This window comes from Eptesicus fuscus, chromosome 9 (assembly GCF_027574615.1).
Source record: "Eptesicus fuscus isolate TK198812 chromosome 9, DD_ASM_mEF_20220401, whole genome shotgun sequence".
Taxonomy (NCBI): domain Eukaryota; kingdom Metazoa; phylum Chordata; class Mammalia; order Chiroptera; family Vespertilionidae; genus Eptesicus; species Eptesicus fuscus.
In genome coordinates, this window is record NC_072481.1 from 16514790 (window position 1) to 16586029 (window position 71240).

The 71240-nt window shown below is 51.1% G+C and overlaps 1 protein-coding gene across 1 annotated transcript; it reads right to left on the reverse strand.

The window, feature by feature from the left end:
• Window positions 1–9416: 9416 nt before the first annotated feature.
• SLC9A1 (solute carrier family 9 member A1) lies at window positions 9417–60211 on the reverse strand. The gene is made up of 12 exons (XM_008148023.3): window positions 59027–60211; window positions 21945–22405; window positions 18565–18815; window positions 17581–17798; window positions 16568–16770; window positions 14996–15085; window positions 14523–14593; window positions 14230–14403; window positions 13833–13947; window positions 13610–13711; window positions 11750–11822; window positions 9417–11170 (listed from the first exon to the last, which is right to left on the reverse strand). The coding sequence occupies exons 1-12, from the start codon at window positions 59376–59378 to the stop codon at window positions 10839–10841; spliced, it is 2442 nt and encodes an 813-aa protein (XP_008146245.1). The 5' UTR covers window positions 59379–60211; the 3' UTR covers window positions 9417–10838.
• Between the last annotated feature and the right edge of the window lie 11029 nt (window positions 60212–71240).

The following is a 71240-nucleotide window of genomic DNA, read 5'->3' on the forward strand; positions in this document are numbered from 1 at the left end:
GAGGAACTAGATTCTGCCAACAACTATGTGAACTTGGATGTAGATCGTTCCCTATCTCAGCCTTCAGATGAGATTCTAGCCCTGGCCAACAACTGCAGCCTTGTGAGAGGTCTTGAATCAGAGCACCCAGTTAAGACGCACCCAGACCCTTAACTCACAGAAATCATCCTATATAGTAAAAGCATAATATGCAAATTGACTGAATGGCAGAACGACTGTTCAGTGGGGAGTGGGGCCGGAGAGCAGGTGGCACCAGGCCAGCCAAGGTGCATGCCAGTGGGCAGAGGGAGGGGATGGTGATTGGGGGGGGGGGGGCAGTGGCAACGAGCTGCGGCAGATGGGTGATCAGGGGGTGGGGTCAGCTGCTCGCTGGGTGGGCACCATCTCCTGATTGGCCCGCCTGTTTGCCTCCTGCAGAGGGAGGCAGCCGTCAGACATCCCCTGAGGGCTCCCGCACTGTAAGAGAGTACAGGCCAGGCTGAGGGAGCCTCCCACCCCGAGTGCACAAATTTTTGTGCACCAGGCCTCTAGTGAGGTAATAAATGTGTTTTTCTAAATTGCTGAAATTGTGGTAATCTGTTACATAGCAATAGATTACTAGTTATAGAACTATTCAGATATCTCATTTCTCTTTGATTTGATTCAGTTTTGGAAAGTAATAGTTTTCTAGAAATTTACCCATTTTGCCTACATTTTCAAGTATATCAGCAGAAAGTTGTTCATAATATCTTGTTTCTGTTTAAAGACTTGATTGTAAAATATAACTCACACACAGAAAGTTGCATTAAATACATATGCACAGTATAATGTATAATTATAAAACACACATCTGTGTAATCACTGCCCAAATCAAGAAATAGACTATTGCCAACACCACAGGAATCCTGTGTTCCCCTTCTCAATCACACCCCCTCCTTTCTTCTTAAGGGTAATCATTCTTGTATTTATGGAAATCTCTGCCTTGTGTTACAGTTTTACAGTTCTTTATAGTTTATCCATCCTTATACAATATAGTTTAGAGTTTTCTGGTTTTGAATTTTATATAAATGATATGATTCCCTATGTACCTTTTATGTTTTGCTTCTTTTGCTTAGCACTGGATTTATAACATTAATCCATGTCATTTGTTTATTTTCATTGCTGTTTAATATTCCATGGTATGATATAACAACATTTATATATCTACTTTACTGTTGATAGGCATTTTGATTGTTTCCAGTTTGATCTACATAAATAATTCTCCTCTGAACACTTTTTAAAAATGTTTTTATTGATGAGAGAGAGAGAGAGGAGATCATTGTGAGAGAGAGACATCAATCAGTTGCCTCCCGCACGAACCCTGACCGGGGGCCAAATCTGCAACCTAAGAATGTGCCCTGAGTGGGAATCAAACCCCAACCTTTTGGTGTACAGGACAATGCTCCAACCAAGCCCCCCAGCCAGGCCTCCTTTGTTGTTGTTTTTTTTTTAAAAAATATATATATTTTCATTGATTTCAGAGAGGAAGATAGAAGGAGAGAGATAGAAACATCAATGATGAGATAAAATCAATGATTGGCTGCCTCCTGCACACCCACCACTGGGTTTTGAGCCTACAAATGGGCATGTGCCCTGACCAGGAATCGAACTGTGACCTCCTGGTTCATAGGTCGATATTCAACCACTGAGCCACGCCGGTCAGGCCTCCTTTGAACACTTCTGTACATGTCTCCTGGTGCACAGTGCATGTACTTTTTGGGGCATTTTTCCAGCATAGTATTGTTGGAGCTCAGGGTATAAGTATTTATACTACTTTACTGGAAAATGCCCAACTTGCCCCCAAAGTAGTTGGGCTAATCACCAGCAGGTATGAGAGTTCCCATTGCTTCACACTCTGTCACTACTGGTCTGTGAGACTTTTGAATTTTGCCCACCTGGTGTGTGTATAGTAGTATTTCAGTATAGTTTTTGCACTTTCCTGATTATTTCTGGAGTTAAGCACTCAGAGGGTGTTGGGGTTTCAAAATTCTACCCAAACGTCCCCACCCCATGTTTGGGGTCCCATTCCCTCTTGACCAGTGCCCTTCCAAATGGTGGGGCTGCTCATCTCATTGGCTCTGCAACCCTGGGATCCTGACAGTCAGGGCCCAGGCTTGGTCCTTTGCCATATATGTGCCCTGTAGCTACTAGAGAGCAAAGGTCCCTTCAGAACTACCCTAGAGGCTTTCTGAAGTTCTCTTCTTGCATTGAGTCCCAAGTTCAAGGCTTCCAATCTGTTCTAAGCCCACGTGGATCCAGTGGGACCACAGACCCATCCCGTGTCTGTAAATTAACTGGCAGAATCTCCCTGCTGATTTCCTGACTCATGCAATGAGAGCTCTTAGGGGTGGCAGGGCCGAATGGAAGTCCCTGAACTACAATCTCACCACCATCAAAATAGCAAACCAAAGGCAATTCCACATCCCTAAAGAAATTTCAGAAATTAGTGCCACCATCAAAGATCTGAAATATGTACATGTGGTCATTCCTACCAAGACTCAGTTTAACTCACCTACTTGGCTGGTGCAAAAACCAGGTGGGCCTTGGAGAATGACCATAGATTACTGTGAACTTAGGTGGGATGTCAATTGCAGCTGTGATCCTAGACATGACATTTTTACTGGAACACATCAACACAACTTTGGGCCTGGTGTACATCTTTGATCCCAAATGCTTTCTTTTCCATTCCACTAAGTAAAGATAATCAGAAATAGTTTGCCTTTGTGTATCTGGGACAGCAGTACATCTTCACTCTACGACCTCAGGGCTTTGTCTCTTGATTTCTGTCATATTGCAGTCCAAAGGGACATAGGCACCTTGCTATAGTTCACAACATTATGCTGGTCCATTATATTGATGACTTATGGTAATTGGGCCCACTGATCAGGAAATTGCAAACACTTTAGATTCTTAGTAGAACATATGTGTGCCAAGGGAAGGGTAATAAATCTCACAAAAGTTGAGAAGCATGTCATGTCAATAAACTTTTTGGAATATTCAGTGATCTGGGGCACATTGGAAAATCTCCTCTAAAGTGAAAGGCAATTGTTAAAACTTTATTGCCCACTACGAAGAAAGAAGCAGAATGTTGAATGGGACTCTGGATTTTTGAGGCAACATATAACATACTAGAGGCCCGGTGCATGAAATTCCTGCACTGGGGGGCGGTCCCTCAGCCCTGCCTGCACCCTCTTGCAGTCTGGGATCCCTCACTCCTTACCACCTGCCTGCTTGCTGCATTTGCCCCCTGGTGGGGAGGCACCTCGGGAAGGCTCCAGGGTGTGTCCAGCCTGTCTCTATCGGCCAGATCCCAGCAGCAAGCTAACCTACTGGTCAGAGCATCTGCCCCCTGGTGGTCAGTGCACATCACAGCGACTGGTTGGCCAGTTGACTGTCTGCCCCCTGGTGGTCTGTGCACATCATAGCAAGCAGTTGCACTTAGATTGATTGGATGGCTGACTGGACACTTAGCATATTAGGCTTTTATTATATAGGATTTGTCAGTGCTGTTCTACCCATTTACTGGGAAACCCATAGGACTGCAAGTTTTGAGTGAGGCTGCAGCAACATAAGACTCTGCAGCGGGTCCAGACTGCAGAGCAAGCTGCCCTGTCACATGAGCTTTATGATTTGCAAGTGACTATGGCAGAAAAAGATGCTGTATGGACAAGTTCCAGTAGGAGTGTCTCAGTAGAGTTACAGACCTTGGGATCTGGGATTAATTCATGCCCGCTCTGCCAGTAACCAGTCTGCACTTAAAAACAGCTCCTGGCTCACAAATGGACACGTAGAGACTGAGTACCTCACTGTGGGACAACAAGTGACCCATAGCAAGAGCTGGATATTATCTGATCCATCTGATCATGCCATTGGACATGCACGGTAGCATTCTGTTCTTTTTATTTTTATTTTTGGTAGCATTCTGTTCTTAAAGAGTGCATACGAGATCAGGTCTGAGCAAGTCCAGAAGGTACAAGGAAAGTGCATGAGCAGGTGGATCAAATCCTTACTGTAACTACACTTATGGCTTCACTGCTTCTCCCTAAACCCATATTTGGGCAAGTTGCTATGATGACCAGTTCACATGGAGGAAAAAGGACAGACATGATTTCTAAGCGAGTCTGTATGTTAGCACCTCCCACAAATGGACAACTCCTGCCTTAAAGCCACAGTCAGGCTCTCTCTAAAAGACAAGGATAAAGGGGTATCTTCTAGTTATATCTATTGTCCATTTTGCATGAAAGAAAAGATGACCTAACTTACAGATCGACTTTGAGCAGTGGCTGGCAAGTTGGCTGGCTGGTCAGAGACTTGAAAACACCAAGATTGCCCCGCCAACGTGGCTCATGGTTGGGTGTCCACGCATGCACCGGGAGATTCCCCGTTAGATTCCCTAGATTCCCGGTCAGGGCACGTGCCTGGGTTTCGGGCTTGTTCCCCAGCAGGGGGTATGCAGGAGGCAGCCAATTGATGTTGATGTTTCTCTCTCTTCCTCTCCCTTCCTCTCTCTCTAAAATCAATAAAAACATGTTTATAAATGAAATACCAAGGTTGATGATGAGGAGGTCTAAGGGAAAGATATGGATGGACTGCTAGAAAGGGGCACAAGTGGCAAAACTCTTTTTCACCCACACAAATGCCCTGAGGGGTCATTTTGAAGGAGGCTCTCAATAATCAGGTGGACAAATGTAGTCGTCAACTTCTTTCACCGGGTACCCTGGTTCTTGCTCAATGGGCCCCCCTACAAAGCAACCATGCTGGCAGGGATAGGGGCTATTTATAGTGAGGTAGGCAGAATAATGACCCCTAAAGATGTCCACGTTGTTATCTTTGGGACCTGTAAATGCGATCTATTTTAATGGCACAGGGTGAATTAAGGTAGCAGATAGAATTAAGGTTCTAATCAGCTGACCTTAAATTATCTGGGTGCGCCTGATGTAATCACCAGGGTCTTTAGATGTGGAAGTCAGAGGCAGAGCCAGTGTCAGAGTGGCGTATGTGATGTGAGAAAGACTTGACTGGCTATGACTGGTTTTGAAGATGGAAGGAGGGCAAAAGCCAAGGAATACAGGCAGCCTCTAGAATCTGGAAAAGGCAAAGAAAACAGATTCTTCTCTAGAGACTCCAGAAAAGAACACAGCCTGGCCAACACCTTCCTTTTAGCCCTGTGAGATGCAGTGCAGGCTTCTGATTTCCAGAACTGTGAGATAGATGTGTGTTGGTTTAAGCCACTATGTTTGTGGTGATTTATTACAGTAGCCGTAGAAAACTGATATACAAGGGCTCAACACACTTCCCTTACCAAATCTGATCTGGCATCTGGAACTGCTGAGTGCCCAAGCTGCTGGCAGCAAAGACCAAGGTGTTTTCAATATGGTACCACTCCCTGGGACAACGGTTCTCAACGGGACCACGAACCCCTGTGGGGTCCCCAGGATTCTTTCATGGGCTTTGTGAGGCCAAATCTACTTTCATACTAACACCAAGACATTCTTTGTCATTTTCACTGTCATTCTTTCAAGTGGACAGTGGAATTTTCCAGAGGCTACACGCGATGTGTCCAACAGACTGAATGCCAAAGCAGATTTCAGAATTTAGCTGTCTTCTAGTAAGCCAGATTCTAGAGAGATTTGCACAAATGTCACATAATGCCACTCTTCTCACAATTTTTGTTTTGAAGAAGTTGTTTTTTACTTAAAAGGTTATATTTATATTAACCTGAAATGGGTTTATTAGTTTTAAATAAATTAATATTTTAAAGCTTTAATTTCTTTTTTAAAATTGAATTTATTGGAGCAACAGTGGTTAATAAAATTATATAGGTTTCAGGTGTACAATTCTATAATACATCATCTGTACATTGTATTGTGTTCTCCGCCCATAGTCAAGTTACTATTACAGCTTTAACCTCTAATCCAGTAAAATACATATAACCCACATAGGAAACCCTTTGTAATTTTTAAGAGTGTAAAGGACTCCTGAGGCCAAAAATTTGAGAGCCACTGCTCTAGCATGACCTGCTAGCTACCTATGGGCAGGCTGACCTCAGTGCCCCCTTGTTTCATAAAAGGAATGGTTTTTATTACCTCATGGTAACAAATGTGTATTCCAGATATGGACTTCCTTCCTGCAATGCTTCTGCACCACCACTTCTGGACTTTCCAGAATACCTGATTCATCACGATGCTACCCGCACACGCCTATCTTCATTATAGGGTGAAGGGCATATGGTCTCCCCCTGGAACACACTGGACTTACCATGTGGCCTGTCACTCAGAGCTGTTGACTGGACAGTCAGTGCCAGCTGGAGACACCACCTGCAAGGCTAGGTTATTGACGGCCAGGATGCAGTTCATGCTTTAAATCTGGGGTGGGGAACCTTTCTTCTGCCGAGGGCCCTGTGGATATTTATAACATCATTCGAAGGCCATACAAAACGATGAACTTAAAAATCAGCCTGCTATATTTGGTCAAACATTTAATTAACTCACCCTTAATGCCTTGGTAGGGCCAGACCAAATGATTTCATGGGCCGGACATTCCCACCCCTGCTTTAAATCAGTGGCTAATATATGGCTTCACCTCTCTCACATCCAGAACACAGAGAGGCCCAGGGATGGGAGTGGCTCTTCTCACTATTTTTTCCAAGTAACCTACTGGAGAAATTTTTACTTTCCATCCCCTCAACTTTGTGTTCAGTGGGTCTGGAGTCCTTGGTGCCCAAAGGAGGAATGCTTACTTCCCCCGGAGAACACAGACATGGTTTCTTAAACTGGAAGGTCTTCCCACTGGTCTTTTGTTGTTATTGTTGTTAATCCTCACCAAAGGATATTTTTTCCATTGATTTTTAGAGAGAGTGGAAGGGAAGGAGGGAGGTAGAGGAGAAAGAGAAACATTGATGTAAGAGACACATCAATTGGTTGCCTGCCTCCTACACACACCCTGACCGGGGTAGGGGATCGAACCCACAAACCAAGTATATGTCTTTGACCAAGAATTAAACCTGCGACTCTGGTGCTGACGCTCTAACCACTGAGAAACACTGGCCAGGGCTCCACTGGTCATTTTGAGCTTGTGTGTGTTACTGAACCAAAAGGCAGAGAGGGGTATCAACTGTACCAGAAAGGCTGGCTAATCTGGATGACCAGAAGGAAAATGGAGGGTGGGCAGGAAGGCTATGTCTGCATCCAGGATTTCCTGGGTGCCTCTCAGATCTTCCAGTACAACTATGACAGTTATCAGGAAGCTTCGCAACCTGACAAACCTAAGATCAATAAGAGCCTGAACTGCCTAGGACAGTGGTCGGCAAACCGCGGCTTGTGAGCCACATGCAGCTTGCGAGCCGCCGTTTGCTGCTCTGTTGACTAATGAGTTTGCCGACCACTGGCCTAGGAATAAAGGTTTAGGACACCCCACCAGGTAAAGAACCCAGTAAGTTAAAGTCCTGTCCACTGGTAAGAGGAACATGGAAGGGGTGGAAGGACGATGTATGATTGCTCACTTAGCCTGTGACCAGATACAGCAGGGGGCGCTGTAGCAGGTTTTTGTTATTTCCTCCTGTCTTACTGAAAGAGCCTTAGTGATGACTGAAGTCTTAAATTTGGCTCAAGGTGAGAATGACTGAAGGATAAGGATATGGTCAACGTGACAAACAGGTCCTGTTGGAAATAAACTTTTTCCCTTCCATTTAAAAAAACTGAGGTGAAACTCATCCTATAAAAGTTAATATGCAAATCGACCGAACATCAATGCAGGAGCTGCCCCCTGGTGGTCAGTGCGTTCCCATAGGGGGAGCACCGCTCAGCCAGAAGCTGGGCTCATGGCTCATGGCTGGCGAGCGCAGTGGCAGTGGCGGCAGCGCTAAGGATGTCCGACTGATGGCTTAGGCCTGCTGCCCGCCTAAGCCATCAGTCGGACATCCCCCGAGGGCTCCCAGACTGTGAGAGGGCGCAGGCAGGGCTGAGAGACCCCCCCGCCCCGCCAGTGCATGAATCTCGTGCACCAGGCCTCTAGTATAACATAAAGAGAACCATTTTAAAGTGAACAACCAGTGGCATTTAGTACCTTCACAAAGTTGTGCAAGCATCACCACAATCGATTTCCAAAACGTTTTCATCACCCCAAATTGAAATTCTGTAGCCATAGGGACGTGAGCTTTGCATCTAATGGACAAGAGTGGATGGTGGGGGACACAAGAAATCACTCTGCTCGGATACCCTGCTCCCCTCTATGCCCACTCTTCTCTTGCTCCATTTACTGGAAGGCTGACCCGTGTGGATTGAACTCAGTGAAACCACTCAGAGGCCTTTCATTCTGGCTTCCAGCTGGAAGCACCAGCAGAATTCAAGTCAGAATACTTGTCTGGTGGGCCCCTGCCTGGCAGGGGCTGCGTTCTGCTCCCCAGGGCTGCGGCTCCAGCAGGGCAACCCCCTCCTTGGTCACAGCTCTCTCCTTTACCCTTCAGGCATAGAGGTGGTACTGGCTTCCTGCAGGGTGAGCTCCCTGGGTCCCTCCCTGGTGGGTCCCCTGCCCACATCCCTGTAAAGGATCCCTTAGTTGAAGGCTCTTCAGTATCCTTTGAGCATACCATCCGTTTCTTGATGGGACACCAACTAATACAGAAATGGCATGGTCCCTCCCTACAGTCCTTGGCACTGAATACTTCAGATTTCGTGGGTCAAATCAGCTCTGTACCGAGATCCCGGGCTGGGCAGAGATGCTTCCTGGACAGCCCAGGTTCCAAGGAGCCAAGGCCCCACTGCCCTCTGGTGGTCAGAACTTCAGCGGAACTCCGCGCACTCTGGGCACCTGCTCTGTGCTGAGCCTGTCACACACCGGAGCACATTTCATTCAGGGGCTATTGTCCCCCCTTACAGGCGAGAACCTTTTCATGGCCCTTAGTATAAACCAAAACCCTAACCGTGGACGGCAGGGCCCTTCTTTGCCTCCCCTCCTTCACCCTGACCCAGCCACACTGGTCTTTTTGTTAGATCCTAGGGTGCTCCCTGTGCATCTCCCAGTTAGAATACTTGGGAACTCTCTAAAACAGTCGTCACCTGGTTAACCTCAGCTCATTCTTAGGATCTCACTTAGGAAAGGCCTCCTCACCACCCGCCTTTCGTTCACAAACACGTTGGGTTTTCCCTGGTTTATGTGAATGTTTGATGAATCTGCTCTTCCCCAGGCTGAAGGCACGGGGTGGGTGGGGAGGGGGAGGGGGCGTAAGCGTGCTGCTCTGCTCACGGCTGTGTCCCTGATGCCGGCTCGCAGTAACAACCGCAGCAGCAGCTGACGGGGACTAAGTGTTTCTCTGTGCCAGCCACTGAGCTAAGCCTTTCAGGTCCCCAGGCCCCAATGCCCCAAAGTCCCTTGTTCCCAGGAAACAGCCCTCGACTCTATTAAAAACTCATATGGATTTATTAGAATATGAAAAAAATTTGGTTTCTTCTGTACAGGCGGCAGAGCAGCAGCAGCTGTGGTGGCTTTGAACATGGTTGTCACATCACCCTTGCATGGTGACTCCTGCCCAAAACAGCACTTGCATGGAGGGGGACAGATGAGCACCCGCTGCCCAGTCCACTGGGAAGAGGGACTCTGACTATTGCACGATCCTGGGGGAGGGCCCCGGGGAGGACAGACACCACTCCCCCGGGCCTGGCCATGGTAGCAGTGGGGATGGGACTGTGTGCCTGTGAGCAAAGGCCCCGGGAGCCTAGGACTCTGCCCACCCACCAGCCCCGGCCGGGTGGGCAATGCTCAGGGGAGGTCTGCTCCCCGAGGACTGGGCTCCACAGCCAGCTGGGTGCGGGGACCTAAGAGGGAGGGGTTCCTGGGGCCGATGGGAGGGATGAGAGAAAGAACAGGCCAGCAGGACTGAGGGCAGGCCCAAGAGCAAAGGACCAGACGGCCCAGCATCTGTGAATGGGAGAGGACCATGATTGGATTTGGGGGTTCACTTCTGAAATCAGGGTCTTGGGGCCACAGTTACCAGTCCAGGAGGCAGAGGACCGACTTGGGGAGTGTTGGGCAGACAGGCCCAAATGAGGGGGATTCTCTGGAGGAGGGCCATGGTTTCGTTCAGCCAGGGGCTTTGAAAATGTTTTAAAAACAGGAATGGCCTCTGTGCAAACAGATCCTACATGGAAGTGGGACGAACAAAATAGATAAAAGGCAGCACTGTCTGGAGCCCCTGAAGGCCTCTCTCCTGACACCAGCCGCCGGGGGGCTCACTGGTCCCTGCTGGAGCAATTGGGAAAGCTGAGTTACTCACGGTCCAAAGCGCCCCAACTCCACACAGAGAAGCTCAGAGGTGCAGCTCTGAGAAAGGGCGTGTCAGGGTCGCTGGCCAGGATGACAAAGCTGGCAGGAGGGTGGGTCAGATATCTGCTCCCCCGCATCTTTCCTCCGTTAATGAAGGGCCTGGCCTAGGCCAAGAGAGGCCTGGGCTCCTTCCCTTCCCAGGTGGGACCCAGGCTGAGCCAGAGGCTCTTTGGTTAGAAAGTAAGACTGGTTTGCATGAGGAGGGCGATGGAGGAGAGGGGGCACCGAGGTCTGGGAAACGCGGAGGCCCTCCTCTGGGGATGGGAGCGAGCCAGACAGGAAGGGGCAGGGTCTGCCTCACAGCCCAGCAGTGCTGCCGAGTGGATGGGGAAGGCAGTTCTGGTGGTGGTCGCGGGGGAGCTTCCCAAGGAGGCAGGGGAAGCCGTGCTGGGCCCAGCTGCCATGCAGGTCAGGAAGGAGGGGAGGCCCCCAGCTCCCAGCAGCCCCTGCTCTGGTGGGAGAGTCTTTGGTGGGACAGGCATGGCCCACTGGCCCCAGCGCTACTGCCCCTTGGGGATGAAAGGCTCTCCCTCCCCAGGCTCAGGGTTGGGGCCTGGGTCGCTGAGGCAGCGCTGTATCCTCTGGGAGCCGGGGCTGTCACTGGGCCCGGAGGTGAAGACATCGTCAGTGCCGGGGGAAGAGGGCTCCTTGGTCCGTATCACGATGCCCCCGTCATCATCCTCCTCATCGGCCACCCTGGGGTTCCGGTTCAGCCCGAGGACCTTGTCCTTCAGCTCCTCATTCACCAGGTCCACAGACTCGGGCGACTGCGGGGAGGCGGGGTCGATGGTGATGACTGGCAAGTCGGCCTTCGGCTCATAGGCCAGCGGGTCTGGGGACCAAGAACAAGGCACGGTTGGCTTCTGCCCCTGAGCCCTGAGCCCTGAGCAGCATGCGCCCCACCTCCGCCCGTGCGAGCCGCTCCCACAGAGCCCCTGCGAATGCAGCAATCCTGGTGTCAGAATTACTCCTCGTGGGCCTTTATGAACCCTCATCAGATAGTCTATCATCCCGTCTGGGACCTCAAAGGTAGGACTGTGTTCCTCCCCTCACACCCGGGGCTCCCATGTGTGTTCCCGTCAGACCAAGAATTAGGGCTCCTTTCCGAGTCACTGACACCCCAGGGACCCAGGCCTGAGAGAAGGTCCGCCCTCGTGGAGATCCCGATGGTGCAGACCCCTCCAGCCCCGCTGCCCGGCACCCAGCTCCCTGCACAGCCTTCACCGTCAGCCCACCTGGAGCACCTGTCCCCGGGGAGGGCAGCAAGGCCACCCCCCACTCCACCGGATGTAGGAGGAGCTCAAGACTTGGGAGGTCAGTGGAGGAGAAGCCTGTCCTCCCCGTTGGCTCTGTGAGGCCCTGAGCGCCCAGCCGCAAGGCCCCTCACCAGGCACCCTGGGCCCGGCCTTACCTGAGCCGATGCGGGCCCGAGACATGGTGGGAGAGTCCAGTTTGTGGGCCGGCACTGTCAGGTAGTTGTTGATCTGACAGGAAGAGCAGACAGGTGTGAGCTCAGGCAACCCCGCTGATGGCACCGGAGGCTGCTGGCCACGGGCGTGCGTGGGCACCGCTCCCTCCTGGCAATTCCTCATTGGGCTGTGCCATGCTGGCACTTCAGGGGTTCCTGAGGGCTTGGCCAGGCTCCCCTCAAGCTATGCAATCTCCTGGGTGGCCCTGCACCTCCTGCGCCGCCCTGCCTTTCCCGTGGTGACACTTTCCCAGTCTAGCTGCAGCCACACCTACCCACGAGGTACAGATCCATAACGTCAACTCAGGAGTGGACGCCCGGGTCCTGGGTGGCCCCCAGGCATCTCAATGCAACATGTTGGAAACGAACTGTTTCTTACCTCCCCGCATAACCCTGATCCTTTCTTGGCTTCCCCTGTCACAGCCACCACTCCCACCTACCCCAGTCAGAAGGCTAGACATGACCCCTGACTCCTCTTCCCCTTCCTTCAGCCCACCTCAAACTGATGACCAAGTCTTACTAGTTCCCCCTCCTAAATGCCCCTTGAGCCCGGCTGGTGTTGCTCAGTGGTTGAGCCTTGACCTATGAACCAAGAGATCCCTGGTTTGATTCCCAGTTAGGGCACATGCCTGGGCTGCAACTCGATCCCCAGTAGGGGATGTGCAGGAGGCAGCCAATGGATGTTTCTCTCTCATTGATGTTTCTGTCCCTCTTCCCCTAGCCCTTCCTCTCTCTCTAAAAGTCAATAAAAACATATTAAAAAAATAAATAAATGTCTCTTGAATCTACCCACTCCTTTCCATCTCCCCCTGCCACCACCCTAATCTGGGCTGCCTCCACCCCTCCCCATGTCACTCCCTTACATAGAACCCTTCATGGCTCTCCATGCTTGTAGAATAAAGCCCCAACCTTACTCCATTATCAATCTTCCCTGAAAGCTGAACCCTCTGTTTCCTTTTTAAAATATTATTATTTTTAATTTTTTACATTTTTATTAATTTCAGAGAGGAAGGGAGGGGAGAGCTAGAAACATCAATGATGAGAGAAGATCATTGATTGGCTGCCTCCTGCACACCCCTTACTAGGGATCGAGCCTGTAACCTGGGCATGTGCCCCTGAGTGGAATCGAACCTGGGACCCTTCAGTCCACAGACCAACACTCTATCCACTGAGCCAAACCAGCTAGGGCTGAACGCTCTGTTTCTAGAATGGGCCACAATCTGTGATTGGGAACCTATGCACATGTTCTTCCTTCTGCCTGGACCTTCCTTTGCCCACACTCCCCCATCATGGCTCTGATTCCTAAACTTACCCCACGCCCTCCCTGTGCAAGGTGCTCAGAGCCCCTCCCACTTCCTGTCCTACACGGGCCTCTGCATGAGTAGTTCCGTAAGGGAGGGACTGGGCTGACTCACTTGGATTCACAGAGGCTTAGCACTTAAAGACCACTCAACAAATGTTTCCTGAATGAATGAATGAGTGAATGAATGAGGTGTGCCTTGCTTTGTGATTTTGGGCACCTGCCTTTCCCCTGGGCCTTAGTTTTCTCACAAGAAAAAGAGGAGTCAAAGCACAGATGCCTGAGGATATGTGAGGGGCCTGGACTCCTCACTGCTCCTAGCGGGGAGGAAGCCTTTCTGGAACCTGCCCTGGGCTCAGCTTTCAGCTTCTGAAACAGGTGGAGAAGGCAAAGAAACAACACCCCCAGATCAGAGTGCTCTATCTGCACAAGGGCTCGGTGGCGGGGCGCAGGAAGAGGAAGAGCCCAGAGAAAGGAAGGGGCCACCCCAGTCCCGGAAGCACCTTCTGTTCCAATTGCCGGGCCTTCTGTCTCCGGAACAGCATCTGGTTCCAGGCCTCCTCGTAGGGGTCTGCCACCAGGGTGTGTCTGTTGTAAGACCGCAGCTGCGGAAGGAACAGCTGTCAGGCAGGGCAGGCCCCGGACATGTGTGGGGCAGGGCTGGACCCGCCAGGGGGCAGAGGGGCTCCTGTCCTGGAGGGGGGTGGGCGGGGAGCAGCCCCTCACCCGCTGCCTGGTCTTTTGCAAGTTGTTCCTCAGGATTTTGCGAATCTCCTCTTCCTTGTCCTTGGAGAGTGCTGGCAGGATGCGCTCAGCAGGCAGGTTCTTGGGGTGGATGTTCCTGGGACAACACGACACAGGTTAGGTCCCCAAGAAAATTCCTGTGACCCTGGAGCCTTCTGGGCTGGGCCAGAAGGAAGTCACTCAGGGGAAGGCCTGGGTGGGGTGGGGGTCGGGGGCCAGAGCCTCAGGTCCTCAGTGTGGCCCTGCAGCTCTCACCAGCCCTGATAGGATGACAGAGGGGCCTTGCTCACCGCCCCCAGCCCCAGCGTGGCCTGTTCCAGGTTGGTGTTGAGGGGTTAGTGTGGGTGCAGAACCTGCCAGGCTGGCCATGAGCACTCACTGCATGGAGACGGTGGAGACAGCAGAGGGGATCTTGCCCATGCCACCACTTTCCACCAGCTCGATCGCCTGCTTCATCTCCATCTTGTGGTAGAAAGCGATGAGCTGGGGCTCCTTGGAGCGCTCGCCGGCTATCAGGCACTTCTTCACATACTTCTTGTTAAACCGGTTGAGCCTGGTGGGAGAAGGGAAAAGGTGGATGGAGCCAGCTCCTCGGGGTGGGGTGACACCCAGGCCCTGGGAGACCCTTACCTGCCCCTCCCCACCCACGTACCCACCAGGCCTGCCACCTACTTGTCCTTCCAGTGGTGGTGGCCGTAGTGGCCACAGATGTCCTCGATGCCTGTCAGAAGGTGGTCCAGGAACTGAAACGGGCCCAGGGCCAGGTCAAGCCTCACTACTGGGCTCTTTCCCTACCAAGACTTCTGAAGAGGCCCCCCCACCTTCAAAACTAGTGCTTCTCTGTGCAGATCAGCCCTGTAGTTCCAGCAGCAGCCAGGAGGTGGTGCCCATACCACACTCATCCTGAGCCCCATGGCACCTCAAACCCTCTGCCGCTGAGGCATGGCTGAACTCCCTTCTCTGAACCCACCTGTGCCTGATGCTCCCTCCTCAGGCTCCCAGCTGCTCCTACTACACCTCCCTTTGACCTGTGACCTCAGGAGGCTTAAGGACCACCTGGTCCTGGGATAAGGGCCAAGGCATGGACTCAGGGACTAGCTACTCCCCAAACTTTCTCCTGCAACCGAGGGCCCAGCGTCCAGTACCTGCGTGTGGATCTCCTCGTTGATGGAGCGCTTCGTCTCTTGCTTTTTCTTCACAGCCAAGAGGTCTACCAGGGGCCGAATGGTCATACCCTAGGGGGCAGGTGGGTGTCAGGCCTCCAGTTCTCCTATCCTGACAGGGAGGCCATGCAGCCTCCCATCTCCCCGGGGTCCTCTGAGGCTGGGATGCCCTCTGCTCCAAAGCCCCAATATCCCAACCTCCATGTGAGCATTTCTATAAAGGCAGGTCCCCAAGGCCTGCTCTTCCTGAAGACAGTCAGAGGTCTGAGAGCCCACCCAGCCACATCCAGGCCCGGCCAGGGGTCAAGGGCCTGGGTTTAAGTGTGGGCCCCACCACAGTGTGTTCTGCAACCCCAAGGAAGGTTAATGGGGAGAACGACCTGGGCTCTGCGCCCCTGGCAGGACTGTGGCCAAGGGGCACCGAGTAACGGCGGCAGCAGCTAATTGAACTGCACACTGCCACGGGCCAGAGCCAGTAGAGTTTTACTAGTGTCGGCTCCTTAACACCTACAGCACCAGAAGAGGGAGGTTCTTCCACTGTCCCCATTTTACAGATGAGGAAACTGAAGTCCAGGGGTTCAGTAACTTCCTAAGGTCTCACAGAAGTAGTAGAGCTGGATTCAAACCACCTCAATGCTGCCTTCATTGAAAGTGGGCTTGAAAAGCCATTAGCATATACAACTGCAAAGGCAAGGTGATAAAGTATTTTTGAATGTAAGCAGGGCAAGAGGACAAAAGAGGCAGCCCCATCTCCTCTTCAAGGACAGGAAATAAGTGCCGCCCCAAGGTTTCCTCTACATTTTCTTCTCCTGGGCAGGATCATGCTTGCCAGGATTAGTGTCCAGGAAAGACGGAGGGGATGGCAGGGACACGGAGGCCCAGTGTTTTCTCACTTGCCCAAGGTCACAGGTCAGGTAAAGTGGATTCACACAATCCCAGGCTGGGCGTGCTTGGGGACTAGAAGCAGGGTCGGGGAGGGCTCTCAGCTAAGCCTGGGTCATTCAAATGACAGAAACCACTGCCCAGCAAGCGGGAAGGATTCTTCAGGATCATCTAGTCCAGTCCCCTCACTTCAAAGATGGGGACTGAGAGCCAGAAATGGGAGGGTCTTTCCCAGGGTCATGGAGACAGCAGAGCTTGGGCTGACTCCAGACTTCCTGCTGCCTGGCTCAGCAACCTTTCCAATTCCCTGTGTTCCCATTTTACAGATGCAGAAACTGAGGCCCTAGATATGAAGTCACGTTCCTAAAGCCCTATAATGAGCATCCTGGGCCTGTTAACTGTACCTACTTCTCTCCCACTGGGTTCCTAAGTTAGGCAGCATTCTCACTCCTTTATATTCCGATTGGTCACTTCACAATGACTCATCACAATTCCCCCTTAACAACTGAGGAAACTGAAGCCCAGAAAGGAGGAGTGGCTCGCCCAAGGTTGTGAAGCAAGGTATTGGTGGAGCTGGGACTAGAACCCGTGGCCCCCTCTTGGGTCACGTGCTTCCTCTTCCCACTGGCAGAGTCGGGTGCCCGGGCAGGGCTGCTCCACCCAGTCCAGCACCTGCACAAAGACGGTGAAGAAGATGACGGTGATGATGGCAGTGAGGAACAGGTCGCACATGGGGAAGTGCTTCTTGTCCAGGAGGTAGCCCAGGGAGAAGGCGATGGCCCCTCGCAGGCCCCCGTAGGCGATGATGAACTGGTCCTTGGGCGTCAGCTTCACGATGCGGAACTTGTTGATGAACCAGGTCAGGCCCAGCACACCTGCCGGGGCGGAGGAAGAAGAGGGGTCAGGCTGTCTCCAGCCGCTCCTGGCTTCCTCTATCTGGAGGAAGCCTCCACTGGTAAGCGCCCCCCTCCCCTCCCCCCCAGTTCACTCATTTCCTAGGTCCCTCAGCCCAGGGTGCTCCGACTCTCTCAAACCAAGAGCTGGGTGGATTCTTAAGGGGCCCCTAACCTGGATGTACTGTAGAGACATCAAAGAGGCCTCCAGCGGCCAAAGGTGGGGAGGAGGATGGGGAAGAGATGAAACAGGGTGACAGCTATTGAATAAATATGACGGGCATATGGGGTCTACTTTTGTCTGGGTTGAGATTTCCCATAATAAAAACTATACAATGCAGAGGTCTGGGTCCAACCTCAGCCCTCAGCATCTGTGGAGGACGAAGCACCCGATTAAGGGGTTTTAAAACAGTACACAGTCAGGCTCAGGCCCACAGGCCGAATCTCGGAGAGGAGTCAGTGAGATCCAGGGTGAGGAAGCAGCGGTCACCGAGGGAGGTGTGTCTGGAGAGTGCAAGCACCCGAGGTCCCATGTGCAGCCCCAGTGGCAGCGCAGGTTTGGAGGAGCTGCACGCAGCTTTGCAAGCGCTACAGTCATCTGCCTTAGGTCCTTCCTCAGATCCAACAGGCCCAGAACCGCAGGGTCCCGGAGGCCCCTCCACTCCAACACACCCTGACTGTCTCCCAGAGATCAGACTTGTTCCCTAAGGGCTCAGCACAGCCTGCAGCGCACACACACACACACACCTTCTCCCCCTCCGCCCCCCTCCCCCGGCTCCGGCGGGACCTCACCCAGCACTCGGGCGATGAGGCAGAAGAGCAGGGTGCTGATGACAAAGGTCCAGTTCCAGTGGTGGGAGCCGGCCACGGTGGAGACGCCGAGGAAGATGAAGATGAGGGTCTCGCTGACACTGCTCCACATCTTCAGGAAATACTTGATGGTTGTGTGGGACTTGTGGGAGATGTTGGCCTCCACGTAGGGGCGCATCACCACTCCCGAGGCAATGAGTCTGGGTGGGGAAGAGCAGGGTTCAGGGTTCGGCGCCGAGCTGCACCCTCCCAGAGCCCCTCCGCTGCCGGAGGCTGACAGCGGCCTGTTTGCTGAGCCCCTCTTATGGGCTTTCCACACCTGCTCTCAGTCCTCAGCCCCGCATATTCTTGTGCTCTGTCAGATGAGGGGAACTGAGTCGCCTGCCCACTGTCACACTGCGGGCGAGTGACAGAGCTAAGACACAAACTAAGGTCTGACCAACTCCAAAGGCTGTGCCTTGTCCCCGATGCCGCGTTGCCTCTCTGCTTGCCTAACAGGAATCCATCACACCTGGCCGTGGCCTAGGGTTTATTCCCTCACGTGGGCTCCACTGGCCCAGCTTCCTCCCTCTCACCCGAATCCCGCCAGCCAGCTCCGCCTCTGCACTTCCGAAGCCCTCCCACTGGGAACACCTCTGCATCTCCCTCTCTGACGTCAAGACCCAGCTGAGGCCTCAGGACCTCCAGGACTCCTCCCTTCAACGGAAGCCTTGAGCCTCCTCACTGGGGCTGCTGACGGGAACAGCTACAGCCAAGGGCTTCCTAGGAGACAAATGAGGGCAAGCAGCAGCAAGGCTGGACTTCCCAGAACTTTAACGTCAGTGCTTCCGGGGGTGGTCCCAGGGCCTGGAGCCTGGAGCTCGTCTCCTCCCTGGAGTTGGAGGCTGAGCCCTGGGGAGCCCCCCGTGACCCTACAAGCCCAGGGAATCCAAGTGGGTGGCCTCCCCGGGCCACGCCCAGACTCACGCCATGATGCCTGACAGGTGGAAGAGCTCAGCGGACAGGTAGGCCATGTAGCTGTAGAGGAAGACGAAGAGCGGCTCGATGACACGAATGTGGGCAGTGAATCGGGAGGTGAAGGCCGCGATGACCCCGTAGACCACGCCCACGAAGACCCCGCCCAGGGACACCACGAAGAAGCTCAGGAAGCCGAGGACGATGTCCACGATGCCCACGCGGTCATAGTTGGCAAACTCCTCAAAGAGGTGATACAGGACCTGCAGAAGGTAAGCAGGCTGGTGGGCAGGGGGGCGGGGTCCTGCCCCAAGGCTCCCTGGGGTCAGACCAGTGTGATCCCCTCCCCTCCAATGACCATGGCCACAGGAAGAGGCCACATGGTAACAGAGAAGCCCTAGTGCCAAGCAGGTGCTCTGAGGGCCTTGCTTGGGCCCTGCGGTGCCCAGCTGGTTATGAGCACGGGCCCTGAAGCCCACCTGCTGGGCTGGACTCTGGCTCTGCTGCTCCCCAGAGTCGTCACAAGGCAGATTATTCAGCCTCCCTGTGCTAGTTTTCCTCTCCACAAAGTGGGGGTAATAGGACCAACCTCCCAGGGCTGATGTGAGGATGAAACTAGTTAATAAAGCAGAATGCCCAGATCCGCGCCCATGACAGTGTTAACTGCGCCTGGCACTGCTCTGTGGGCCTCCCTCACTGTGTGATTTGGGCAGATCGTGACCCTCCTTCAGCATAAAGCAGGGACGGTTCAGACAATGAACTACAACAGGACTTCTTAACCTCTGACACTTTCTGAAAATACATGTGACCCTGCTTGGAGTCTCTGCCAGGGGGTGGGGGGTGGGGCGGACAGAAATCGCTACTCAACAAGCTCCCAGGTGGTTGTGATGAACAGCCAAGTTCAGATGATATGAATGAGAGGTTCTCTAAGCCTTAGAGTCTAAGGCAACCCACCTCCTGGACTAGGAAATAAACAGTCATTGTAACACTTTCATCAGATGTCTAAGTGGCACTTCAGACACGGTAGAGCCCTTTGACGATGGTTACCCTGCTTGACGCACAACAGCCCGAGGAGGTAGGTGGGCCACGGGTGGCTGCCCCCTCGCTAACGGAGGCTCAGAGCGGCGAGAGCGCCCCGAGCCTGGGGGCCGCAGAACTGGGCCCAGAACTTGTTCCCTAGCAGGTTCATCTTTGAGGTTCTGCCCTCTCTCAGGTGCTGGCTCCCTGACCTTTTCCTAGACAGGTGTCAGGAGACTAGCTGGGAAGTTTCCAGACAAGGGGGCTGCTGAGCATCACTGAGAGGGGACCCTCCAAAGCTCCTAGTACCTGGGCAGCCCCTGGAGGCAGGGAGGGGGTGGGGACTTGCTCTGAGACCGAGCAGCTCAGAGACAGCCTTCAGGTTTCTGTCTGGGAATGGAGGCACTCACATCACACCCAGAGCTCCAGAGAGGGCCCGAGCTGGGAGTCAGGGCAGGTCAGCAGCAGACGGCAGGTGCGTTCTCAGCCCGGGGCTACCTGAACTCACTCCCAGCCTGGAGATATCATGGGTCCTCAGGGTATACTGCCTGGGCCAATGGGGTGGGTAGAGAGGACAAGGCCCGCCTTTCCGGCCTGGTATTGCTGTCACTGGGACTAGGGAGGCGGTGTAGCATAGTGGTAAGCATCTGGGCTCTGGACTCATAGACTGTGTAGATTTGAACCTCGGCCACAACAGTTATCAGAGAATGTGACCTTGGATGAGTTAGGTAACCTCTCAGTGCCTGAGTTTCCTCACTAAAAAAATGGGCAGAGCCCGGCCGGCGTGGCTCAGTGATTGAGCATTGACCTATGAACTAGGAGGTGAAGGTTCAATTCCCAGTCAGGGCACATGCCGGGTTGCAAGCTCGATCCCGTGTGGGGCACGCAGGAGGCAGCCTATCAATGATTCTCTCTCATCGCTGATGTTACTATCTCTCTCTCCCTCTCCCTTCCTCTCTGGAAAAATAAAAAAATATGTATATATATATATTTTAATGGGCGTAACAACAGCACCCACCTCATGTTTCTGTGCAGATTAGATGAGGCAATGCATATTCAGACAGGGAGTGCTCAATGAACACCAGCAGTTACTACCACCACTGCCACTGCTGTGGTGAGGTGTGGCATGGGCCTAAGGTGGCCAGACTGTGTCTACCTGACACAACCACGCCCCACTGCTCCCTGGTAGTGACAATCCAACACCCAGATCCAATGGGAGGACTTCACCTTTGGCACCCAGTGGTTTCAGACATTCGTGAGCGTGACTCCTGTCAAAACCCTGCAACCCATTACAGATGGAGAAACAGGCTCGTGTGGCGACTCCGGGCGAGAGGGGGCGCTAAAAGAGGCCAGGACCACGGCCTGCCTGCTCAAGCCAGGCTGCTGCTCTGCCACCTCACGAGGAGCCGAGGAGGGGGCGGGGGAAGGAGAGGAAGCCAAGGCTGTCAGCAGCCGACCACCACTGTCTGCCTCCTCTTTGAGGTGCAGCTTCCTGAGGGGCTGGAGGTGGAGAAGAGGGGGTGCATGTGCAAGCATGCAGGGGTGCACACGTGCCCCTGTGTTTTCCTGTGTGTGCAGCTACTGAGGGGCCCCTCTGGGAGGAGGGATGTTTTCACAACACAATGTGAGTTGCACATACACATATCTGTTTCCTGAGGAAACCGGCTGGGAGGAAGGTACGTGCAAGCATCTAGAGCTGCTGCTTGCAGACCCTGCGCTGGGGCTGTCCGTTCTCACTAGACCCTGGGAGGGAAGCACTAACTCCTCTGCCACATTGTGATGCCCAGAGGTATAGCCACTTGCTTCACGTCACACAGTGAGCAAGCGGCCAACCCATTTTACTTAATCACTTTTGGGGGTTCTGGGAGCAAGGTCCCTTTCCTCCAGTGCTGCCCCAGAACTCTGCACATATGAACCTCTTAACTTAAGGCATAACCGACATGAAAGCTGAAACACCCCTCCCAACCGGTCCATACAGGTTAAACTGAGCCAGGAAGAGGATAAGCAATTCAATCAAGATCATATCACAATCCAAGTCAGGGATGGAGCCTACGACCTGGTAAGGCCAAGAGCTCAGGCCCGGGGTCAGACAGACTTGACTTCTACCTTGGTTCTCTCACATTCTAGCAAGTTACTGAACTTCTTTGGGCCTAATCCTCCCCCATAAAGTGAGAATATTAAGCACCTCCCAAGGGTGCCATGAGGATTAAGTAAAATCACCCATGTCTCATGCTCAGCATGATGCCTGGCCCGCAGTAAGCAGGACTGGGCATCTGCTGTCTTATTACGACTATTAGCAGGCGGATGCGGGTCACCCTGGACTTGGATTGGGGTCTGTGCCCTGTGTGTACATGGGTGTGTTCCCAACCCCTCACCACAGTGACGGCGTCATTGAGCAGGGACTCCCCAAAGACGAGGATGTGTAGCAGCTCGTTGATGTGAATCTCCTCAAAGACAGCCAGCACGGCCACGGGGTCCACGGCCGAGATGATGCTGCCGAAGAGCAGGTTCTCCAGGAGGCCGATGTTGTTGATCTGCTCGCCACCCACCCGGCACACGGCATACATGAGGCCGCCCAGGAAGAAGGCGTTCCACAGCGTGCCCACCACGGCGAAGATCAGGATGGTGCCCAGGTTCTCCGTGAACTGCCGCAGCGGCAGGAAGTAGCCTGCGTCCAGGATGATGGGTGGCAGCAGGAAGAGGAAGAAGATGTCCGACTGTAGGATGGGGGGGGTCTCACCCACACCCTTGATCAGGCCCCCTACCAGCAGCCCCACCACGATCAGCAGGCAGCTCTCCGGGACGATGTTCGAGATAGTGGGAATCACATGGAAACCTGAGGAGGGCGAGAGAACGGGAGGCTGTGGCTTGTGGGGAGCCGGAACAGAAGGCTGGGACAGGGCTGGGGAGGAGAAAGGAAGCTGGCCAGAGGGGTACTGGCTTGATCTCAGGGGCCATTCTGTTAACGCTCTAATCTCAACTTCCTCGCTGTAAAATGGGGGGGATAATAACACAGGGTTCACAGGGTTGCTGTATAAGCTAAGTGACAATGTTTTTAAAGTGCTTTTTTCAAAGGATATTCAGATGCTATCTCTGTCACTGTCATAAAATACAGAAAGCAGTGGCTCTGTATGCCTCCAGAAGGCAGAAATTATATATCCATCCCTGAGGCTCCAAGTACAAAGGCATTACCTAGGCCTGAACCCAAGCCATCCATCATCCAGGCACAAGTTCAGGGAGGCAGGCTCAAGACCAGGCATAACAACCTAACAATTCTGTCTGAGGGAAGATAGTGAGTTCCCCATCATGAAGGCTTTAAGCAGAAGGCAGGCCACAGGCTGGTGGAGAAGTGACACAGGAGATAGATGGAAGCACAGAAGAACCAAAGCGTATCAGCGCAGGATGGAGCTTGAGGATCATGCCCTGCAGAATGCATGCAGCGACCTTCAATCCCGGACGTGCATGCTTTCCTGCCAAGCCCAGACAGCTGCGTAAGAAGCCAAGCGCAATCAATCAGTTTTGCATGTGAGACAAAACCTACTTGCCACCCTGTTTCTAGCCCAACCCGCCTCCTTTAAAGAGGGGAAACCGAGGCTCAAAAAGGGGAAAGGGCTTGCCCAAGGTCACAACAGCAAATGAGTAGCAGAACCAGGACAAACTCCAGGGACAGACTCCCCAGCTCCCATCAAACCCTGCAGTTCTGTAAGTCAACCCGTCCAATTTCCTCTCCCTATCAAGGCCTGAACATGCCCCTCAGCCCAAGACGCACCAGCCATCCCCCCAGCCAGGTCCTGGTCAGCCAGCAGCAGCGGGCCACTCTGCAGGGGTCCACCCGGGCCTCTACACCCAGAGCTGGGAGGTAGCAAGCGCCCCCTTCTGAGACAGCTTCTCTCAATGCCAGCTTTGGGAGGTGGGAGAGGGCCTGGGCATCTCGCTGCATGTTGGGTACCATAACCCCAGGGTCAGTTTGGTTAAGAAGGTTTGGCACTTTGCTCAAGGTAAAAGGTCTTGCTTTCCTCCCTGTAAGCTCTGAGCAGGCAGATTCCATATCTATTTATACTTATATTAGGGGCCCGGTGCATGATTGAATCATGCATGTGTAGGGTCCCCTACACGCTTTCGCTTTTGATCACAGGGGCTGGGTGCCTGAGTGGACAGGCACCCAGCTCCCCCGCTTTTGATGGTCCGCAGTGGGACGTGAGCTCCCTGGCCCAGAGGCCCCTCTGTGCCGCAGCACAGCCATGGCACAGACGCTGAGCTTGAGCCACCGCTGGCAACACGAGCTCAGCGTCCCGCCGGCCCAATCGGCCCCTCCGGCTCCCCCGAGTCCCACCCCCCCCCCCCCGTGCCTCCTGGCCAATTGCGGGCATAGCGAAGGTACGGTCAATTTGCATATTTGTCTATTATTAGGTAGGTTAGAGGTCCAGTGCACAAAATTCATGCACTTGGGGCGGGGGTGGGGTGGGGGGAGAGTCCCTCAGCCTGGCCTGCACCCTCTTGCAGTCTGGGAGACCTCAGGGGCTGTCTGACTGCTGGCTTAGGCCCACTCCGCGCAGGGAGCAGGCCTACGCTGGCAGACAGACATCCTTAGCGCTGCTGCAGAGGTGGGAGAGGCTCCCGCCACCACCACTGCGCTCGCTAGCCATGAGTCTGGCTTCTGGCTGAGCAGGGGGAGCACACTGACCACCAGGGGTAAGCTCCTGTGTTGAGCGTCTGCCCCTGGTGGTCAGTGAGCATCATAGCAACTGGTGGTTCTGCAGTTTGGTAGATTTGCATATTAGCCTTTTATTACATAGGATTCCCAGGGCCGGGGACACAGTAGATGCTCAACAAGTATCTACTGATTTGAAAATGCACAAGGCTGGGCCATTACTCATGTGATTCCCAATAGCCTACCTGACCAGATCTCTGCTCTCATTACCCCTGTGGTCCTTGGGAAGGAGGAGAAACATCCCTTCCATGTCCAAAGCCCCTCCTACTCTCAGGTACTGATCTGGGTAGTGTCAGAATAGCTACAGGTCAAGACTCACACTCAAAATACTATCTAGGCCCAGAACCTTGTCACAGTGTGAAGTGCCCAGGAAACATTCAAACATGTTGAGGGGGGAAAAGAAACATTTCCATGCTAGGCCAGGAGAGGACCCCAAAGCCATCATGTCCTGACTTCAAAACAGACCTGACCAAAAGTCACCTCTTTTGCTAAAATGTCCCCCAGTCTTTGCAGTGTCCACCAGTAAACCCTCAGTGGTCAGCTGGTTGGTATTGGGAAGGGTGAGGTCATACTGACTCCAAGTCTCTGCTATACAGCACTGCCTCCATCATTTGGTCTTGCTCATGTCCCATGCTCCCTACTATAAATTATTACGTTTCAGCCTTGCCAAATTCTTTGTAATTCCCCCAAATAAGCCATGCCCTCTTTTTCCTGCAGATCTTCACGCAGTCCAGCTTGTCTCTTCAGAACACTGTTCCTGTACCTCTACCCCCACAATGTGTGGCTGACACTATAAGCTTCTGCCTGCCTCCTCCAGGAAGCATTCCCTGACCACCCCGTCTGTCCTTCTCTGATGTCTCTCATCATCTTCAACCCACAGCTGTCACTCAGCTTCCTCTCTCTCCCTAGCACCCAGCAAGGAAAGATAACCCATGCAAAAGTGGTGGAAACAGGACAATGGCACCACTCCCAGAGCAGACAGGATGGCATGGAGGTTTAGGGGAGCTGAGCTCCTCCTGCAGGCAGGAGCCAGGAAGCAGCTTCTCAAGGCCAGGAGTCCAGCTCTAGCTCTAGTCAGCGACCCTGTCAGCACCCGACCCCCACCTGCCCTAGAGCTGAGCGCCAATGGCTGCCTTAGGAGAAGCAGACTTTAAGGAGACAGCACAGGGCAGGTGGCTGGTAGCTTCCACTTCTACCTCGCAGGTCAGATCTTTTAAATGCCCACAAAACTTCCCTGGCCCTAAGAAGTGCCAGACAGTGCACTGGAGACCCAGAGAGGGGCCACAGGCCCTGGGGAGGGGCGGGGGGGAGGCACGTGAAACAAGCCAAGAGCAGTAACATGACGGATGTTCCTTACTCCTAAAGGGGCACCACAAGCCAGGCTCTGTGCTGGGGGCCTGGCACCCAGCATCGCTTTCATCCTCACAACAGCCCTGTGGGAGAGGCATTGTCCCTATTTTGCAGAAGAGAAAGCTGGGGCTCAGCAAGAGTCAGTGGCTTCCCCAGGGTCTAAGGGAAGAGTTCTACTCTAGCTTCAAGCATCTCTAACTTGTAGCAGAGAGAGCTAATTGATCCTTTACTCAAGTGCGTGTGTGCTCTCTGAGCGAGGCCGGAGCTGTGCACTGGGGACACCAAGGGGGCGCAGGGTGAACCTTTGTGAGGGGCTCGTGGGGATCACCATGCTTTTCTCAACCTCAGGACCTTTGCGCCACCAGGTCTCCACCACAGGTGAAGAGACAGAGGCATTCCTATGAGAGAAAACCTGGAGCTCAGGAGGCAGGACAGGCCCGGGCCACCAGGCCTGGGTCCCAGGCCTCCTGACTGGACACAGTGCACTCCCTTCCAAATAAGGCAGCTCCCAGAGCTCCTGGGGCTGGAGCCAGGTGCTTCCCCAGGTCTTCCGGTGTTGGCCCTGCCCCTTAGGAGGCCCTGCCCCTCAGGAGGAACTCTGGGACCTGACAGGCAAGGGAAGGGGAGGGCCAAACCCAGGCTGAGGCGGAAGGTCTGGGATCCATGCGTGGCTCCTTGCCCACGGGAAAGCAGCATCCAGGGGCAAGGCGGAGGATTCTGTCACTAGGTACCTAGCTCAGGTTTGACGGGTCCTCTCTCCAGGCCCTGACTCCACCAGCTGTCCCTATCCTGCAGGCCGGAAGTGTCTCCTCACAGTGCAGGAAACTGACACCAGGTGAGGGAGCACACGCTTGTGGCAGTGGTGATGTCACCAGCATGGAATCAGAGGTGGGGCAGTGTCAGAATCAGATCTGAGCTGTGAGAGCTGGAACAGGCTGTGGAAAACACGCAAATCCTCTACTACGTGGGTAGGGAAACCGAGACTCAAAAGGTGTTAATGGTCATGTGAACGATTGCACCACGCGAGGCCATGAGGCTCCAAGTCCAGTGACCTCTCGGACCACATGGCTTTCTGCAGGGGTGTCCGCTGCTGCCAGAGCAAGGACCCGAGGCGCAGAATTCAGCATTTCCGAGCCACAGGCAAACCCGCTGACACAGTTCGGCACTGGTCTCCTCTTAGGTGAAGAGACTGGGGGGGGGGGGGGGGGGGAGAGGGGGAAGAGGTGTTTCTTATTCTGTCCGGTACAGGTGACACTGGGCAACTGGGGATACTGAGGGAACACACACACTCTCGCTCTTACACACACATTCACCCATAGCTTTCTCTCTTACCACACACATACTCTCACACAGTCTCACCATGTCTTTTCCACACACCCACTCACTCTGACACACTCCTACAGGCACATGTACTCACCCCCTTGCTCTCTCTTATACACATACTCTCCCTCTATTACACATACAGTCTCACAATCTCTCATATTCACCCACACTCACTCTCTTACATACGCACGCACACACACTGAACAGACACTTGGCCAAACCTCCCTCCGCAGCTTCTCTGCTCTTCACCCTGAGAACGTTTTGTTTACTTCTCCCCGGACTGTCCCCCTCTGCTGAGGCTGGTGCAGAAGCAGGCAGGCAAGGCAGCTCCGTGTCACCTGTGGCTGCCAGGGTGACCAGACACCCCTGGTCCCCCTTCCTGTATCTCTCCCCTGGCCTGGGCAGTCAGCGGGGGAGTGCTGGGAAGAGGGGCCTCCTTGGCCCACCAGTGCTGGGTCACCAGGGACTGAGGGGCACATAGGGGCTCTGCCGCCCTAGTTCCAGGCCTGACGACTCTGGGGCTGCAACTCGGCCAGGTCCCAAAGGATTTCTAGTTGCACAACAATTCCAGTTCTTTAACTCCCTCTTCAACTGCCCCAGCAACCAGTCTCAACTACAGTAATGAAAGGTAATACCTCCCAGAGAAAGCCTGGCACTCTACAGTTCGCAGCAGTGAGCTCTGACGTTCTTTAACTCATTTGCATCTCACCACAGCTCTGGGAGGTCACAATCACCACCGCCCCCCTTTTATTTTTTTAGATTTTAAAAATTGATTTGCTGCCTCCTTCTCGCCCCCTACCGGAGATCGAGCCCACAACGTGGGCATGTGCTCAGACCAGGAATCCAATTAGGCAAATCATTACACCACGGACGGGCCTCAGTTTCTTCGTGTACAGGCAAGTGAGAATCAAAGGACTGGGCACAGAGCGCCCTGCACACTGTGAAGTGGCAGACAAACTTCAGAGATGACTGATAAAGGAGAGGTTCGAGAGAAAAACCACACGGGCTGCAGGTAGGCCAGCAGCCAGAGAGAGAGCAATCAGCACAGTGAGGCAGCGACTGGCAGGGCCCTCTGAGGCCAGCAGGAGGGGCTGCTCCGGAGCAGTACACCGTGGTCAGGACTCGAGGTCAGGAAGCTGGTCGAGCTCAGGATTAACCCTTGGCACTCAACCTCCCATCCACATTCAGGCCTGTACTCCAGAAGTCTCCAAACCCCATCTGTGCGCACACAGAGGGAAACGCTTCTTCACTTTGAACTTCTACCCATTTTTCTTTTCCTTTTTTCTTCCCTACCCATTTAAAAAATATATATGTATTTTTATTGCTTTCAGAGAGGAAGGGAGAGGGAGAAAGAGCTAGAAACATCAATGACGAGAGAGAATCACTGATCAGCTGCCTCCTGCACGCCCCCTACTGAGGACTGAGCCCACAACCCAGACATGTGCCTTTGACCGGAATCGAACCTGGGACCCTTCAGTCCGCAGGCCGACTTTCTATCCACTGAGCCAAAGCGGCCAGGGCTCCTACCCATTTTTTCAAAACTCAGTGCAGGTGTCACCTCCTCTGGGCAGCCTCCCCGAACCCCCTAGGATGAGTCAGGTGCTCCTCCTAGACCAGGAGCCAGGAGCTCCGTAGCTGGCGCTCTATTCGGCTTGGCATCCCAGCACCTGGCCCCGGGCCCACAGTGGTGATATCACGCTCAGGAAAAGCAGGTTAAAGGAATAATGGAAGCTTCCTAAAGGACGTGGGATTGAAACTGGGTCTCTAGGGGAGGAGAACGGTGGAGGAAGAGAGTGGACAAATGAAAAGAAAAGAAATTTCAAAGCCTTCCAAGGGCCCCGAAGCCTCCAGCCAGCCTGGAAGTGAGACTACAGTGAGGGAGACGCTGGCACACAGCTGGAGCAGGCCAGCCATGCAAGGATCTGAGTTAAGGGACCTGACCTGATGCTGCAGGCCTCAGAGGGTCCCGACCTTCAGGCCTGACCCCGAATGCCCCGCCCCTGACCTAGTCTTGAGCCAGGTTCTACTCCTGCCTTTAAGGCCCACCAGCCTTCCCCCCCTCCCCCTGTATCAAATACCCATTACAGTGGTCCCTACCCCACCTGACCCACCTCAACCCACCTGAGCAGCACCTCTTGGCATCCACCCTGTCCTCTGTCCTCCTCCCCAATCACCTAAGCTCTCCATAAACATTTGTTGAATGAATTTCACTCCAGAGGATTCTCCCCACCCCCACAGGAAAGGCAACTGGATTGAGAGTCCCCGTGCAGGGAGGTGGAGAATGACTCACACAGGAGAGGGGGCCGGGGCCAGGGCCAGGGACTCAGCCTATCCGTAAACAGTCCCTATGTGTTGACAAGATACAGAGCCCAGCAGGCAACAACAGGTCTGGCTAGGGAGAGGTATCCAGGCAGCCAGCAGGAGTTGCCGCTAAGAGGGGTGGGGCAGGACCTCAGGCTCCAACGACTCTTCTGTCTCGTTTTGGGTCCCTGGCAGTTGCCGGAGGGATACACATCGGTTGCTTTTGGTTTTTTCAAAATGGAAATAGACTGCTTTGGTGGTTTTATTTTCTATTTTTATTTATGGATTTAAAAACATTTTATTAGAAGGGAGAGAAGGAAAGAAACATCAATTTGTTGTTCCACTTATTTATGCATTTATTGTTTGAGTCTCATATGTGCCCTGACCAGGGATCAAACCTGCAACCTTGGTGTATGGGAACGACACTCTAACCAACTGAGCTACCCAACCAGGGAGGCTTTGATGGATTTAAATGGAACCGATGGTCACTGAAAACCCTTTTCCAACAGTATTAAGTAGAAGGAGAAAACCTCCCAGTGATCTTCCCTTCCCTGCACCCACTGAACAAGCTCTTCTCCTCAACCCCAAAATCTACAGTGTCAATAGAGTGGGATACAAAATTCCACAAGTTTCTACTCTATAGTTTTAAAAGTTTATGTAAATGGTATAGTCTACCTACGGTGCTACAGCTGCTTCTATAAGGCAGAGCACTTCACTGCAGCATCTCATTTGATTTTCTCAACAATCCTGTTATCCCCAACTTAAGGTAGGTGAAGAGAACATCAGAGGAATGCCCACTTATTGCTCCAAGGAGCCAGGGCTACAGAGCAGTATTTCAGGCCCAGGATGACTCACCCTGCATTCCCCTAACCCCCGTGGCGTGACCTCACTGCCATAATGTATTGAACAGTCGGTCCCTCCACATGGCATTCAGGTGAAGGCAGGTTTCTTACACTGAGATCTTCCAGGCAGGCACTAGCTGGCTTGGCTCAGTGGATAGAGCATTGGCCTGTGGATTGAAGGGTCCCAGGTTCGATTCCAGTCAGGGGTGCATGCCCGGGTTGCAGGCTCGATCCCCAGTAGGGGGCGTGCAGAAGGCAGCCAGCCAGTGATTCCCTCTCATCATTGATGTTTCTAGCTCTCTCTTCCTCTCCCTTCCTCTCTGAAATCAATAAAAATATAAAAAATTATAAAAGAAAAGAAAAAGAGCCCCAGGCAGGCCTTGCCTCTGTGGCTGGCAATGAAACCAGAGGGCCTCAGCTTCCCCTCTCTCTGCACTTTCACCTGACCCTGTGGTACCACTGGCAGCAGAAAAGCCTAAATCACATCCCTTTAAAGGCCCTTCTTGGCTCCACCATGCGGAGTGGAGAGGGTGGAAGCACAGAATGCCTGAGCTGGAGAAGAACCTGGGATTCGTCTGGTTTCAAGCCCCCATATCCTTCCTTTTCTGGGGCCCAGGTGTGGGGCTCCCCAGCTCGGGCTCTCCCTACCCCTGCCCAGCCCCTCCCTGGCCCTGTCCGTGACTCCTTGAAGACAGTAGCAGGAGCTCCAAGCACCAGTCTGCCGCACACCTGGGGTAGGGGAAGAAATAAGGGGCTTGATAAGAAAGGTTCCATTTCAGAAACCTTAGAGCCATGGGGAAGCTGGATTTTTCTTTTCTCTCCTTTGGTGGGGGGTAGGGTAGAATGTGCAAAATGCAAATTCTGTAAAATTGAGTGTATCAAGTACCTGTTGTTTTTAGTGTCCCTTCCAGGTGAAAGTCACATAGCTTAGCAGCCTAACAATGAATTAAGTCCATTATATAGAGAGGTTGCAATAGGAAAGCAACACAAAGAGAAATTCTGCCATTTCCAGGACAACAGCTCTGCAGAAAGTGAGTCAGGTGTCCCATTTTCAGCTGCTACAGAGGAGGAAGGGAGCTGCAAAGGGAGAGCAAACCTCAGGCAGGGCTGCTGGGTGGGGAGAGAGAACAGCTGCCCAGGGAGGTATGGGGCCCCTGTACTGCTCAGTCAGCTATGGAGTCTATTAGGTGCTTCAGTGTCTGGGTGGTATGAAGAAGGGGTGTCCCGCACCTCTCATCGATGAGAGAAAATGACTCTCAGGCAACAGAACCTGGAGTAGGCCCAAGAAGTAGAGAGCTTCCTGGAGAGGTGGGCATGGGTGGCCCTCAGGCCGGTGTGTCTGGGTGAGGCATGGGGCGGACCTGCAGAGTGGCAAGGGCACAGGAGCAGAACTCTCATTTCCCGCCTCCAAACCTGTTCATCCCACAGTGTCTCTATCTCCCCAGCATCGCTCCGTTGCTCAGGCCCAAACCCTATTTGTTGATTTATTTATTGATCCTGACTTCTTTCTCTCATACCCACATCCAATCCAGTGGCAAACCTGCTGGCTCCACTCCCTCCCTCCACCTCTACTGGCTGCCTGGCCTTTCCTTGAGCACAAACACAATCCTACCCTAAGACCTTTGCAGTTGCTGTTCCCTCTGCCTGAAACTCCGCACTACAAGGGTGGACGGCAGATTCTCCTCATTCCTTTCAGGTTCTTGCTCAAACGCCACCTCCTCAGGGAAGTCTTCTCCAAGCCTCTCCACTGGCTTCCCCTGCTGTAGCCTTCTTAAGGCACTTACCACTTCCCGACAGCTCTATGTGCTCATCGATGGTTCCCCTTACTCAGAACACAAGCTCCGTGAGGGCAGACCATCATGACCACTGTGGACCCTAGCACCTAGAATTGTGCCTGGCACACAGTAGGCTCACAACGAGTATCTCTGCTCAACGGATGATCATCTCCTGCCTCAATGACCTCACAAGGTTGTTGTGAGGATCACGGGAGATGAGAGCATGGAGCAGACCCTGACCTTGTCAGGGTGGGCTAAGGGAGAGCCATGCCAGCTGCTCCGGCAGCTTTCCCCGATTACCCCCAGGGCAGGAAGTCTGCTCACACCGTGTGCTTGGTTGGTTACCTTCCCTGCCACACCACTCCTTAAGGGCAGGGACCCAGTTTTATCCATCTTCTCGACTCTCCAGTACTTAGCACAGAGCATGGCACAGGGTGAGGATCAAGACTTGTTCTTTGACCTGCTTGACTCAAGGGCAGAATCCCTGTCTGATCTCCTAATCGCCAGTGTTTGGCACTCAGCTCTGTGCACTGAATGCTAGCTGAACTAGCCTGAACCCAAAGGGCTGCAGTGAGGGAGGCACTGGGGATGCCTTCGGGCAGAGCAGCAGTATGTGGAAAGGAAGGGCAGCGGGAAGGAGCATGGTGCTGTTGAGGACTTCTTTCTTTTTCTTTTTAATGAATTCATCATTTCTTCCCATGAATTCTTTTTTATTTATTGATTTGAGAGAGAGGAAGGGAGAGGGTGAGGAGGAGAGAGGTGTGGGTGGGGAGAGAGAGAGAGAGAGAGGGAGAGGAGAGAGAAACACTGATTTGTTGTTCCACTTACTTATGCATTCACTGGTTGTTTCTTATATGTACCCTAGGGTCCGGGACTGAACCCACAACCTTGGCATATCGGGATGATTCTCTAACCAACTGAGCTACTTGGCCAGGGCAGGGTAATAGAGGATTTCTACTGGGAGCAAATGACAATGAATGCTGGAGAGGAAATAACCACGTAGGTGGTCATAAAGCAGCCATCCCTCTGGTTCTCACTAAATGCTGAACGGCAAGTAACAGATGAGGAAAAAGGAGAGGTGCAGACACTCACCCAAGGTCACAGGGTAGCCCAGAACCAGGGCTCAAATCTGTGACTACTGACTTCCAGCCCAGTGCTCACCTGGGGCCAGATTACAAAAGGCCTTACATATCCTTAAGAGGGACTTCTGAGGCGACCTGGTGAGTTAGGCAGAGCCACCAAAGGGAGCACGTGAAAGTCCTGCCTGCAAGCACCTCAGGGAGGAAGTCAAAGGAGAAGATGCAGGCCCCACTCCCACCCTGGCTCACACCCTGGTGGGGCAGAGCTGGCCACAGCACTGTTATTAAGTCTAGGCTCCAGGGGCAGCTGCCTCTTGAATATTCTAGCAGGATGGGTGAGCCCTCCCCCACCCCACCTCCAAATATGCCTCAAGAGACCAGAAAGCTCCATTCGGACAAAGGGCCTGAGCCCAGCCCAGGCTGGGGATGAGGAACTTGAGTTCCAGCCTAGACGCTGCCACTAACTCACTAGGTGCTTTGAACAAGTCCTTGCCTTTCTCTGGCCTCAGTGTCCCCATCCTCGAGGTGTGTGGAGAGGCTCTCCAGCTCTGAAATCTGACCTCTGCTATTGGACAAAGCCAGGCTCTGTGACACCCACCATCTCCGTCCAGGCCAAGAAGCACAGTGTCTGGGCCCAGAACAGTCTTCCTGCACAGCAAGTTCCCACAAGGCAGAACGGGGCCGTGTAGAGGGCCCTGGTCTGCTACCATGGGAGCTGGCTTCTACCCTAGGTTTTAACCTGAACTTCTCCGTGATCTCTAGCAAATCATGATACTGCCCTGAGCCTCACTTCCTTCCTCTCTAGCATGAGGCTAAGCAATGCTCATGGCCCAGGGTAGCTGTGAGAAAGATAAAGAAATGGAGGTACACACACACACACACACACACACACACACACACACCCCACTCCAAAAACAAAACAAACACCCAGAGAGCTGCAGTGATGGTTGTGACCGCTCTGCTTTGACAGAAGACACAATGGGGACCAGGGACACCTAAGTTGGGTTCCACAGCAGGAAAAGCATGACTATAGAGGCTGGGCCCTCCGCTGGAGCAGGGGACCCTCACTGCCTGGCTCACGCTGGAGCCTCAGCCCAGCCCACAGCCAGGCCGCAGTGAGAGGAGGACCCACCAGTCAGGTGGCAGCCTGTACAAAGGCACCTTCTCTCGGAGGCTGGGCAGCCAGCACTCTGGGGGCTGCGGCAGAGGGACTGGGCCTGGGCTACAGTGAGGGCTGGTCCAGGGGAGGTGGTCCCGCCTGCAGGCTGGGAGATCCTGAGCGAGATGGCTGGGAGATCCTGAGTGAGATGGCTGGGAGTGGAAAATCTGGAAAAACCAGCAGGAGTATTGGCTCAGGGATCTGTCCAAAGTTTCAACTCAAACTCAGCCACTCGTCAGGGAAGGCAGGGAGCCCTGTGGTTAAGAGGGAGCCTGGCTCTGCCATCTACTAGCCATGTCTCGGTGGCAGGTACGCACCCTCTGAGTCTCCTTTCTTTACCTGAAAAGTGAGTTCATAATCATTTCTCTCTTAAAGAACTCTCATCTGAAGATTTGATGAGATTACGCATTTGGAGCAAAGGGCTGCCAAAGAAAGTACACAGCAAAGGCCACAGTTCCATCCCTGCACCCCCGACCCCCAGGCCTAGACAGAGCCCATGAAGTGGCCAGGGAAGCGGTCAGAGTCAGGAGACTGAGGCCACACTCTTGGGCAGCCCCTCTGAAGCAGAGCTTGGTGCTCTGTCCTGTCATCATTGGTTCTAGACTCAGCCTTGTGGACAGCAGTGTCCAGAGGTGCTGAGGGAGGCTATGGGGAGGCTGAGAGGAGGCAGAAGCCCTCTGAATTGCCCTCCTGTCCCTGTAAAACCTGTGAAAGTTCCTTCCAGAGTACCTGCGTACAGGCCACAGAGCTGTGGAAGTAGCCGGGCCAGGCAAACGCAGGTTCCCTGAAGCCTGAGCAGCAGGTCCCTGAGGCTCGCTGGCAGGGTGGGGAGGCCAGAGGTTCCCCCTAGGCAGGTGTCCAAGGCATCCGTCTCCAGGGGTGCCCTGAAAGTCTCCCCACACGTCTCCTAAAAACAGCCCAGCCGGCTGAGCATCATGAAGGAGAGGAACAGCCTCTCCCGGCCTCCTCTCCTTGCCCGCTGGCCACAATTTGTCACCTCAGGCCTCTAGGAGCCAGAAGGTGTACTGAGTAGACGGGAGAGCTAAGCATGCTCAGAGAAGGCTGCCCTTCTGAGGACACTGCAGAGAAAAGATGAGGACACGGTCGGCTGCAGGCCTTGGTCCTGGTGTGGGCAGTCAGGCCTCTCCTGGGCAGAGGAGTACCAAGAAGCCACTGGAAGTTAAAGGAGGCAGGGCCTTCCAAGACCACTCTGGGGAACATTTGAGATCTTGCTCCCCAGCAGATGTCATCAGTTTGGCTCAAATAAACTCTTACAAAAATTAAAAAAAAAAAAAAAAAAAGACCATTCCAACCCAATCCTTCCATTTCACATATGCAAAGAATGAAGCCCAGAGAGGGCAGGAACTTGGCTAAGGTCACACAGCAAGGCAGTGGCTGGGATTCACAGCCAGGACTCACTCCAAAGCTGGTGGAACACAGTGCCACCCACATCTACTCCCACCTTTGTTTAAACTGCCTTTTGTTGTGTGCTTCATGGTGATGCTTCACATACCGTAATTGCATGATTCTCTAGAAGTTCTCTGATGTAGGTATCACCATCCTCCTGGTGCAGCTGAGGAAACTGAGGCAGAGGGAGGTGAAGGGACTTAACCAAGGCCCTTCAGTCGGTCCTTCTGACTCCAGAGCCACAGCCCAACCGCGCTTCCTCCCGCTCTGAGCCCTGCCTGCTGTGCTGGGAACAGGAACCCGCTTCACTTAAGACTGTCACTGGCTTGCAGTGTGGCCTTGGGGGTGAGCCGCCCACTCACTCTTAACCTCTGGTTTCCCAAGGCTCCCGGCAGACCCAGTCTGCCCTGGGACTGTGTGTGTGCTGCAGCAGGGGGATCAGGGGCTATGTGGAACCCTGGTGAGAAGGAATGGAACTCTTCGAGAACACCTGCAAGGCCCCCGTTTACCCCGTGTCACTGCCTTGGGGGACACAGGACAGCCCTCCAGCCACACACACCAGCATGGGAAGGGAGAATTATCACCAAGCCCTGTGCTTTCTCACTAGCCTCAGCAACGCCATGAGATTGGCACTATTTCCATTTTCCAGAGGAGATACTGAGGCTCGGAGCTTAAAGAACTTGCCCAGATGCCACACAACCAGTAAGCCCCAAAACTGGTACTTGGTCCCAGGAATGCCTGACCCTGGAGGCCAAGCTCTGCCTCACACCAGGCTGCTCGATGGAATCGGCCCGTAACTGCCTCCTGCTGCTGCTCTCATCCTCAGGATCAGATGTGCTGTGAGTGAGAGCCCGGCCGGAGGCTGGGAGCCCGTAAGTGACCGAGTATGGCTTGCTTGCCGCCCACCCCATATCAGTCCCTGCCCCATGACCAGGAAGGAGTAAAGAAAGCCTCCATCAGTACCCGCTTCCACCTGGGCAGGGCCTTGCACGTGGCACGGAGGCAGGGAAGCGGAGGCAGGGCAGCGGGAAGCAGGAGGTACTGGGGAGGCAGCCATGCACGGCAGGGCAAAGAGGGCCTGGACCTCAGGCTGGAGCCCTGGTTCTAATCAGCTCGTCCCTCAGCCTCCTCAGGAGATGAGGATGTGGATGATGGGAGCACTCATTGAGGGCTCCTTAGGCCTCACAACTACCCAGTGAAAGGCACTATCATACCCACATCTCAGATGAGGAACCCGAGGCTCAGAGACTAGGGCACTTGCCCAGCGCCACCTGGCAGACAGTGGCAAGGCCAAGCAGGACTCGAGCCCAGGAAGCTGACTTGAGGCTGAGAGGCGTTCATCCTCCAGGGCATTTCTCAACCATCTGAGCCACAGAGCCAAGGAGCTGGATAGCTATTTTCTCTATCTTTTTTTTTTTTTAATTTTTATAAGAGTTTATATGAGCCAAACTGATGACATATGTATGCCAGGGAGCAAGATCCCAAGTGCTCTGGATAACTATTTTCTCAATTCTCCAGAGGATGGACCTAACTAGAATGGTCTCAGAATGTTCAAAGGAGCAGGCTGCTGTTGTCAGCAGAGTGGAAGGAACACTGTTCCTGAATGCCTCGCCACACTGCCCTACGCCTGGCTTGGGTTTGCTCACCCATATGCGGAAAGAGGACCAGGTAACCTCAAATGGCTCTCTCACTCTGGCTTCATGATTCAAGGTCTTTCAGTCCCACCACTTTCTTGTGCGATAACTTCTGTGGCACCACCATTCACAGCCACCGGAACACGTGTGTCACTCCACAACCTCGCCCTGAAATCGGATACCAGGGCTCAGAGCTACTCCCCAAACCCTACCCTGGACCAACAGGGCACTCCCAGGCTGGCCTGCCCGGCTCCCTGATATCACGGCCAGGGGCATTATCATAACTGAGCTTCGGCTCCAAGAGAGGTGGGAGCCAGAACAGAGGAGCCATTTCCACCACCGTGTACCTGGCACTGTGTGTGTGCGGTGGCTAAACACCGGGGACAATGGAGCCCACCTGGGCTGGTACAGTGCAAACCTTATCACGCCAAGTTCTTCCTGAGTGAGACACAGGCCTCAGCCCATGGCGGTCAGGGTTTGGTTTCCGGATTCTTGACCTCAGCCTAGGCCATAATCTCACCAGGCTGAGGGACGCCTCTCTATCCTCTTACAGAAGCTGTGAGGGCAAAGGCTAAGGAGATCTGAACCTTGAGCTAAAAGAAGTCTAAGAGACGACTCAAATCCACGCCATCATCTGCCCACGAGGGCAGGGAGCAGGAGTGCTAGTCTGGCTTCTTAGGGAGAGGGACTGAGCTCTGTAGGGCTGGGCGATTGACAGAGGCCCGGGTTTGGGAGTATAGTTAGGACAGGGAAGGTGCTATGGCCTAGGCTGGGGAAGCATGTCCCTCCCCATCCAAGCCCCCAATCCTCTGCCCATCTTTCTGCTTCCTCATCCTCTTGGACCAAGAGGATGGTGAGCACTGATCACTGCCTGGAAGTTCTAGTTATCCCTGTGGCCTCTGCCAGGGAAGGGGCTGCGGGGGGAGGGGAGGGGAGGACGCGTGCAGGAAGAGATGGGCTGGGAAATTTTCTAGAGTGCCGCAGTGGGGAGTCCCTGCAGTGAGAGCCAAGCTCTGGCCCAGGGAGACGGGAAGCTGCAATACTGATGCCCCTTTGGTTTGGTTCTGGCTCCAACACTTGCTGGCTCTGTGGCCTTCCCTGGCTCATGATTTCCTGGTGTGTAAGACAATGAGCTGGGTTAGAGACTTCCTCTAGCTCTGGCAGCTCGTGATTTTACATAATAACCAGCACACACGCATCACTTTCCACTCTGCTTTGAAATATTCCATCCCATTGAAACCTCATGGGCATCCCTCTGAGGTGGGTATGGGTTCTCTTTTGTTAAAGATGAGAAAGCCAAAGCTCAGGGCATTTAAGCCCAAGAACACACCCGGACAAGGCGCAACAGAGCCAGGACTTGCACCCAGGGCTCCAGGAGCCTGAACTGGTACCCAGGGCTTTGGGTTCCACAGAAAGGAAAGCCCGAGATTGGCCCTGCCTGGCCACAGTGAAAGGCCCCAAGGGACAGGCTCAGGAGCTCATTCCAGCCTGTCCCTCTCGAAGCTGCTCCTTCGATGCAGATAAGGGAACTTAGATTTAGCCCTAGCCAGTGTAGCTCAGTGGTTAGAGTGTCAGCCGGTGGACCAAAGGGTCGGGGCCTGGTCAGGGCTTCTTTCACATTGAGGTTGCTCTCTCTCTCTCTCCCACTCTTCCCTCCCTTCCATTCTCTCTCTTAAAAAAAAAAAATCAATGGAAAAAATATCTTTAGGTAAGGATTAATAAATAAAAACAAGAAATCTGATTTAATGAAAAAGTTGCAAGAGTGTGAATGGTATTATAATTAAAATAAATTTTTATGAAAAAAATTTCATACAACTACAGGGAAAAGTGCAGGCAGACACGATGAACTGTGAAGAGTGATTAGCCTGAGGAGCAGGGGAATGAAAGGGATATGACCTGTGTTCTTTTCTTTATATACTTATGTAGTGTTTGACTTTTCTTCCTTTTACAAACAAACAAAAAAATCTGGGGGAAATTTTTTGAGCACCTATTGTAAGTCAAAACTCAGCATTAAACACTTTACTATAATTTAATTTTCACAAAAACCCCATGAAGTATAAGAATGTTCAGAGCAGCTTTGTTCATAATTGTCAAAAACGGGAACCAACCCAAATGCCTGGCAACACAAGAATGGCCCAACTGTGCCGTATTCCCAGAAGGCAATGCCGCCCAGCAACAGAAAGAACACACCTCTGGTACATGCGACAACAAAGGAACCTCGTGGAGACGCTGATCAAAAGCCAGACACGAAAGAGCACCTGTTGTCTGATTCCAGCTTTGTGAAGTTCAAGAACAGGTATAACCAATTGGTGACAGGAATCAGAATAGTGGTTACCTTAGGGGAGTACGGACAAGGGAGGGCAGGAGGGAACATGAGGGGGGTACACAAATGTCCTTTATCTGGACCTGGGTGGTTGTTAACATGGATGTAAACAAAAAGCCAAGATGGCGGCATAGGTAAACATCTGAACTTGCTGCCTCGCACAACCACTTCAAAACTACAACTAAAAGACAAAACAGGTATCATCCAGAACCACGGGAAGGCTGGCTGAGTGGAAATTCTACAACTAGAAAGAAAGAGAAAAGCACACTGAGACTCAGAGGAGGGGCAGAGGTGCAGAAGTGAAGTGCAGAGGTACGGAGGCACGAGCATGCGCATGGAGAGGGCTGGCAACTGAGTATGCTGTTGTCTTTTTCAATTGGGAGGGAGACACAAGCTCCCGACTGCTCTGAACTCCAGTTCTGGGCGCGACTCTGGGGACCCAGACTCATATGGGGAGAAACTGGACTGTCTGTCATCGGGCGGAACTCGAGGGCAGCTTTTTCTCAGATCATTGTTCCTGCACGGTGCTTCAGGTCAGAGAGACACAGGACCTCTTCCAGGCAGGGCTGATGGTCAGCCATTGCTGTTTTCTCCACCCTGGTGATTCCCTGAGACCCTGCCCCACCCAATTTACAACCCCACCCAAGCTGTGCACAGAGGCTTTTGCATAGGAATGGCCTGGCCCTTTGCAATCTGAAACCTAACGTACTGCAGCTGGGTCAAAGAGCCTCAGACCCTCCAAAAGAAGACCCAAGACTCAACAGCAGTTTGCATTGCTTCACAGCTGGGCCTCATCTGGGCACCTCCAAACCCCAAACAACGAGAAGGAATCTGAAGATCTCTCTCTAGCTCCTGCTGGGTGGCCTCTCTCCTTGGAGATCCAAGAGCCAGTGTACCCAGTGGTCAGAGAAAGACCATTCAGACTACAACTCTTCAGATCCATAAGAGACACACTCAGGGGGCAGACTCAGTGAGCACTAAAGCCCCACTGAAGCAAGTCTTCCCCCATAAGGGTGTCTCCAGCACAGAAGTTCTCCCATCATAGACACAACTGATCCTCACAGCCAATTGGCCTGGAGGTCAATTCCTCCCAGTGATACCAACAACAATCAAGGCTTAACTACAACAAGACTGTGCACACAGCCCACAAAGGGGTGCACCAAGAGTGTCCACCTCAGGTAATTAGGGAGGCTGAGCCACTGGGCCCTATATGACACCTAGCACACAAAGCCATGCTATCAACACAGGGAAGCAGCCAAAATGCGGAGACAAAGAAACAGGTCACAAATGAAAGAAATGGAGGAAAGCAAACTACTGGATATAGAGTTCAAAACCACGGTTATAAGGTTTTTCAAGAATTTCCTAGAAAAGGCTGATAAATTTAGTGAGACCCTCAAGGATATGAAAAAGGACCAATCAGAAATTAAGTATACACTGACTGAAATAAAGAATATTATACAGAGATCCAACAGCAGACTAGAGAATCGCAAGAACCAAGTGAAAGATTTGAAATACAAAGAAGTAAAAAACACCCAACCGGAAAAGCAAAAAGAAAACAGAATCCAAAAATATGAAAATAGTGTAAGGAGCCTCTGGGACAACTTCAAGCGTACCAACACCAGAATTATGGGGGTGCCAGAAGAAGAGAGCAAGATACTGAAAACCTATTTGAAGAAATAATGACAGAAAACTTCCCCTACTTGGTGAAAGAAATAGACTTACAAGTCCAGGAAGTGCAGAGAACCCCAAACAAAAGGGATCCAAAGAGAACCACACCAAGACACATCATAATTAAAATGCCAAGGGCAAAAGACAAAGAGAGAGTCTTGAAAGCAGCAAGAGAAAAACAGTTAGTTACCTACAAGGGAGCACACATACGACTGTCAGCTGATTTCTCAACAGAAACTATGCAGGCCAGACAGGAGTGGCAAGAAATATTCAAAGTGATGAACAGCAAGAACCTACAACCAAGACTACTCTACCCAGCAAAGCTGTCATTTAGAATAGAAGGTCAGATAAAGAGCTTCACAGATAAGAAAAAGCTAAAGGAATTTATCACTGCCAAACCAGTATTATATGAAATGCTGAAAGGTATTCTTTAAGAAGAGGAAGAAGAAGAAAAGTGTAAAGACAAAAATTATGAACAACAAAGTGACAACAAATACATATCTATCAACAAGTGAATCTAAAAATCAAGTGAATAAAAAGTCTGATGAACAGAATAAACTGGTGAATATAATGGGATCAGGGGCATAGAAAGGGAGTGGACTGACAATTCTCGGGGGGGAAAGGGGTGTGAGAAGAGACTGGACAAAAATCGTACATCTATGGATGAGGACAGTGGGAGGGATAAGGGTGGGGGGCTGGGAACCGGGTGGAGGGGAGCTATGGGGGAAAAAAAGAGGAACAAGTATAATAATCTGAACAATAAAGATTTATTAGTAAAAAAAAAAAAAAAGTACAAAGAAGTGGAAAATGGCATCTCTGAATGGTTTGCCTCAAGACAAAAAAAGTTCTATTGGGACGGTACCCACAAATTACCTGAAAGATGGGGAAATGTGTAGCTAGTGATAGACATTACTTTGAATAAAGCACTTTTGATGTTTCTCTTGAAAACACACACACACACACACAAAACACACACAAAAACATGGACGTAAACATTTGTAAATAATCACTGAGGTACACACGTTAAGATCACTTTAATTGGGCATGTTATTTCTCAATTTAACTAATAGAGGGAGAAAAGTTAAAAAAAAAAAAAAAACAGGCAGGGAGATTTATCTCCAGAAAAAATGATGCTCACAAGTCAGGTACTCAGCCTAAGAGTGAAGCTGGCATTCAAAGACATGTCTGATGACCTTAAGCCACCAGGTCCTTGACTCCCACCATCGGCACTGCACAGGCAGCCTTGCCCCGGGTTCAAACGTAAGACCCGCTTGCTAATCAGCGGTTACTGTGGTTCAGTCACTGCTCCCCGAGAGCCTCAGCACATTGACAGCTGCTGTTTAACTGTTAAGGCCAAACAAGAGCAGAGGCCAGGCCCACAACTAAAGCTTTGGGCCCGCAGGGAACTAGGTGGGAAGGAGAGCTCTGTACCAGGGAAGGGTGCCCAGTGCACACCCACTTGCCATAGTAGGCTGTGGCCCACGATGATGGAATTTCAGCTGAAGGAGAGCTGAGCAGCAGACCTGGACAGTGCTCCGGCCACTGGGCCACACTGCCTCACACTTTTCCCATTAGGACCCCAGCCCCTGTTGATTCAGAAAAGCTAGACCCTGCCAGTCAGCCTTACCCTCTTGCCCAGCAGGAACCAGGAGTGGAGGAGCTTTGAGGAACTTGGCTCCCCCAGAGCCACCCACTCTCTGCTTCACATCCCCAGCCTGTGCTGGGCCTCTTCCCTCCCCCTGCAAAGGGAATCACTCCTGCTGCTTGGCATGTGTCCCCCTCTCCTGCTGTATCCTCTCCATTCTCCCCCCAACTCCAGCACAAGCCTTGTCCTAAACCATTTCCTGCAGTTTCCCATCCGGCCAGTTTCTTAGGAAAGATAATTATCCACGGGTAGGGGAGGTGGAAAATTCCCGGAGCCAAGAACACCAGGAAAAACTTCATCTGGTCCATTCTCCACCTGCAGGTCAGCCTTGTCCCGAACAGGGGCCAATCATGGTCACGTCCCCAAAATCCCTGCAGTTCACTTTTCAACTGCACTGAATCAGAGGCTGTCCTGATCTGTCCCAAAGTAGGTTTGGGCCTCGTGGCTGCTATATCTAAATGGCAGAGCCAAACCGAGAGCCGTCTGCCACCAGGGCCCGCTCTGCATTGTGCTGCCTCCCTGTCACTTCAGCCTGCTTTGTATACTAGCTGTTTACATGTCTTATCTCCCACACAAAACTGGCAGCACCACAAGGGAGGGAAGCTCCTCTCACACAGCAGTGCTAACACATAGTAGGTGCTCAGAGGCCAGCTGAAGAGAAGGTGGGACACCCAGGGACAGCCACTGCTGGGTGTTGCCATAGGTCAGTGGTAATGTGCAGGAAAGAATGACATTTGCACCATCACAGACTATGAGCTGGGAGACCTGAACTAACCCCAGCTCTGCCACCGCCCACTGCGGCCTATGGACACATTTCCCCTTGGGGCTTCCGGGGCCTCCTCTGTGAAATGAGGGGGCTGGGTCAGGCTCCGTCATTGGTCATTGCTCACCGAACATTTCCAAGCACTCAGATACCACAGCAGTCACTGAACCTCCCATCCTGCACACCAGGCACTCATAGCTGCAGGAGCCAGAGCCAGGATTCAAGTCCAGGCCTTTTGACTCCACCCCCTTATCTTGTCCACTACACCTCCTGGACTCCTCACTCTGTCTCTAGGATCCCTCCCAACAATAAAATCCGATTCTGATTCCAGGCCAGCCCTTTCCCGGAATGAAAACTCCCCAGGCCACCTGGGGCCACAGAATTCAGCCGGAACACGCATATCAGGGTCCTGGCGCTGGGCTGGGCGGTACCACTCCTCCCACATTACAGGTCCGGTGACCGCCTGCCTTGCAGATGCTGGGGCTGGGCAAAGGAGGGGGCAGGAGTCCAGCAGAGCCGGGCACCCACTCAGCCATTCCTTTCCCCACATGCCTTCATCCCTTCCTGCTCTGCTCCTGCTCCCTGTTCACCCCTCCCTGGGAATGGCCCTCGCAGGCCGAAGCTTCCGTCCCACCCTGGCCTGGCCAGAGGTGCCTGTTGGAAGCTTCGCTCTTGATGCTTTCACAGACCCGGGCGAGTAGCTGTGGGCCAGCGACCCGCTTTGCTTGGCTCACTGTGGCCAGCACAAGGCCAGAGCCAACTCTCCACGGCTGACTCCCAGGCTGCTCTGCACTTCCCTCCCCACGTCAGACCACGACATCCTGTTCAAAGCCTCTGATGACACCACATAGCACCTAGAATCCAATCCAATGTCTAACCCAGGCCCACACACAGGCCCAAGGTGCCCTGGCCCTTGCCTTCCTCTCCATTCTGACACACCTCCCTCTCTACTCTACTCCAGGTTCCTTGAACCCACTCACCCATGGATTGGCTGCCTCCCAGGGGCTCCTTGAGTCCCCTGGTCTTTGAAAGGCACCTCCTTCTTGTCATTGCTCAGCTCGAAAGCCATCTCCCTAGAGAGGCCTTTGTTTCCATCCAGAGTAGCGCATCTCTCCCGTGTTTGGTTTCTTCAGGACATCTACTGCTGCCCAGCATTGTTGTGTCCACTCTGGCAAGTGAGCCCTTGACATCAGGAGTCTCCCTGTCTTGCTCCTGCCTGTGTCCTTAGCACTGAGAATAGTGTCTGACATGGAGGGAGGGGGGGGGCGGGGGGGACATACTACACATTAGACTGGGTGGCCAGGCCTCTCTGTGGAGATGGTATTTGATCCAGGGCCTGAATGAGAGAGCCGGTGGTGTACGGGCAGTATTCTAGGCTGGGGAAAGCAAGGGTGGTGGCCGCCTGGAGGAACAGGCCTGGCAAGGCTCGGTGTGTTTGAGGAACCCAAGAAGGCTGGTGTGGGCGGAGCAGGGGAAAGAGCAGCAGGAAGTGAAGTTGACAGAAGTACAGGCCACACCTCCCGTGGAGTTTACCGCAAGTTCAAGAAGCAACGGAAAGGTTTTTAGCAGGGAGCACCACATTCCAGTTTACATTTCTGAATGATCCCTCTGGCTGCTCTGCAGAGAGCTGGTAACAAGCAGAGGGGAGTGGAGCCAGAAGACCATTCAGAAGACACCTGGAGTCGCCAGGTCAGAGATGCTCATGACTTAGACAGGGAGAGAAGAGGAAATGAAACCAAGGGGCAAGCACGCAACCCACAGAGCCGCGCTTTCCACCAGCCTGAGAAGCCCTGCCAAGTCTATACCCATCGGCTGGAGTTCTAGATGCTCCCACCTACCCAATCCTATTTCTCACTGACCCCCAGCCCAGACCCAAGCCTCAGCTGGCTGGGCCTCCTCTCAGGTGCCACTCACACCCACCGCTCAGAGCCTCAGGTGGTAGTGTGACCCTCGCCTGATCCACCACCTCCCCTCTTATGAGAGTCTTGTGACCACACCCCACAGAGGCCTCTGCTCCCTGCTCATTCCAGCCACCTTTCTCCCCTCCCTGAAGTCCTCTGGGCCTGGAGGCAATGACACAGTAATCATCATGCACTTAATTAACCCGTTTCACCTTCCGGAGGTAGCTGCAAGCTGGATAAAGACAGACATCACAACTCACATCCCTCAGGGTTGCCATGACACCTGGACAGTGATGTGCTATGTGGAGCCTTCAGCACAAAGCCAGGCACTCAGTAGGTCTTAATCAACTCGGTCTCCGTCAATGGTAGCGGTAACTTACCACTGACCTATGGCAACACCAAACCCTGCAGCTCACAGCCCCACAGAGAGGCTCAGCTTCTCCTCCCAGCCAAGCAAGTGGGTGAACAATGCATGGGGATGAGGTGGAGGGGGTTTCCGAAGCAAAAGGCAGTGGCTCTGCATTATTCATCTCTCTCCATGCCTTTCTCCAGCTCCTCCCTCCGTGTGAGCGGAGCAAACTTCTGCTTAACCTTCAAGCCTCAGCTTCAAGCTCTGGGAAGCCGTCTCCGATTCTCCTCCCACCCTTCACAGCACATCACAAGTGCCTGTTTGCATGTTGGCTTCCCCCTTCTCCCAGTCCCCCCCCACCCACCCTGCACCGTGAGGCTGAGATTATATTTATTCATCTTTCCACCTTCAGCACAGCATTTATCAGGCATGAGTCAGTGTTTGCTGAGGGTGGGTCTCCCCCTCTCCCAAACGCAGATGCCTCAGCTCACAGGCTCATGGTCTCACCAGTCCCGGTGACATGCAGCCTTACCCCAATCAGTGCCCTCTGGCCCTAAAATCCTCCTCCCCTTCTAGACTCTACTCTCATCTCCTCTTCCTTTGATGCGACCAGGAGAGTGCCACCTCCCATTTCTGAGTGCTTATGGTCTGCTTGGGCTTTAAAGACATTACTTCACTGATTGGGGAAACTGAGGTTCAGATAGAATGACGCAGTGACTAAGTGGCAGAATCTTCTGCCCTTAACACTGGCACATCATAGCTGGGTCTATTTTAAAAACCATCATCTGTTCCGTAAAAGTGTAGCTTTTATAGCTACATGTCAAGATGTCATACAAAATCGTGCTTTGTTCATTAAATGTTTCCAGTGGCAAGTCTTTCTATTCCAGTCAGGTGGTGAAATGCCTGTTAAGTGGGAGAAATAGTCCGGGACCTGGAATGGGAAGCCCTGGGGCTGGCCACTATGACCCTAGGCAAGTCACCTAACCGCTCTGGGCTGGCTTCTTCATTGATAAAGAAGTGAATAACGGCCGAAACTGGTTTGGCTCAGTGGATAGAGCGTTGGCCTGCGGACTGAAGGGTCCCAGGTTCGATTCCGGTCAAGGGCATGTACATTGGTTGCGGGCACATCCCCAGTAGGGGGTGTGCAGGAGGCGGCTGGTCGATGTTTCTCTCATCGATGTTTCTAGCTCTCTATCCCTCTCCCTTCCTCTCTGTAAAAAATCAATAAAATATATATTTAAAAAAAAGAAGTGAATACGGCATCTCCCCAAAAGGTTTCCTGATGCGTGCTGGCAAGTGCTCTGCCACCTTAGGGGGTACTCAGTGAAAGGAGAAATCCTACTCAGCACAGCACTGGACACCCAGCAGGGCATGGCTGCTTAGTGATTATTCAGACCCTGAGGAACTCAGGAGTCAGAGGAAACAAAGTATGTCTCTTCCTGCTGGACCCGAAGGGGGCTCCTGAGAGCCTCCATTTACTGTGGGTACAGAATGTGCCAAACACTGTGCCTGCCACGCATCTTACAAGAGCACTCCCCCAAACCCTCCTGGCATCCCTGCCAGGGGTTACCCCGTTACAGATGAACAAATTGAGACTCAAAGAGGGGAAATGACTTCCCCAAAGTCATGGTGCTACGAAGTGACAGAGCTGAGATTTGAAGCGAAGTCTGTTGAGCTGTGCAAGCCAAAGGTCCCCAAATAGAAGCTTCTGTTTGTGCCCAAATGCTGTTTCACTCAAGCTTCTCATCTAAATCCGAGTTCACCCATCACCTTCAAAAAGCCACTCCCCTTCCTACCAGGTGAGGTCTTTCTGCCTCCTCTAACCCCTCATAGAATTCCATCTGTACCTCGAATCACGGCCATTTTCTACTGCCTCACTACTCTGTGTCTATACTGCACTTCTCAAACCAGTTCCTGAACTCCTTAAGAGAGAGCCGTTCTCCTGCACCGCTGCTAGCTCCACCAGCCAGGCAGGCCCGGAAGGCTCCCCCCAATTAAGCTGTAACTTGAGGCTGGGACTGTGCTCAGCTAGGTGAGCTGCTCCGCCTCACACTGGCACCCTGCCTACCTGGTACAGCATCCAGAGTCCTGTGGGCCCTGGCCCAGGACCCAGGAGATCTCATTCCCTGGTTTGATGGCAAAGATGCTATAAAAAGCACAGCACCCAGGCTCAACATTATTCCGTGATGGAATACAAAGGCCTGAGGAGTTTGATGGGAGAGGGAAGAAGCCTCCAGGCCGGCTCAGAAGTCCCAGGCCTTTCACTTGGTTCTCCTGCAAGGACCTCTGTGGCTGGGCTAAATGGTTTCCCTGCCATGAATAGTTCTCTGATAGATACTCCAGCAGGAAGATGCCCTTCCTTAGCCTTAAAGGGCTCACTAGAGTAACTAATGCTTAGATATCAACATCTAGGCCAAAGACCATAGTCCTTCCTCTTGGTCCAGTTCTTACTGCCCAGAGACCCCTGGGTGAGTTAACAGAACAGAAAAAGCCCTCCCTCTGCCACTGACTTATGTATGGTTCTGGGTACATCCTCTCTGGGCCTCAACTGGAAAACGAGGAGACTGGATCAAAACATTTCCATTTCCCCTTTGCGTCCTTGGGCCACAGGCTAAAATAAGGTTCTGTCTACCTCTAATATTCTACAGGCAGAATAATATTCTCTACTTTCACTTCCAAAAGCAGCGTGAGAGCAGCAAATGGGGGCTTAGTTTTCTCAGAAAACAGTAGAGGCCAATCGGGGCTGCCTAACACGACACCCTCAAAGCCTGTCCCTTCAGTGGCAATCCCTTGCTTCTGCTGCCTCAGAGGTAGCTGTTCCCCCCAACAAAACCTCAGAGGTGTGTTTGGGCCCTAGCCGCTTTAGGAAAAGGGGCAGGGGCCTGAGTTACCGCTGGGCTCACCACAGAAACCCAGCAAACCAGGGGGCGGGAGGAACCCAGGATCTTCCCTGCCTGGACAGGGGAGGGAGGAGCCTGCTGCAGCTGCTTTGCTCCCCAATCCGGAAGTGCTTCTCTACTTTACAGAGTCATTTTCCCTTCTCTTCTCCCAGCACACAGCTTACTCATTCTGACCAGGTTCATTCCTCTAGCCTAGGAATTCAACAGTTAGTTCCCCAGGCAAATTCCCCTCATCCCAGGGTTAGTACCACTTTGTCCAAGTAAAGTCCTTTACCCTTCTTCAAATTCCCACTGCACACAAGGCTGAAGCTCTTAACCTTTGGCGAGCCACAGATCCGTCTGAAAATCTGTAGCTACTATGGGTCTTCTCCCTCTGATAAAAGCATCCTAACTAATAAAGAGGGAATATGCTAATTGACTGTCCCACCCTCAAAGATGGCGGCACCCACAGCCAATAAGGAGGGAACATGCTAATTGACTGCCCTGCCCTCAAAGATGGCGGCACCCACAGCCAATAAGGAGGGAACATGCTAATTGACTGTCTTGCCCTCAAAGATGGTGGTGCCCACAGCCACAAGATGGCAGTGCCCAGTCCCCTCAGCCCCGCCCAGGCGGCAGGCTGCCTCGGGAGTCCTCCAGTTCCCTCAGCCCCCAAGCCGCCCAGGGCCACCTGAGGCTCAGGTAACCGGGGCCGGCCGAGGCTTGCACTGCTGGCAGTGGCAGCAGCAGAGGTGTGATGGTGGCGTCGCCTTCCCCTGATCGCCGGGTTGCCTCCTACCCCTGAGGGCTCCCAGACTGTGAGAGGGGGCAGGCTGGGCTGAGGGACGCCCCCTCCAGTGCATGAATTTTCATGCACCAGGCCTCTAGTACATATATAAATGTCTGCAGGCTACTTTAGGGGTCCATGCACCCTTCAACTCCATCATGCACTGAGGAAGACTCTTAGGAACCTATATATCCTAGAACAGCAGATCCCCCCAGTCTATTCTCCCACCTAAGCCAGAATCCCTTCTAAAAGCCCTCCTGAATGATGTTCCTCTTCTCCACCTGGCCCACTGCTCAAGATCACCTCCTTCACGACCAGCCAGTATGGATCAATGGTTGAGCGTCAACCTATGAACCAGGAGGTCAGGGTTTAATTCAGAACACATGCTTGGGTTGCGGGGCTTGATCCCCACAAGGGGCGTGCAGGAGGCAGCCAATCAATGATTCTCTCTCATCATCGATGTTTCTATCTCTTTTTCCCTCTCCCTTTCTCTCTCTGAAATCAATAAAAACATATATTTTTTCAAAGATCACCTCCTTCAGGAAGCCTTCCCTGATCTCTCCTCCTTTCTGATAACCTCAGCATCCCAGCCTGAGTGACACAATTTCCCACCTGTGCTTTCTCCCTCCTGTATTACCTTATGTCCCCAGCAAGAGAGTGGGCTCTCTGAGAACCCATTTATTTAATCCCGTAACCCAGAGCTGGAGATGGAAATGACCATCATCTTGTACTCGAGGATTCTGTGCTCTGAAGCCAGGGATCATGACAGCAGTGACACGTCCCCCAAAGAATGGGTTGTGCAGATCCCTCTCCAAGGGCCTCACAAGTCTGCCCAGGCCTCCCCAGAGCAGAGGGCCCCTGGGATGACTGCCTTTCCGTTGGAAAGTCCCAGAGACAACAGTGGAAATTGACAGATAGGGAAACTAAGGCCCAGGGTGGCAAAATGACTTACCACAGATCAATATGTAAGAAAGAGGCAGGGCTAGGACTACGACCCAGATCCCCAATCCCCAGCCCGGAGCTCTGTCCCTTTACAAATGGCTTTATGAAAATTAAACCTGCCCTCATACTCCCACACTCATATATTCATAGAGAATTCCTGAAAAGATACACAAGAAAGTTAACAGTGCTAACCTCTGGGGAGTATGACAGTGGGGGTGGTCAGAGAAGTGAGGAGGGGAACTTTTACTTTGTACCTTAATACCCTTCTGTATTTCTGGGGTTTATTTTTGTTTGTTTGGGTTTTTGTTTTTGTGGGTGTTTTTTTTGTTTGTTTGTTTGTTTTTACCATGAACATGTTTTATTTATTCATATTATAAAAATAAAAACAAATCTGCCACAGAAAGGAGATTCTGGCCCCAATCCACTCCCAACACACACATAAAAACAAAGAGAAGCCATAAGTCAACCTGTCCAGGTACAACTATAATGAGGTTGCTTTCTTGTGTGGTTTATGGCCACTAGTCTCAGTAATTCACAGTCAGTGTGGTTGATGGCTGGAGGAATCTTCCCGGGAAAAGCTTAATTCAATCAGGGCTCTTGGCAGGCCCCTGAGGAAGCTCTGGTATCTTGCTTTTACTTACACAAATCAACAGCCGACCAAACAAACCCAGACTTTTCTAGACAGACCCCACCCAGCCTGGAGAGGATGCCCTTGCAAGACCCTCCGTTAATTAGAGCCAGCTGCAGGAGGCTGGGAGGGACGGAGACAGGCAGCTACACACAGAAAGCATGATCTGTCGCTTCCCGAGCGCATTCTGCTGCCTGGCCCGGCCTTCAGTCTGGTGACTAGCCTCTCCAAACTTGGCTCTCCCTCCTCTCTGAGCAGTCAAACCGGTTTCTGTGTGGCCAAATGCTTCATGCGGACCCTAAATCGATCAACCAATTCATTCATTCCGAAAATATTTTGGAGCCAGACCTGCGTCCTCAAGGGGCTTACATTCTTGTAGGAATCTGCACTAAGAATAGCTCTCTCTGTCACGCCTGCTTATCTAATTCTCTACCCTTCAAGACCGGCTCAGGTTCCACCTCCTCTGAGAAGCCTTCCCTAACCACCCCTGCCCTTGGGGACTGATTGTTCCTCAGAACATTGCTTCAGCCAGGAATCCATCCAGCCCTGCACACAGATCAACCACTTTCTCCTAAGCAGACCTGATTGTTCCTCAGAACATTGCTTCAGCCAGGAATCCGCCCAACCCTGCACACAGATCAACCACTTTCTCCTAAGCAGACCGGGGGGTCTTAATGAGCAGGGCTGAGGTTTCACAATTGTTGGTTCCCCATGGGCCACAAGTTAAATGCCTGATGGATATTTCAGCTGACCCGTCTCTTCCACCCCAGCTTAAACAGACGAATTAATTAGCTGCTCCCCGTCTTGGCTGGCCAGCACAAAGACACAGCCTTTAACTTTGCCTGGCACAAGGCAAGTGCTATGTAAGTGTTAGCTGTCCATTATTTTGGTGAGTTTGTGGGCCCTGACACACAGGTGTGATGTCGCCTGAGCACTGTGGAAAGGGCCAGTCCGGCCTGAGGGGTAAGTGTCCCCCAAGAGATCAGGAAGGGGGCCTAGGAAGGAACAGGACTTCTCATTCTGAGCCCCACTCAGAGCTGCTTCAGGAAACATCTTTGCAGGAAAAAGCTTGCTGGGGTAATTTGGGGAACTCCAGATTTTCAGCAAGTCAGTATCAGAACTCAGGGGTCAGGTCTGGCCTAGCAGACCCTGAGAACTGGCCCCTCATGTTGGATGAGCTTTAGGGGCAAGAAAATGAAGTCAGCATGATCCCAGGGAAAGGGAGCAGCCGCTGATCCAGGCCCAATCCAAAACTTAGTTCAGTTAAAATTAGATTAGCCCATAAGATTAAAAATACCCACATATAATCATGGGCTGCCTTAAAGTGCCAGTTGATGTTTATCAGCATCTAAAGAGATGGTTTGGCCCAGTGTGGTGTGTGCAGACAACCTTGGGGAGACATGTCTGACTCAGACGTTTGCCGGGGGAATGAGTGCTGCAAAATGAGGCCCACACAGGCGATGGATGACTCAGGAATAACCCAGGTCCTGGGTTTGCTGAGTGAGCCTTCTCCCCACCATGGAAGGAAAGGGGTGGGGGTGGAGGGTGACGGGAAAAGGGAGGGAAGAAGGAAGGCCTGCCAGCTGTGTTATAGACTGGCATTCCCAAAGGGAGCCTGGGGCCCCTCAGCTCCAATTCCCAGCTCCTCCTGTGTTTCTCAATGCCAGCCACCTCTGAGGACTATTTGCTTCATAGTGGGACTTGGAGAGGGTCACAGTCTCCCCCCAAAACCAAGAAATGATCCACAGAGAGCATCCAAGATAAAACTTCTGCCCTGAAAGGGAGTCAGGGCATGATGATAAAGAAAACATGGGCTCCCAAGTCAGATAGACGGATCTCGTCTTAAACCCCAATGTTTTCTAGCTGTGCAAGTACCCGACACAGCCTCTGAAACAGGAGGTTAATAAGTGCCAGCTAATGTAATGAACAAATATCTAACACAATATTACAAATTAGGAAACGGGCTCAGAGAGGTTGTGCCTTGCCTAAGGTCACACAGCTAGGCAGCAAAGAGCTAAGACCAGACCTCAGATCTCTTCACCTCCCCACTCCCTCCCATCCAGCATGTGTGATTTTGTTGTTGTTATTTATTTGTTTTTAATGATTTCAGAGAGAAGAAGGGAGAGGGAAAGAGGGATAGAAACATCAAAGTTGAGAGAATCACTGATCGGCTGCCTCCTGCACGCCCCCTACTGGGGATTGAGCCCCAAACCTGGGCAATGTGCCCTGACTTGGAATCAAACCCTGATCTCCTGGTTCATGGGTCAACGAGCAACCACTGAGCCACACCAGCCAGGCATATTTTCTGTTTGTTTTTTTTTAATATATTTTATTGATTTTTTGCAGAGAGGAAGGGAGAGGGACAGAGAGCTAGAAACATCGATGAGAGAGAAACATCGACCAGCTGCCTCCTGCACAACCCCCACCGGGGATTGTGCCCACAACCAATGTACATGCCCTTGACCGGAATCGAACCCGGGACCCCCCAGTCCGCAGACCGACGCTCTATCCACTGAGCCAAACCGTTTTCGGCTATTTTCTGTTTTAATTCACTTCTCTGCCTCTCCTTTCTCCTCCTAGAGGACCTACAACACTTCAAGGGAAAAGAAAAGCCCTCCATTTCAAAGGTTTGTTGCTCCACAGAGAGACCTCTGAGTCCAGCCCTCATGCTCCTCCTTCAAGCAATTACAGATGTGTTCAAGGGGGTGATAAGAACGCAGACCCGTGCTGACCTGAACCCTGGGTCACCCCGCTCCTCCAGCCCTTCCCTCCTGCAGGAGAACCGGTGTGCCTCCCTACGGCCATTCAGGTTGCCAACATGGATGTGTCTGGTCACTTACTCTCCTCAGAGCCCTTTTGGATCTCTGGTTCCCCTTGATCCTCTCAATGCACCGAATGGCAGGAGAGAGGATGGGTACACCAATATCACCTGCTACTCTAACCCCCAGGACCTTCACTGAGACGATCAGAATTAAATACCGTATACGCAGATTACAGTACCCACACGAATTACTACTAAACTCCACCTGCCTTTTAGGGATGAAGAAAGCGGTGCCACCTGATGCCAACACAGAGCTGTCTCCCAGGGATCTTGCTGAGCCCTGAGGGTGACCAAAAGCAACTTAGCACCCTTTCTGCCCAGGCAGGAGATCACAACATGTTAGCCACCCCTGCTGGGTAAAGGAAACCACCCTTTAACTGAAACCCCTCCTGCCCAAGCAGGGAAGAAGCAGTCAGACTACCGAGAGGGCACCAGCAAAGAGATGGCAAGGTCACTACCAGAGGACAAGGGACAGGCCCAGCCTCAGCTGCACCCATGCGGACTCATAGGGACGGAGAATGGGCCCGAAGCCAGCACAGAGAACCCTTGCCGTTTTCTCAGGGCTGGGAGAGGGCTCCCACATTGACATCGGCCCCGTCCCTAAAGGGAGTCCTACAGCTCCCCAGGGCAGGTGCAGTGACCTGGGCACCTACTCAGTGCAGGGCCGTGGGCATCTGCCAAGGGGAATGTGAGGGGCAGGAGATGTAACTGCACCCCTCGAGGAGGCTATGCCAAGACTCCAACAGAAAATAAATAGCAATTCAGCATCACAGCAGATAACCTCTTTGAGCTGTTTCCTTGTCTGCCAAACAGAGAGAGCCTTTATCTCATATGATTTTAGTGGGGATTAAATGAGATCACTTCTATAAAGTGCCTGACTCTACTCTGTAGATACTCAATAAATGGTTACTCTTATTAAAACACACACACACACACACACACACACACACACACACACACACCACAGAAGAGATGTCACAGGGCAGGCTAGGATTAATGCCAAAGCTGTGGAGAAACAATAAGGGAGATGGGTTCAGGGGAGAAGTGAAAGCAACTGCTGTGGGCTGGAGTGGGCTGGGAAGACCGCCCAAAGGGGATGGAATCTGAGCAGGCCACGAGAGCTGCCACAGCGAGCTGGGCACTGTGCTGGGCATGCCCACATTCAGTCTCTACATGGGTCCCACTCTGAATGCAGTGGCTGCCTAGAAAGCAGAGATGGCATGTCACCGCACCGATGAGGCAAGCCAGGTTCCGAGGAACAAGGTGCCTGGTCCAGGCTTGCTGACCATGTCTCTCCTGGCCACCAGAGCGGGAGGGGTGGGTGGGGCAGGGCCCAGAGGGCGTGCCTCGTGGGTGCTCAGCTAAATGAACTCCAAGCAAAATGACCACCTCAGGCCCTCGAACACCAACCCTGGCACTTCTGGAGACACGTGTCCTACCCGAAGGCATCCTCCTCGTCCTCAGTTGACCTCCCCTCCATTGTCCTGCAGTCACTCAGCTATTTTCCCAAAGAGCAAAAGGTCACTTCTTTCTTTCTAGAAAGGTCCCATCCGGGCTTCTTGTAACACTTTCAAGGTGACCTTTAAGTTGTTCCTCTCTTCTTTTGAGAAGTGGGAGAGGAAAGGTCTAACCTTATTTTTATAGGAAACCAGTTGCTGGCTCTGATATCCACACATGTGCAGTGGGCAATAATGACTCCCATTCTCCTCCACGCACAAACTGGTTCTAAGAGTAAATGTCAGGGTACACCTTGCAAAGACCAAAACAAGCTATAAGATGTGAAGGGACAAAGGAAGGCTTCTTTTTGCCTCTGGTCAGGCGACAACATGAATACCTGCTCTCTGGGCTCCCAGGCCTCTGCCAGGAGTTCCGGGTCAGGGATGTGGACAAACAAATGCAGTGGGTGCCAGTGGTGAGCTGGGTTACAGGGAAGCTCTGCCTTGGCACGAGCACTGGACTGAGAACCAGGTGAACTGGGGACAAAGCAGAATTCATGCAGGGTCCGAATCCCAATGTGCGGTGGGCGTGGAGAATGGACCTAACCTAAGGCTTGGGGTCCCTCTCCTAGTTCTCGCAGTAGTTTAGACCCCCTCCCGCCACCAGCCCCACCCCACCAAGGAAAAGGCAGGAATGCCTGACTACTGCAGAGAGAAGAAAGGCCAGAGAAGGGAAGTGACTAGCCCACTCACCCACCGAGTCGGTTAGAGAAGCCAGAGCATCCACTCTAAAACTTCAGCTCCAACCCCGCCCCTCCCACACCCATCCCTGTCTACCTAAAGCTCTGCTCAATGACTAGGGTGGGAATGAGACCTGCACACAGCACTTTGTATTCTTAAAGGAGGGGCACCTTGCACGGGAAGCAGCTGCCACCGATGACAGAATGAGGGCTCCAACATAGCTGCTACCCACACTGGGGCACTGAGAGACTAGGCAGGACCCCGAAATGAACTCCCAGGTCCTTGGGTAGCGCAGAGGGAGCATGGTCTCAGCCCCCAACCCTACCCCCTAAGTCAGTTGGTGCCATTTCCCTCCCACCCGGGGCCGGCTCCAGGAGACAGCTTAAGTGAAAGGAAAACAAAGTCCAGCAGGACACACCCCAAACCCTGACACCCAGTGGCAGCCCAGGGTGGAGAGATCTGTAATCCTCTAGCCTCAGAGGATGTTGTAGGAGGCGGAGGTGGGGATGCCCTTAGGTGATTGAAATACCAACCCCTGAGTGCTTCCTGTGGGTACAAAGACAACTTTATGTGTATTCATTTCTGTCATCAGCACATCAGTAGCGCTATGGCTAGGTATTATCATTTCCCCATTTTATACAAGAGGAAATGGAGGCACAGAGAGGTAAGGGGAAAAGTGGTGGAGCCCTTATCTAACCTCCACTCTACACTGCAGAGGGAGAAGGAAAACATGGGCTGCCACTTTTGTCACTTGAACAACAGGGACCCTAGAGATCTTTCGGTCACATTTCTCTCTATGGATTTCCTTCTCACGATGGCCAGATGCTAGGACGCCTCTGTTTTCAGACACAGAAAAAATGCCCTCCAAAGCCAGAAACACAGGCTTTTAGAACTGTGAAGGCCTTCAGAGATCATATCCAACCTCCTCATTTTACAATAGGACAGCTGAGGTCCCAAGGTGGAATGACTTGCCAGGGTTACCGAAGTCAGTGAAATGGCAGAAATGGTCAGAAGGGGCCATGTGGGTCAATTAACAAGTGGAGATGGGTGACTGGTCCAAGGTCACAGAGAGAGGTGGGTGAGAAGCCAAGTTTCCCAACTTCTAGACTAATACCCCTGCCATGGCACTCTCTCTGTTCTCCTGCTACCCCGGGGGCCCTGGCACAGGTTCTGGTGGGGACAAAGCAGGCCAAGTCTGACCCAATTAGAACCAGAGTTATCAGGCCTACATGGACACACTCCTGACTGCCCACAGTAGGAGTTTGCTGTCATCCCACCAGAAGTCACTGAGACCTGCAATGTGTGTGCCAGTCCCCAGGGCCCTAACACAATGGCAGGTGTGGTTGAAAGGAGAGGTGATTGGAGAGAGGAGGGCAATTAATAGACAGTGCTTGTGAGGTCTCTTCCGGGTCTCACACAAGTAAATGACACATCATGGTCACTTCAGTTTCTTACAACAAATTAAAACATAGGTTTCATGACTGGAGTGATATGGTCAAACTGAGATTCTTGCCAGTTTCGCAGGTGGGCGAGACCTGCAGACAAAGGACCCAGCGAGTTCAAGGTCATGTTATTTGTCAGAATCAGTACACATGGCTCCCCTTGCCCGGTCCTTGATTTTTTCCAGGAAACTGGCTGCCATCAGGGTAGAGGTGCCCATGGCCCAGGTCCATGAACAGGCCAGGCCCTGCTACTGTCACAGCACTCCTCGGACCGGAACATCCTGCACCAGGAAGCAAGCTCCGTTTGGGATGTGTCAAAACAGAGCGCCTCCCTGCAGCATGTCCCAGGGCCTGCCTCACACCAGCCTGGCATTGCCACTCAGCTCCTGCATGTCCTTGGGAAAGCTGCAAGGCTTCCTGCCAAGAGTCACAAACTCCCCAAACCCAAACCAGCAGAGTACCAGGCCCTCATGCCTTCTACAGCTAGCTGGGGCTAAAAAAAGCAAAGTCAGCTTTTAAAGCCCCCCCCCCCCCCCCCCCCCCCCGGCCCCTCCTTCCAGGGACTTCTGGGCTATGCAGGCTCCGGTGAGCTCCATCCATCACCCAGCAGAACAGAGTGCTCAGGCCTAGCAAGGAGACCAACGCTCTGCAAGGGAACAACTTTCTGTTTCCTTCTCCCAAAAAGAACATTTCCAAGTCTCCTCAGACCAGAACATCCTGAACCCCTCCACCTGTCCTTCTCCCACTTGGTTGAGCAGCAGGCCCATGTGACTGGCCAGCTCAGACACCACCCTGAGACGCAGCCAGGTGCCAACCTGGAAGTGAGCTGGGGCCAGACCAAGCTTCAACTGCCTCCACTCCACTCCACTCCCCAACAAACTACAGAAATCCCAGGGTCCCCTGTCCCATGAACTCTTTAAAGAATAGCATTCCTGGGCCGGAAACTGATTCAGGGGCACCTCCGCAGCCAGGGCAAGCAAAGCTGATAGGTAATATTTCGGGGATAAAGGAAGGTGAAAATATCGGGATCCCTCATGTTCTACCACACTTCTAGGTCTCCAGCACGAGACTGACCCTCCCTCCTCCTCCCACTATAATCAAACTCCTTAGGCAAAGCAGAAATATACTCCACCCCGGAAAACCCTCCCATGAAGCATTTAATTGCACTGGCTGCTGTTGACAGAGCAGGCTGTGCCACTTGCTGGAAGACACTTCCCTTTGCCTTACACACAGCGGGGTGCCTGGCTCCCCTCAGGGTCTGGTCCAGCCAGAGGAGATTTGCCAGGCCTGGTAGTCTTGCTGAAATTCCTCATATCAGAAGCATCTCATGCTCTAATCCTGTTCTTTCCCATGCACAATGCTGGTTCTAATCTTGGGAGGCCTCGGCCACAGAGGCCACGGAGCTCAAGCCTGAGAAGGACCAAGATGGCAGGATGGAGGCTGCCTACATTACAGGAGTCCAGACCTTCATTCCTGCCTCAAGGGGTAAGGATGGGGCAGGAAGCTCACCAGTTTGGTGGCAGCGGACACATCAGAGCGAACTAGACTTACCTATCTTCATGAGGCAGGCCAGCAGGATCCAGAGGGCGATCTCGAAGGGTGTGCGCACGTGTGGGTAGTCGATACCCAGGACTGGAAAGGGCTTTCGGTCCTTGGTGCTACTTTCAGTGATGGAATGGTTAACAAGGGGGCTCTCAGTGGTGAACTCCGGTGGGGCGGTGGTGACATCCCCAATGGAGCGTTCTCGAGGAGGCTCTGAGCCTCGGATGGTGCTGGCAGTAGGACTGGGCTGAAGGCCATGGCTCCTGAGAACAGGCAGTAGCCCCACCAAGGCTACTACCACGAGCAACGAAGGGAAGGCTCGAGGCAGAGAGGGACCCCAGACGCCAGACCACAGAAGCATCCTACCTCCCTCAGCCCAGTAGGCCTTGACCCTTAGCAAAGTGAGAGTAAGACGTGGGACATAGGTGGTAAGGGGGTCGGCAGGTGGGAGGAGAGACTGGGGTAGTCTCTAGGAAAAGTTCATGTTTTAGAGAGGTCTTTGTTTTTTTATGGAAGCAGTCCTCTGGGGGTGGAGGGAGGCTGGGTTCTCGATCTAGAACTCCAAACTGGGGAAGAGGGACAAGGACCCAGGAAGGACCACAGGAGGAGACGGAAAGGTCTGGACCTCCAGGCCAGGGAAAAGGAGAGTGGGGACTAGATGGCGCCTAGGACAGAGGAAGGGACAGAATAGGTTGCACCCCAGGCAAGGAAAAGGAAGAGGGAAGGCTGGGACCTGGGCTGAGAAAGTGACCGAGGAGCGGGGACTACGGGAAGAAGCAGGGAACCTGAGCTAAAGGAAGAAGACAGAAGCGGGTGGGACCCAGTCCAGGGAAAGAAGCGAGGGGGCCGGGAGCCCAGGCTGCGAGGAAGGAGTGAAGCCAGGAAGCCGCCGGGAGCTTCCCCACCCAGAGAAGCGTCGGGGTGCAGGCGCGCCGGGCTGAGATTCCAGGGAAATGGAGGGGGGAGGAAGGCGGAGGCAGGCGGCCCGGCGGGAGAGCGCGGCGCGGGCTGGGGGCGGCTCGCGGTGGGCCCCCGGCAACGCGCCCCTCCTTGCGGCCCCGGCGCGGCGCTGCGCTCCGCCCCGGCCCAGCTTCAGCTTCTCGACGTCGAGATCCAGCTCTGGTTCCCGCGCCGGGTGCAGCCCCGGCGGCGATGGGCTGATGCCTAGCTGAGCCGGTCACTGCCATTTATAGGCACCAACGAGCATCCAGCGTGAGCGGGCTAGAGGGACCTGTCAGCGTCCGTGCGGCGCAGCGACCCCTTGCCGCCGGCGGAAGGAAGTATTACGTTCTGTAGGAAGAGAAAGGAGAAGCAGTGACGGCACACACAAAAAAGTCCTGGATCTGTAGAGATTCTATCCAACAGAGGTAAAATGCTTTACTATTTACAAAGCGCTTTCACATCCACACCCGCAGTCTCATAAGGCTTCCCATTAGTCTTGTGAAGGATATATTATTATCTTAGGTATTTGGTTACCATGTGACCTTGAGCAAGTTACTTAACCTCCCTGTCTCACCCTTTTTCACCTGTAAAGTAAGTGGTAATGGCAGCAGTACCTATCAGAGGCTTACTGAGATGACCAAATGAGATAATCAGTGTAAGGGGTTTAGAATAGAGCCCAGCACATAGAACTATTGTTATGGTTTCAGTTTTGCACATGAGAAAATGGGTGAAAAAGAGTTCCTTAGCTAGTATGTCAATAGTTGTATTAGTTTGCTAGAGCTGCTGTAACAAAATTCCACAAATTAGGTGGCTTAAAAAAAAACAACCACCACCAGAAATTTATTGTCTCATATTCTGGAGGCTAGAGGTCTGAAATCAAGGTGTTGGCAGAGTTGGTTCCTTCTTTTTTATTTATTTATTTTTTAAATTATATTTTATTGATTTTTTACAGAGAGGAAGGAAGAGGAATGGAGAGTTAGAAACATCAATGAGAGAGAAACATCGATCAGCTGCCTCCTGCACACCCCCTACTGGGGATGTGCCCACAACCAAGGTACATGCCCTTGACCGGAACCGAACCCGGGACCCTTGAGTTTGCAGGCCAACGCTCTATCCACTGAGCCAAACCGGCCAGGGCAGAGTTGGTTCCTTCTGAAGGCTGTGAGGGAACATCTATTCCATGGTTCCAGCTTCTGGTGCTTCGATGACAATCTTTGGTGTTCCCTGATTGTAGCAGCATAACTCCTGTCTTCACGTGGCAGCCTCCCTTTGTCATGTCGCTGAGTCCAAATCTCTCCTTTTTATAAGGTTACCAGTAAGACTGGATTAGGGGCCCACCCTAATGAACTCATCTTAACTTGATTATCTTCAATAACACTATTTCCAAATAAGACCACATTCTTAGGTACTGGTGGTTTGAACTTCAACATCTTTTGGGAAGATACAATTCAACCCACAGCAGTAGTGGAATTGAGATTTCAATGTATAGTGTTGGCTGGAATTGGTAAGAGTCAAGAGGTCATCGTTGTACACTGGAATCATTGTAAAGTTTTTAAAAACAACCATTGACTGGCCCAGCCAGCTTGCCTCATTGGTTGAGCATCGACCTATGAACCAGGAGGTCACAGTTAGATTTCTGGTCAGGACACATGAACTGGTTTCGGGCTTGATCCCCAGTAGGGGGCATGGAGGAAGCAACCGATCAATGATTCTCTCTCATCACTGATGTTTCTATCTCTCTCTCCCTCTCTCTTCCTCTCTGAAATCAATAAAAAAATATATATTAAAAGAAAAAAATTAAGAAATTACTGCAATTCCGGCCCTATTTTTCAGAAGAGTAAATCAAGGCCAAGGAAGTCAAGGTAACTAGCTCCAACGGCATTGGTTCAATTTAGCAAATATTTACTGGGCCTCTTGGCAGGGCTTTGTGCTGGGCTCTGGCAACACAGAGATAAGACATGGGAGGAGGGAAGTGGAAGTGATTGGGAGGGGGCACAAAGTGGGCACAATGAGGGCTTCTAGGGTGCTGATAATGTTCTATTTCTTTACTGGGTGGTGGTTACAAAGGTTACGCAGATGTCGTTGTTTTGTGATAATTCATCGAACACTCATGATCTGTGTGCTTTTCTTAAGATATGGTATCCTTTCACAAACAGGTATATTAAAATAATAGAGTGATGTGATAGTGACTGAGGTGCTGACATTGAACTGAATTCTCTGTACCTCGCCTTCTCCTGGCACAGGTCCCGCCACTTGAGAGATGATAGAAGAGCCTAAAGGAGTCTTCAGAGAAAGCCAAGGACCTGGTGTCACCTGGGAGCAGGTGAAAAGAAAACATCAGTTATACTGGAAATAAGCAAAGAAATAACATTTAGGGCAAAGATCAGAATAATGATGATAATGCCTCACAATGGTTCAGTCCCTTATAGTTCACAACCAAAAGCCCCAGGTGTATCAATGACCCAAGTCCTGGTACATAGTGAGGGCTCAATAGATAGTAGCTATTATTAATTTTCATTTTATAGATTTTAAAAAAAACAGACTCAGACATGAAGCCATTTGGCCAAGGTCACACAGCTATTAGGTAGCAGATCCTGAACTCAAGTCAGCTTTCTAGTGTCTGAATCCAGAACTATTTCAAAACACCACAGGTCAAAAAAAGAGAGGGAAAGGGTGGGACTAGTAGAGAGACTTTCCACAAGTGACATGAGGTAGAACCCTGAGACCTCTAATCCTTTCCGGTCTTGACCTTTCCAGTCTCGAGGGCAATGTTCACTGTTGTGCTTCCATCCTCCCCACTCTCTGTTTCTCCCTCACTTCATTCTCAGTGACTCCTTGGGAGGTGGCAGATCCCATGAGGTTCAGCCCCGAGAGCCTCCATAGCCTGGAGAAGGTTATAACATCATGACAGAAAACAGGAAAAAGCACTTGGGAGAAATTATCTAGGCAGCCCATGGCCAAGATCCAGCCCAGACCAGGCAGTATAGTATAAAAGTTAAGTATAGGCGTGGACTAATGTAGATAGCCATATTACCTAGGTTCAAATCCCAGCACCATCACTCACTAATTGTATGACCTTCGGTAAATCAATCAACCCCCCTGTTCCACAGTTTCTCCCTCCATAATCTGTGTGTGGGGGGGTGTGGGGAATGACAATTCATGGGGCTGTTATGAGGATATTAATCAATGCACTTAGAACAGCACCCAACAACTACCTGATTAGCTATCATGAATGAAATGTATGTCACCTCTACCAATGATGGGCAACCTCTATCATGCATATAATTATTATTTTGACATTTTAACACCAATATCTTCACCTCTACCTCCCTTCCAGTTACTGCCAAAAACTTGAGAGAGAATTGTCTATAATGTTTGCATCATTTTTCTCCTCCCAGTCTCTTTAATCTGGTCCAATGAGGTTTTCATACCTAAATACTGTACCTAATTTGCTCTTGTCAATGTTACTAAGGACCTCTGTAGGGGAGGAAAACTTCTGGCCAAGTACACATCGACGAGAGAAAAACAGAAGTTCAGAAATATGTTCATTGTGTATCCAGAGATGAGTGACTCAAAGGTTTAGTTAGAACTTGGGCTTATATAGCATCTTAGAAAAGGAACAATACGGTTTTAGAGAAGTGACAAGACAAAGGAAAAGTACCTGTATTTAGTGGTAGCAAATTGTGGAAGGCAAAAATATGGGAAACTATTGGTAGATAAAGGCTAGTTAGTAAAGTTTGTTCTATAGATTCCTCTGGTGCTGTCTCCAGGCTGATAAGGGTCTAAAGTTGTCTCTGGTGAATAACTTATTTTTTCTGGTAGAGAGGGACACTTCTGTCAATTTTTGTCCTACTTTTATACAAATAGAGGGAGGCAGAGAGCTTTTCCCAGATCTGCTTCTTCTCAACTGCTTTCAGCTAAAAATAATCCGTATGCCAAAGTGATATATTTTGAGTGGCACACATTGCTCAATCAAATGGTGATGTCTGTCTCAGTCCTTATTTTTCTTTACCTATCAGCAACCTCAACACATTGAATCATTCTCTCTTTCTTAGACTTCTGGGCCACACTACCCACTTTCTCCTTCCTGAAACACTTTCCTCAATTAGCTCATCAGATCCCTCTCTCTCCTGGTTTTTCTCTTGGTTTTCCTCCCACTTTATTGGCTGTTCCTGCTCAATCTCCTGTTGCTGAATCCTTCCCCTTCTCCTCTTCCTCCTCCTCAGCAACTCTCTCTCTCTCTCTCTCTCTCTCTCTCTCTCTATATATATATATATATATATATATATATATACACACACACACACACACACACATATATATATATATATGTGTGTGTGTGTGTGTGTGTGTGTGTGTGTATGTATATATATATATCCTATCTAATAATCCTATCTAATAAAAGAGTGATATACAAATTGACCATCACTCCAAGACACAAGATGGCTGCCCCATGTGGACACAAGATGGCCACCACAAGATGGCCTGCAGGGGAGGGCAGTTGTGGGCAATCAGGCCAGCAGGGAGGGCAGTTAGGGGTGACCAGGCCATCAGAGGAGGGCAGTTGGGGGAGACCAGGCCAGCAAGGGAGGGCAGTTGGGGGCGACCAGGCCTGCAGGGGAGGGCAGTTGGGGGCGACCAGGCCTGCAGGGGAGGACAGTTAGGGGTGACCAGACTGGCAGGGGAGGGCAGTTAGGGGTGACCAGGCCAGCAGGGGAGGGCAGTTAGGGGCAATCGGGCCGGCCAGGGAGCAGTTAGGTGTCAATCAGGCTGGCAGGGGAGTTGTTAGGGGGTGATCAGGCTGGCAGGCAGAAGCGGTTAGGGGCAATCAGGCAGAGGCAGGCGAGCGGTTGGGAGCCAGCAGTCTTGGATTGTGAGAGGGATCCCAGATTGGAGAGGGTTAAGGCTGGGCTGAGGGACACCCCGCCCCCCCATGCACAAATTTTGTGCACCGGGCCTCTAGTGTGTGTGTGTGTGTGTGTGTGTGTGTGTGTGTGTGTAAATCTATATTGATTTCAGAGAGGAAGGGAGAGGGAAAGAGATAGAAACAACAATGATGAGAGAGTATCATTATCAGCTGCCTCCTGCATGCCCCATACTGGTATAGAGCCTGCAACCCGGGCATATGCCCTGACCAGGAATCGAACCATGACCTCCTGGTTCATAGGTCAATGCTCAACCACTAAGCCACGCCAACCGGGTGCAGCAACACCTTCTAAATGTTAGGGCCCCAGGTTCAGTTCTCATCTTTTCATGTTCTATATCTACTTAGTATATTAATTTCTCTGATGATCTCATCCTTTCTTGTGATTTCAAATAACATCTATATGTAGACAATGCATAGATTTTTTATCTTCTCTGTACTAAACTTCAGACTACCACATCCAGCTGATCACTCGACATATCCACTTGTTGTCCAAGAGAAATCTTAGACTCAACATCTCCAAACAGAACCCCAGGCTTCCCCACTGTCTTTCAAGTCTAGGAAACAGTCACTCCTCCCACTTACTCAGGTCAAAAATCTGAGTCATCTTTGATTTCCTTCCTTCCTTCCCTTCCTTCCTTCCTTCCTTCCTTCCTTCCTTTGTTTTTTTATGTTTAAGGTTCACAACATTATAATTTGACATCTGTACATATTACAAAGTGATCACTCCCAATACCATCCATCACATATATCACCATATAATAACCCCCTCCCCCCATTTCACCCATCCCTAACCCCCTTCTCCTCTGGTAACCCCCATCTGTTCTCTCTATGCATTTGTTTTTGTTTTATTTTGTTTGCTTGCTTATTATTTGTTTTAGTTTCCACATACGAGTGAAATGATATGGCAGTTCTTGTCTTAATCTGTTGAAGAATCTCCATACTGTTTTCCACAGCGGCTGCACTAATTTACAGGCCTACCAGCAGTGTACAAAGGTTCCTTTCTCTCCACATTCTCTCCAACACTTGCTGCATTTCCCTAATAATTAGTGATGTTGAACATCTTTTCATATGCCTGTTGACCATCTGTATGTCTTCTTTGGGAAAATGTTTGTTCAAATTCTCCACCCATTTTAAAATCGGGTTGCTTGTTTTTTTATTGTTGAGTTGTATGAATTATTTATATATTTCATATATTAACCCCTTATCAGATGTATGATCAGCAGACATCTTCTCCCATTCAGTAGGTTACCTTTTCATTTTGATAATTTCCTTCATTGTGCAGAAGCTTTTTAGTTTGATGTGGTCCCACTGTTTGAATGTGCTGTTGTTTCCCTTGACTTTGGATGACTTCTTTCTTTTTTCCATGTCAGTCCTCGGCAAATAATGTCGATTCGATCTTTGAAATATATCTAGAATCCAACCCCTTCTTACCACCTCCAATGCTACCACTCTTGCCCGGATTATTATAATATCCTTTAGCAGCCTCCTCTCAACAAAGCAGCCAGAGGGATCTCTTTAAAACCTAAGTCAAGTGCTGTCACCCTCTGCTCAGACCCCTCCAAGGTTCTTATTATGACATAAGGCCCCACCCAATCTAGCCCCCACATTGCTCTGACATCATCGCTGACTCTTTCCCCATTATTCTCTCTGTTTTAGCCAGCTGGCTTCCTTGCTATTTGTTTTTCAGACACTCAGAGTTTACTGCTACCTCAGAGCTTTGACCTCGTTGCAGTTACCCCTAAGATATCTGCATGGGCCCTGCTTCACTTCCTTAGGGCTTTGTCCAGCTGTTATCTCTCAGTGAGGCCTTCCCTGACCCCCAAACCCATCTTTTAAGTGTAATGCCCCCACCCCACCTTTCCTGTTTCTTTTCCTCCTTTCTTTTTCTCTATATCTCTTTTGCTGCCTGACAGACTACGTATTTTTATGGCCTGTCTTGCCCTCACTGGAATGTAAGCTCCACAACAGCAGAGACTCAAGGCAGAGAGCACAATGGCTGGTAGGACAGACTTAGAGCCAGGCTGCCTGGATTTGAATGCTGTCTCTACCACGGCCTTGCCCTGTGACCCTTGGCAAGGTACTTAACTTGGCTGCACCTCAGTGTCTTCATATATAAGATGGAGGCAATAATAGAACCTATGTTACAGTACTTAGACTTACACCTGCTGTGGAGTACTAGTAAATGCTGCATGTGTTTTCTATTATTATTAGCACAGAACTAGAGGCCGATGCACGAAATCCGTGCAAGACTAGGCCTTCCTTCCCCCGGCTGCCGGCACCAGCTTCCCTCTGGCACCCGGGGCCCAGGCTTCCCTCGAAGCCCCAGCTTCGTCTGGAAGGTTGTCCGGAAGGATGTCTGGTCTAATTAGCATATTATGCTTTTTATTATTATAGATGCTTGGCTCATAGTAAATCCTATACAATTGTTAGCTTTTATTGTTCTGTATCCTGAACATATATAGCTGCTATATCCTCAGAACTGAGAATAGCACTTGGCACAAAAGTCATTCAAGCGTGATCTGTTAGATGAATGAATTAGGATACATGTATCCATAAACAATATATAGTATTTTTGAGTGTCTTTTAAATTTATATCAATGCCATTATATCATATATATCCTTCTTCATATTTTAGACTTTTAATTCTTTGTTAATTTGATGGGTAGAAAATAGTATCTCATCATTTTTAAAAATAAATGTTTTATTTTGGAATCTCTTTAGATCTATAGAAAAGTTACAGTAATCAAGAGAGTTCCCATATACCCACCCCTCACTCAATTTCTGCTGTTAACATTTTACATTACCATGGTAGATTTGTCAAAACTAAGAAGCCAATATTGGCTTATTACTATTAAATTAACCTCCAGACTTTATTCAGCCTTCACTAAACATTTTTCCAGGACCCAATCCAGGATCCTACGTTGCATTTAGTCCTCATGTCTCCTCAGTCTTTCTTGTTCCTATGACCTTGATAGTCTTGAGGAGCACTAGTCAGATATTTTGCAGAATGCCCCTCGATTTGGACTTATTTAATATCTTCCTCATGACTAGACAGGAGTTATGGGTTTAGGGGAAGAACAACTCAGAGGTGAAATGCCCTTCTCATCACACCCTATCAGGGGCACATTCTACCCACACGACTTATTACTGGTGATGTTATTCCCCTTGAACACCCTGTTAATGTGGTGTTTCCAGGTTTCTATTTTTCTAAAGTTACTATTTTTCCTCTTTCACTGCTTTATTCTTCGGAAGTGGCATCTAATCATTTTAATTTGCATTTCCCTGCTGTTGGAAGTACCTTTTCCGAGAATTGCCTGTTCATATGCTTGCCTATGTTTCAACTTGTTTGCTTGTCTTTAGTACTTACTGATATCTAGGTGTTATTTTTGTATAAATTACAATTATCTTCTCCCAGGGAGGAATTTAGTATTTTAATTTTGTTTTTAGTGCCTTTGCCATGTAGAAGTCTTTTACTTTAATTTAATCATACTTACATATTTTTCTTTATTCTTTGTGCTTTTTGAACCACCTTTGAGCACCCAGCCATGACTCAGCAATACCCTAATAACCATTGGTTCTAGTGACTATTCACATTACCCTTTTGCCTGAATGCCTTCCCTCTTTCCCTTCCAAGCAAACTCCTACTTATCTTTAATGCCATAAATTAAATGGAAACTCCTCTGCAAAGCCCTCCCTAATTCCCCAGGTAGAATTAGGTGGTTGCTCTCTCCATAGTGCCCCCACACATATTAGCCCTATCTTTTTTAAAATTAATTTTTTTTTATTGATTTCAGAGAGGAAGGTAGAGGGAGAGAGAGATAGAAACATCAATGATGAGAGAGAATCATTGATTGACTGCCTTCTGCATGCCCCACACTGGGGATTGAACCCACAACGCCGTCATGTGCCCTGACCAAAAATCGAACTGTGACCTCCTGATTCATACATAGGTCGACCCTCAACCATTGAGCCATACAGGCTGGGCTTGACCCTATCTTTATTACAGCATATAGCACATGCTATTATGTTGCTCTTAGCTTAATTGTTTGTGTCTTTTCCCACTAGATGTTATTGCTTGAGGAGGGGGACACCATGCAACTCATCTCTGTAACTGAGCACTGGGCACGATGCTGTCACTGTTTATTGGATAAATGAATGAGGCTGCCGTCTGCATCAGCATTCTCCAGGCTTTATGCTCTTGTGCCGCCTTTAAGATTTTTTTTTTTTAAACCTGCACCCCTCTCTGTATTTTTGAGGACTTCAGCAGGAGACAAATGGCACACTCCAGACAATTCAACAAGATTTTATATACAAAGGGGCCAATTTAGAAGGTGTGGTCAAGGTATAGGAAAATTACAAGGGATCATGCAAGAAGCTGGGATGGGGCCCAGCCAGGCTGTTACTACACAATTTCTCTGCCTTAAGAAGAGTACTAACTTACTGTCCAGGGCCAGAGCCAGACTGATTAGCCATTCAGAGTTGGGAACCAGGGGAATAGAGACCCTGACGTCACTTTCTTCCCTCCCTCTGGCTCCTGCCAAGACTCCCTAGTGGCCAAAACCAAACCAAGGCAAATAGACACATCCAAGTCAGCCAGCCAGGGGAGAGTCAGGACGAAGGAAGGTGGAGAAGGGATCTGCAGTTCCACTTGCAGGATAGCTGGCATATTTTTAAACCAACAACTACAATGTATGCCGTTACAAAGGGTATGCTTCCTAGCATACGGTAAATATTAATATTTTAAATAAAACTGTTCCCTCATCAATAGAATGTAAGTATCATTGTGATTTAATACTCTTTCATTTCAAGAGGATACTGGGACAAGCTCTACTTTAACTGACAGAAATGCTACATTATTTTCTTCTTGAATGCTTCTTCTCACAGAATCTTATCCTAAGATGATATATTTTATTCTTTTTAGTTTTTATTTATCAATTTTAGAGAAAGAGATGGAGAGAGGAACGTGAAAGAGAAATATAGATTTGTAGTTCCACTCTTTTATGCATGTATTGGTTGATTCTTGTATGTGCCCTGAATGGGGATCGAACCCGAAACCTTGGCGTATCAAGACGACACTCTAACCAACTGAGCTACCAGGGCCAGGACTATTTTACCCTTGAAAGTCTGTTATTGACTACCCAGTTCATACTTAAACAGAAATTTATATATATAGCCGAAACCGGTTTGGCTCAGTGGATAGAGCGTCGGCCTGCAGACTCAAGGGTCCCAGGTTCGATTCCGGTCAAGGGCATGTACCTTGGTTGCGGGCACATCCCCAGTAGGGGGTGTGCAAGAGGCAGCTGATCGATGTTTCTCTCTCATCGATGTTTCTAACTCTCTATCCCTCTCTCTTCCTCTCTGTAAAAAAATCAATAAAAATATATTTTAAAAAAAAGAAATGTATATATATAATTGAAATTTAATTTCTTTTTAATGTAGAAGTTTTTGAAATTTAAAAACTTTAAAAGTTTGATTGACTCTAAAGCTCTATGTCTTTAAAATTTCTTCTGGATTGAAGTAGAACCAGTATTATTGTTATATTAGTACACAATTGATCAGAGCAACATAACATATCTTTTGATAAATAATGATTAAAGAGTAAAATAAAATTGGGAAAGCATCTCTTACTGAAATAGGTATTTTGTCATTAGTTTATATATTTATGGATAAATATTGCTTATTGCTAGAATGCAACTGGATTCAGCATCAATTTTATCTATTTTGTAATTTTAGAAATAGAATCACTGAGAAACCATGTTCACATAAATCAGTAAATGAGAATGGAGGAAGTTTTGTTTTAATAATGTTAATTATTTGAATTCCTTTTGAGTTACAAGCCATACATTCACATAGTGAACTATTAGTTTTTTTTAGTGCACTATTATTAAAAGTTATTTTTAATGATGACAAAATTAGAACCTTCTTCAACTATATTGAAAGCAAAGAACTAGCAACTGCCAGCTTGCTAAATGCTTTGTTGTCCAGTCATTAGAGTCCTTCATCTTTGGTTAGTGCCCTGAGGTCTTTACCTGTGGGTAATGCTGTGGGTAAAAACCTGAGTTGGAGATTTTGTAAAGTATGAGCCGGGGAGGTGGAAAAGAAGATGAACCTAGACTTCAGCATATATTCTCCGGAGGATGGATCTTAGGAAAGAGCACATGGAAAGTTTGAAGGTCTGGACATCCGTTCTTGGAAGTATCTGTGCCAAGTACCCCTGACTTCAAGGTGCTTGAGAAAGAAGTTAGCAAATTGCCAAACCACAGAACTATTGAGGGGTTGGTTGGTGAGTAGTGCTGGAGGCATTCAGAGTTACTTTCCACCTGTGGGGAGCCAGGAAAGGCTTCAAGGATGTTG

What these genes read in the sequence shown, in the direction of transcription:
- SLC9A1 (XM_008148023.3), bottom strand. Translation starts at nt 59,378, where the DNA reads ATGCTTCTGTGGTCTGGCGTCTGGGGTCCCTCTCTGCCTCGAGCCTTC. An exon ending in TCTTCACCGTCTTTGTGCAG is followed by an intron (nt 15,086 to 16,567) that starts GTGCTGGACTGG and finishes CCTGCCCCCTAG; the next exon opens with GGTATGACCATTCGGCCCCT. An exon ending in TCGGGCCCGCATCGGCTCAG is followed by an intron (nt 11,171 to 11,749) that starts GTAAGGCCGGGC and finishes CTTGGTCCCCAG; the next exon opens with ACCCGCTGGCCTATGAGCCG.